The sequence below is a fragment of the Typopeltis vanoorti genome, chromosome 18, assembly GCF_054136105.1.
Source record: "Typopeltis vanoorti isolate ZY-2024b chromosome 18, IOZ_Tvanoo_1.0, whole genome shotgun sequence".
In the NCBI taxonomy this organism is placed as follows: domain Eukaryota; kingdom Metazoa; phylum Arthropoda; class Arachnida; order Uropygi; family Thelyphonidae; genus Typopeltis; species Typopeltis vanoorti.
Genome location: NC_143566.1, coordinates 16,153,903 through 16,214,850, shown reverse-complemented (window position 1 = coordinate 16,214,850; position 60,948 = coordinate 16,153,903). Strand labels below are relative to the sequence as shown.

The 60,948-nt window shown below is 34.5% G+C and overlaps 1 protein-coding gene across 7 annotated transcripts; it reads right to left on the bottom strand.

The window, feature by feature from the left end:
• Window positions 1–1,362: 1,362 nt before the first annotated feature.
• LOC150096509 (uncharacterized) lies at window positions 1,363–36,681 on the bottom strand. 7 transcript variants are annotated; one of them, XM_090408310.1, is made up of 5 exons: window positions 36,187–36,681; window positions 31,385–31,469; window positions 12,686–12,732; window positions 7,691–7,775; window positions 1,363–2,937 (listed from the first exon to the last, which is right to left on the bottom strand). In XM_090408310.1, the coding sequence occupies exon 5, from the start codon at window positions 2,624–2,626 to the stop codon at window positions 1,478–1,480; it is 1,149 nt and encodes a 382-aa protein (XP_090264436.1). In that variant the 5' UTR covers window positions 2,627–2,937; window positions 7,691–7,775; window positions 12,686–12,732; window positions 31,385–31,469; window positions 36,187–36,681; the 3' UTR covers window positions 1,363–1,477. The 7 variants fall into 7 exon arrangements, 5 of the variants coding, with proteins under 5 accessions (XP_090264436.1, XP_090264435.1, XP_090264437.1 ...); XM_090408309.1 differs by lacking the exon at window positions 31,385–31,469; XR_016549813.1 differs by lacking the exons at window positions 1,363–2,937; window positions 7,691–7,775 and adding an exon at window positions 2,980–5,955.
• Between the last annotated feature and the right edge of the window lie 24,267 nt (window positions 36,682–60,948).

Sequence of the window (60,948 nt, the reverse complement as noted above, 5' to 3'; positions counted from 1 at the left end):
TCCAGCCTCTTTTGGGAAAGCATACATCCCGCATGTTTTTTTTTTTTTTTTTGTTCTTGTTGTATGGCTAAAAACCGTGATAAGTTTCTGAATAGATTCATCCTTCAGGAAAAAAATTAAATAAATAATTTAACTGTCAAAGATCAACTGATTCGAGCACACTGATAAAATACAATAAAAAGTTGCTCTCTAGTCAGTGATTGAAATGAACATATAATTTTTTCTTTTGCTGATCTAACACAATTCTCTTGGTAACATCTATCATGGATATTATTAAGAGGCTGTATGAGAACCTATGTTTAATATCTTAAAGTTTTTTTATTCTCTTTATACAGGTAGTTCTAACTTCATGATTTAATTTCATCCTAGTGCGTGAGCCATTAAATGAAAACTGGTCAAGTGGGAGGTTATTTTCCATAGCTGTAAAGTTAAAAGCAGGGACCACGTTCGCACTAATGAAATCTGACCATAATAATGTTAAAAGATAGATGACTAAAACAATAACTTATGCTTAAACAATGATTTACTCAACACACACACACACAAAAAAAACTACAAAATTAGGGACCACGAAATAGCAGCTGTTGTCTGCTGCTGTATTTTCCTCTCTAGATATCAATGAAAAAAATCCGACTTCTGATGGATGATAGTTTTTTTTTTTTTTGTGGCAAATGCTTTGTCATCTGTAATGTATCATATCATAATTATTCTTACAGCATATATTCTTATATATATTTAATGCAGGATTTCAGGATTATGTAATTCTTACACAACCTGTATTATTAATGTGGAGAACCAAGATATTTTTGGGAAAGTTAAAGAAAACACTGGGGAAGGGAAAACAGAATTTTGAGAGAGAAAATTTAAAGGAGGAAAAGGTGAGGTGCCAGGAAAGCCATTCGGTTCTAAGGGCAACTTTGCACATGACTACAAGTAGGAATGCCACCCTAGAGATACATAATTTAAGTAGTGGAAACTGCAAAGTAAGAGAAAGAATCATCTTGTTATCATTTCATACTTTTAATTAAATAGCATTAAGGAAAAGTGGAAAGTAAAACAAAGAATAATAGGAGACCAAAGTAAGGTTAACATAACATCAGTGACATTTATAATAATAGTTTCAAATGTTGGTCTAGCTTGGGTTCGCTATGTCTGTACTCACTACTATGGATAAAGAATGAAATCACTTTCTAGTTTAGGAACAGATTAAGAATAGATAAAACTTAAAAATCTGTGATATAAGCATTGCGAATGAATATGATAGTGACAAACATTTACAAGCTAAAGGCTTTCTTTTAACTAATATATGTTTATTATATATCCAAAAGATAGATCAAATGTAACTTATTATGATAGACCAGATGTTTAGGCCATACAAATTTTCCATAACAAACTCCAGTTTCAAGAATTATCATTTAAGTGAAGTTTTCTATGGGAAGTAAGGCAAGTAGAGAGGGAGAATTTTTATGTAAATATTTCACTTTCTTTTACAATGATTTCTCTCATGAGAAATTAGATCACGTGCACGCATATATTTTTTATCACAGGTCTTGCAGTGAAAACGATAATCATTTGTGTGTGACCTTTTATGCATAATCATGTTGGCTGAGCATGAAAATCTCTTTCCACAGGTATCACACAAAAACCTCTTCTCTTTAGAATGTATTTTCTTGTGTCGAGAAAGGTGGATGTATGTTATAAATTCTTTCCCACACGTCTCACATAAAAAAGGTTTGTCACCAGTATGTTTTCTTGTATGGAGTGTGAGCCTTGTTATTTGTGAAAATCGTTTTCCACAGATTTCACATAGAAATGCATCCTTTTTAAAATGAAAATGCATATGTTTGTAAAATACTTTTGGATGCAAAAATTGTTTTCCACAAGTTTTACATATGAAGGGAATTTCATTAACAGAATGGACTTGTTTTCGATGCTGAATAAGTAGTTTTGGAAGCAAAAAATTTTCACCACACATTTCACACAAATGTTTCTCACTGTGAAGTTTTTCATGTCTCAATAAATTGCCTTTGTGCAAAAATCTATTACCACAAGTTTTACATTCGTATGGTTTTCCACTGAAATGAGCTCTTTTATGCAAATTTAAGTTTGTTTTCCGTGCAAACTTCTTCCCACAGTCCTCACAAACAAATGGTTTCTCCTTTGTGGGACTTCTTCTACGTACTCTTAAGGTGAAAGGTTTATCATTGGTATGAGTTTTTGCATGACTGACAAGTGTATCCTTTCGTGAAAACTGTTTCCCACATGTCTCACATGCGCATGGTTTTTCATTTGTATGAGTCTGTGTGTGACTAACAAGATATCCTTTTTGTGAAAATTGTTTTCCACAAGTACTACAAGTCCAAGGTTTTTCCTTTGTATGGATCCTCCTATGTACATTGAGAGTTCCTTTGCCTATAAACCTCTTGCCACAGATTTCACAACAAAATGGTCTCTCATTTTTATGGCTTCTTATATGATGGGTAAGATGCCCTTTTTGTGTATATTTCCTTCCGCATATTTCACATGAGAATAATTTTATTTTTGTCTGGTTCTTTGTTGATAAACTAGGAGACTCCTGAAGTAAAACTTGTTTCTTACTTGTGTCAGAATTCAGTATTTCTTCCATTGTCTATTTTCTATTTGTACATTTTCCAAATATGCAAAACACAGAGACAAACTTATTTTTAATGTTTTGTCTAATAATAATTCTTTTTTTTTAAAATAAAAAACAACTTATTTTTATAAAACAAGTGTATATGGCACTGATAACTGTCTTTCTGATGAGTAGCAATCACAGTTCACACTAAATATAGTCGCTTCATACTTTGATAACATTAAAAGATAAAACATACAGGCCGAGTGAGCTAGAGGCTAAAAAGAAATTCCTCTTTTAAATGACTTCAGTTTGAATTTCACATCCATCTGGAAACATGACTTCTGCAAAAAGTTTCAAAATTAATTAAGTGACACTGACATTTAAATGGTTTATTTTTAATTACTAGTTTATTTTTTTTAGAAAACCAATAAAATTATCAATGTGAATTTGAGATATGTTGTAATTTACTCTGGGGATAAAAATCACAGTCATATTGCATATGAAAAGTATAAAATTACCCCCCTTTTATGATCAAAGCATACCACATTAGTAAAATAATATGTGCCAAAATATTACATTTTTACCTCTTACTGCAGAGACGTAAACAAAATACTATTGACCAGCTTGACACATTTGCATTTAATGGTGGTTGTTATTTAATAAAATTTTAATTAAAATTATAAATACAACACTTATCTCAACATAAATTTTTGGTTACTTATTAAGGAATATGGAATAAATGGAAATAATGTTAAAAAATGTAGGCTGCACCTTATCTTCTACAGAAAGAGAATGATGACTGTAGCATAATTAATTAACGTTACTTCACTACTCTTTAAACAGCTAAAGTAAGATGATATTTGGGCGTGGAAAGATAGCACAACAAAAGTACATATTGTAAGCATGTCTAACACTGAAGATATTCTCATCATTATAAGACAGATCTAGAGATTCACTAAGTATAGTCAACTCTGCATGCAACACCACAGCCTCTCATACTACCATAAAAGTATTCACTTCCTGTAGACTCACAGGCAATGCATTCGGTATTGTACAACTATCACTGTCCAAGAAAAAAATTCCACTTCTCGCTATTTTCTGTAATTTCTCAGAATAACCTGGTGTTCTAATTCTGTTTCTTTGTTTTACTCCCCCATGGAACAATTCCCCAATGTCTATTTCTGCACTGAAGAAAAAACATAATTATTCTATAGCAGCTTGGAAATAACTTTGAATCCAGTACCAAAGCGATTGGAATATGAAGACTGGAAAGGACAATGAACAATGGATAAGAATAATGAGCAAATATGGATATGAAGAAAGCAATAGAAGCAGAGAAAGAAAAGATGTAGAAAGTGGATATTGCAGTCACCAGATAGAAGAGTTAAGAACATGCTAGATTGCCAGAAAAACATGCTAGACATGATTGGCTAAATAGCCCTGCTGATCTGATATGACCTAGTCATTCATGACTAGGTGATATCAGATCAGCAGGGCTGAATGTTCTGCTTAACTATTCTGATTAATTATAGTAAAAAACATTTAGCACTTAATCAGAGAAAGTGGTGAATTTCTGACAACTTTAAAAAACACATGGAGTGACTTCATTATTCTGGGTAAAAACATTCGGATGAGTTATATACATTTAAAATTGTGACAAATACAGATTTCAGATTAATTATGCTAACAAAATATATATGATGGAAAATTACAAAACTTGAGGTGCCATCTGTTGGCACTACAGTGAAATTATTTCAGGAAAAATTTTTTTTACAGGAAAGGAATCACTGAAACCAGTAATTATTTGTGAATTTGTGCTGTCACCTATTCATGAAAAAACCATGAACATTAAAAATTGTGGCACCATCTGGTGCCTACACCACAAATATTTCTGTCAAAATATAGGTGTGGGATGATTTTAGAAAACTTTGACAACCACACCAAATATCCACACACACAATTCCCCACGTGTGGCCAGCAGCTGAACCAGCAATACTTATGGATGCAGTGAATCTACGTGATGTGAATTAATTCAAGAGGAAATCTCTACCACCACCTCAGGAAACTCTGTCCTTTTGCTGAAAGCACCTTTCAAGGCTTACACTGAAACCTAAATCTCCTTCCAGCAAAAGTACATCCTTACCAACCACTGAAATCAATAGTCTCACTAGTCTCTACAATCTCAATTGTTGCAGTTTTTGGCCAAATTATGTGCACATGTCCGTAAGTGCGTATGTTTGGCAGATCATTTTGAATTAAAAAAAATAAAAATAACCATTTATATGTAAGACCAGATAAACCATATTCAGCTAAGTAAAACTTACAAATTTTACTCGCTTCCTAGACTATGTTTGAATCCAGCCAATAATGTAGTTGTTCTTCGATACTGACTAAGCTACAGTATGTGTTATACAGTTGAGTTTTATTTCCTAAAGGATTCCCCTTCAGGAAATAAAACAAATATCAACTGATATAAAAATGCCAATAAAAAACTTGGTAACAACTATCAGGATGTTAGTAAGAGGCTGTGTGGGAACCTGTGTTTATCATTATAAACTTTTTTTTATTCTCTTTATATGGGTTCTAAACTTTATGAGTTAATTCGTTCCTAGCTCACGACATTTTAAAACTGGTAAAACATGGGTTTATTTCTTATAGATGTAATGTTGAAAGCAGGGGGTTTCATGTTACCATCAATTAAATCTGACTATAGTAATGTTAAATAAAGATTAAGAAACAATAATTTATTTAACTTAACGGTCTCAAAAAATCCAGCAAATTGTAAGTCGTTTGTTTCAGAGACATGATTTTTGATCTTGTTTTGAATATTACTCCTCTTAGCAGTTTCTTTTTATTAACATCAGTTTCCATAGTATTACATCATTTTTTTTTGACATAATGTACAATATTAATAAGGGAGATTAATATTAACTAATACACGAAAATGAAGAGCAACATGGTCAATATTTCCAAGTTCAATGTTGTAACAGCTTTATGCAACACTTATATGAGTCAATGAGATGCTTTCGTGTTCCTGAAGACACACACAAGTAATGAACCCTTCTTTTTCATTCATCATATCGCATTATTATGCATTTTGTCAGATATTATTTTCACAGCACAAAAGAATATCATCCGTAAGGCTATGGATCATAATTTAATTATTCTTATTAAAACTTTCTTACAGCATATATTCTTTTTCTTACAGCATATATTCAATGCAATTATTTCTTAATAAAACCATATTATCATTGAGAGCAGCTAACAGTAAGTGTTATGTTAAAAAAAAAAAAAATTTTTTTTTCTTTTTTGCATGCCACACCAGAGATAATAGATATACATCAATTAAGCAGTGGAACCTGCAAAGTCAGAAAAACAATTATCCTGTTATCATTGCATACTTGAATTAAATAGCATTAAGGAGGAGAGAGAAGCAGTAGAAAGAATAACAGGCAGACTACACTAAGGATATTATAAAATATTTGACATATTATAGTTCTTAAGGTTGTTCTATCTTAGGTTAGCTATGTCTTTACCAACTCCTATGGTACAGAAAAAAAATCACTTTCTATTCTGGGTACAGATTAAACATAGATTAAATGCAAAAATCTCTGATATAGAAGTAGATGATGATGATGACAAAAATGTACAAGATAAACAAGAGAACTGCTTTCTTTTGACTAATATATGTTTATTATATATCCAAAAGATAGTTCAAATATAACTTATTATGAAGATTAGATGTTTAGCTCATGCAAATTTTCTATAACAAACTTCGGTTTCAAGAATTCTCATTTTAGTGAAGTTTTCTATGGGAATTAAGGCAAATAGAGAGGGAGAATTTTTACGTAAATATTTCACTTTTTTTTACAGTGATTTCTCTCATGAGAAATTAGATCACGTGCACGCATATATTTTTTATCACAGGTCTTGCAGTGAAAACGATAATCATTTGTGTGCGACCTTTTATGCATAATCATGCTGCCTGAGCATGAAAATCTCTTCCCACAGATATCGCACAAAAACCTCTTCTCTTTAGAATGTATTTTCTTGTGCCGAGAAAGGTGGATGTATGTTATAAATTCTTTCCCACATGTCTCACATAAAAAAGGTTTGTCACCAGTGTGTTTTCTTGTATGGAGTGTGAGCCTTGTTATTTGTGAAAATCGTTTTCCACAGATTTCACATAGAAATGCATCCTTTTTAAAATGAAAATGCATATGTTTGTAAAATACTTTTGGATGCAAAAATTGTTTTCCACAGGTTTTACACATGAAGGGAATTTCATTAAGAGAATGAATTTGTTTTCGATGCTGAATAAGTAGTTTTGGGAGCAAAAAATTTTCACCACACATTTCACATAAATGTTTCTCACTATGAAGTTTACCATGTCTCAATAGATGTGCTTTGTGCAAAAATCTATTACCACAAATTTTACATTCATAAGGTTTTCCATTGGAATGCACTCTTTTATGCACATTTAAGTTTGTTTTCCGTGCAAACTTTTTCCCACAGTAATCACAAACAAATGGCTTCTCCTTTGTGGGACTTCTTCTACGTACTCTTAAGGTAAAAGATTTATCATTTCTATGAATTCGCATGTGACTAACAAGATATCCTTTTCGTTTAAATTGTTTCCCACAAGTACTACAAGACCAAGGTTTTTCATCTGAATGGATCTTGCTATGTACATTGAGAGTTCCTTTGCCTATAAACCTCTTGCCACAGATTTCACAACAAAATGGTCTCTCATTTTTATGGCTTCTTATATGATGGGTAAGATGTGCTTTTTGTGTATATTTCCTTCCGCATATTTCACATGAGAATAATTTTATTTTTGTCTGGTTCTTTGTTGATAAACTAGGAGACTCCTGAAGTAAATCGTGTTTCTTACTTGTGTCAGAATTCAGTATTTCTTCCATTGTCTACTTTCTATTTGTATATTATCCAAATATGCAAAACACAGAGACAAAACTTATTTTTATAAAATACATGTATATGGCACTGATAACTGTCTTTCTGATGTGTATCAATTACAGTTCACACTAAATATAGTCACTTCATACTTTGATAAAATTATGAGATAAAACATACAGCCTGATTGAGCTAGATGCTAAAAAGAAATTCCTCTTTTAAATGACTTCAGTTTGAATTTCACATCCATCTGGAAACATGACTTCTGCAAAAAGTTTCAAAATGAATTAACTGACACTGACATTTAAATGATTTATTTTTAATTACTAGTTTATTTTTTTAGAAAACCAATATGAATTTGAGATGTTGAGATATCAATATGAATTTGAGATATGTTGTAATTTACTCTGGGGATAAAAATTACAGTAATATTGCATATGAAAAGTAGATATTTAGCTGGTGATTAGAGCATATCACAACATTAAAATAATAAATGCCAAAATATTACATTTTTTCCTCTTATCGCAGAAGATTAAACAAAATATTACTGAACATTTTTGATGGCTATTTTGCCGATTTCTGTTTAGTAGTAATCCCTGTTACGATGTCATTGGCTTTTTATTGAATTTTTAGGACATTCCCGATTTTTTAAAGATATAGCCATATGAAGAATATAAGGAAGGAATAATTTTGGACATATCTTTATTGGATGTTCGTGGTTGTCTTATTTGAGTGACACCCGGGGTGTATGGTGATATTTCTGAAGTATGACTGACACGAAGGGGGGGGGGATATGATGATAAGAGAGAGATGTCTGACAATTGCAGGTATGACACAAGGTATGTGAAATTTGTAACCTGGTTTCAAGGGTGGGCTGTAAATTCTTTGGGAACAGGGAGTAAGATAGTAATTTTTGGGATAAGGAGGACAGAATATGATAAAACAAGATTACGGGTGGGACTGATAAAAGGGAGTAATAAAAAGTAATAAACGAAATGTAATTAATTGATGTTAATTTGCTATTAGGTAAAATATCATCATCAAATTCCTGACACGTACCCTCAAGGGGTGTACAGGATATGATAGTACTACATGAAAAGTTTACACCATTACTAACTTCCTATCTAAAATTTTCCTCCAAATCAGTCTCTTACTTGTCAAGACTCCAACATTATCAGATCTTATATTTCTATCGTCTAAGGCACTTTGTACGGCATCGATCCACCTATATCATGGTCTTCCTCTGGGTCGTTTTGCTGTAAACCTGGTAGAGAACACTTGTTTTGCTAATCTTTCTTTGCCCATTCTGTTTAAGTGACCATACCACCTGAGATTAGCTCTGCTAATGCATTCCTGGATGCTGACAATGTCAAGTTCTCTCCTAATATCCCCGTTTTTAATATGATATTGCCATTGATGCCATCTGTTCATGCCTATAATCTTTCTTAGGACTCTCATATCTGCAGTCTCTAGTCTTTGGTCAAGTGTTTTACTTCTGACCTAGCGCTCAGATCCATAAGTTAAAACTGGTTTGAACACCATGTTGTATATACAGCTAATTTAGTGTTCCGACTAATTTTTCTCTTATTCCATATGAATTTATTCAATTGACTTCCCACCATACCAGCTTTGCTGATTCTGTTGTCTATTTCTATATTTCATTTACCATCTTCACTAAAAATCGTGCCTAAGTAACTGAAATGTTTTACTTGTTCCACAGGTTCTCCGTTCACAACACAGTTGATAATTTCAAAAATTCTACCCATTTTCGTTGTCTTTGTCTTTTTAATGCTGACCTTCATACCATATCTATTACAACAGTTATTAAATTTAGTCAGGGAATCTGGCAAACTTGTAGTGGATTTATTTAGAAGTATAACATCATCTGCATAAAGCAAAGAGCTGACATTAACATCTCCAATTCTGATATCATGTTTAATATCACTTTCCTTCATAATGTGATCCATATAGATAATGAATAACAAAGGGGATAATGTACATCCTTGTCTCACACCAGATTTAACATTAAACTATCTCCCTGTACTTCCTTCAATTCTAACTGCTGAATTACAACTCAAATGCAGACTAAGTATTGCTTCATATAATGCCCCACTGACACCATATAACTGTAGCGTACTGAATAGCTTCTCTCTTGGAACCTTGTTATATACCTTTTCCAGATCGACAAAGCTTAAATACAGATCTTTGTTATATTCCAATGCTTTCTCGACTATTTGTCGTAAAATGAAGATCTGATTCAGACAGCCTCTATTTGGCCTGAATCCAGCTTGTTCTGCAAGCTTTTCTTCCACAATTCTTCTCAACTGTTTCTCAAGTATACTTGCATAGATCTTGCCAGGAATACTCAGTAGGAAAATATCTCTGTAATTCTCACATTCAGTTATATATCCCTTTTTATATATGGGCACTATTAGAGCTCCACTCCAATCATCGAGAATTCGTCCCTCTGTCCAGGCTTTCTGAACTATGCAGTGCAGCCACTGTATGACTTTTATACCACCATACTTCAGCATTTCTGGTCGAATATCATCTACTCCTGCTGCCTTTCCCCATTTCAAGCCTTTGATAGCTTTTTCTACTTCAAGTATGGATATGTATTCCTGACTGTATACCTGTTGAGTGTTTTTTACCACTGTGCTATCACTGCTTGTTTCATTTAGCAAATTTTTAAAGTAATTACTCCATACTACAAGGATATCTTTTTCTCCCATTTTCATGTCACCTTTATCATCTCTAACTCCTTTTAAAGCACTCTTTTCTCCATTTCCAAGCTTCTTCAACAACCTCCAGAATATCTTACCACCTTCTTGATATTTATTTTCTATATTCTTGCCAAAGTTCTCCCATGACTTTTGTTTAGCTAATTTTACACACTGTCTAGCTTTCTTACATTTGTCTCTGTATTCTCTAAGAGCAAAAGCTGACTTATTTGCCAGGAACTTTTGATATGATTTCTTCTTTTAATTCACTGCCTCATTAGCTCGTGTGTCCATCATGGAGTCCTGATTTTTCTATCTTTGCAGACAACTTCACCACATGCCTCTCTAGTATCAATCAATCAGGGTTTTCTTCAAGGCTTTCCACTGAATCTCCAAAGTTAGGTTCCTGTTCTCAAACTATAATCTTCGTGTATTTTAGTCTACAGTTCACATCTGAGAGCTATCAACTTTTATTTGCTTTAAAACTTTCTTACATGTTATTCTTTTCAATATGAAATTCAATTTTATCCTGCTCAAGACTAAATAGTGATCGCTTCCAATTTCAAATACTCTGTACACTCTGGTGTCCTGCACCAGGGAGAAAACATCACTATCAACAATAACATAGTCAATGTGACTTTTCTTATTCCCTGCCTCTTCTCTCCATGTGAATTTGTGCACATTTTTATGTTAGAACATGGTGTTAGTAATAACCAGTCCATGTCCTGAGCAGAAATCCAACAGGTATTTGCCATTATTATTAGCTTTGCTCTTTTCTCCAAATTTTCCCAAAATATTTTTGTATGTCTGACAATCATTTCCTACTCTGCTATTTAGATCCCCAACAAGGACCAACTTTTCCTTTTTCATTGTGTTAGTTGCTTTTTCTAAAGCATCAAAAAATTCCTCCACTTCTACCTTAGTTGAACTTTCTGTGGGACCATAGGCACAAATAAGTTTCATTGTCCAGTTCCCCATTCTCATATTTGCCCACATCACTCTACTTGAGACTGACTGTCATTCAAGCAGATTAGCCTCGTATTTTGTGTTGAATACTATGGCTACTCCTTCTTTTCCTTGATTGTCATTGCCTGAATATAACATTTTGTATTTATTGCTCAGAAAGATCTTGCCAGTTTGTCTTTTTTGTTTCAGCCACTTCTATTATATCGATCTGGTACTTATCTAATTCCTTAGCTAGCTCCATTTCTTTGCCATTCAGGCTTCGTATGTGGATAGTACCGATCTTTAACTCTGGTGATGTTGAGTTGGGGTGTGTTTTCAGATTTGTTCCAGTAGCTGACTTTTTGCTGTTCACCCTGGTTCCCTGGGAAAAGCAACGGGGGCCTTGTTTAACCAGGCGACGCCCCAGCCGGCATGAAATTTTGTCATGTTGTACCATCATTTTTTATTCTGATTTAACCAATACGAATACAATTTGGTCGGCTAAATCCCAAAGCCCATCCTCGTTCATTCAGTATCCAGGTAGATAGCCAACAGGGTGCACCACGAGAAGGTGGGGATTGGACATTAGGTCAGAAGTCCTGGTCAGTTCTCCGCATTTGTTTAAAATCTATGTGGAGGTCTCCTCTCAGTTATACAGCTTTGACCCTTAAGCATCCCTAGGTAAAATATAATCTCCAAAAATCAGCCATAAAAATTAATATTTATTTAGAGGAGTAACATGGAAAATTTTCCAGAAATAGTATCTATTATCGAACAGCTTCATATATATTTCATTTAATGGCAGCATCTTATTTAATAAAATTTTAATTAAAGTTACAAATACAACACATATCTCAACTCAAGTTTTTCATCAACTTATTAAATAATAAAGGATAAATGAAAGTAATGCTAAAAAATGTAGCCTGCACTTATCTTCTACTGGATGGAGATGAGAAATGAAGTTGAATTAATGTTAATTTGCTACTGGGTAAAATATAATTACCAAAATTGCAATCAGGTTTAGATCAATATCTTTAAATGGCTAAGGTAATATGCTTTTTGGGTGTGGGAAGATAGCACAACAAAAAATATATGTGGTAATCATGCCTAACACTGAAGATATTCTCATCATTATAAGACAGATCTAAAGATTCATTAAGTGATGTCAACTATGCATGCAAAACCACAGTTTCTCCTACTACCTTAAAAAAGTATTCACTTTCTGTACACTCATAGGCAATGCATTCAGTATTGTACAACCACTTCTGTCCAAGAAAAAAAAAAAAAAACTCACTTCTCGCACCTTTGTGTAATTTCTTAGAACAGTATGGTGTTCTTATTCTGTTTCTTTGTTTTATTCTCCATGGAAAACTCAATGCCTATTTCTGTGAGAGCCCATCAACATTTATATGTATCAAATTTTATCATTCCTTCTCCTAATGATTAAACTCTGATGATATATATCCTCAAATTTAAACACAAAACCAGCAATAAATAAATAAATACATACGCAGAGGGCTCATGAAATCCGCTCGCCATAGGTGAGTTATCATAGACCTGTAGGGAATCAATTTTCAGCATCATTCTAAATGTATTTAAAATATAGCCTTATTTTATTTTTTTTTAAACACATAACTTGCATTCATTTTTATTAACATTTATAAATTACATCTTGCCACCTACATGATATGTACTTCATGATATCAAGCAATTTTAATTCATAACAGTATTTTATAATTAAAGTCTTGCCTGTGCTGATCAATTCTGGAATCTAGATACTTAAGAATCAAGAATAGCAAGCAATAAGTATTTGTGATTCGGTTGGGATTTTTTTGTAAATAAGAATGCTACTACTATATCAGATGTGAGAACACATCAACTCAATCATTAATTTCTGCATCAAAGAATATTCTTACCTATGTATGCAACTGTTTATATACATATTTAAGCTTTATCAGGGAAAGGTTATGGAAAACAATAGTTACCAAAACATCCAGCCAAGTAGTTCTAATAATAATAAAACAGTCTTTTTTAATGCATTAAAGTGTGTAACTTTCCTAATTTAATAAGTAAGAAAAGAAGTATGCTAAAATAAAATAATAAATCACATTTGCTACATTAATTTTCAAGTGAGTACAACTGCACACATCAATGAGAAGAAACAAGAAAAATATGACTTGAACACTGTTTTGGCACTCAGTATCTCGACGGGGGTAGCTCCAAGTGGAGACCTCAATAAGAGTGCAACTATTTGGATACTGGCTCCTGCTAGTATCCAAATAGTTGCTTGCCATGCCTGACTAGGATATCTTCAGCTGAAATGCCTTTAAAAAATTCACTTTTTCCTTAGATAAAATTGGAACCCGGGTATTTTCAGCCAAATGGTAAGGTACTGCTGTTCTTTTAAGAGAGGATAGACAGCCAATATGCAAAGCAATTATACCTAAGGGATGTGCATCTGTGTATTATATTTGTAAACTGTTTATTTACAAACATAATACACCTAAATGTCTGGTTAGTTTGCATGCTTTGAATGAAGAATCCAAACTTCTTGTAGAAGCAAATTGATGCAAACTGAAAAAACAAGCCTTTCAAATGCAGCTGTTATTCTTCTTATACAACAATAATCTAACAGACATTCAAACCAAATCTTTAGCACTGATCAGCACTTTAATTTTGAAAACAGACACAAAACTGTGAATAGTAAATATATTCAGATAATAATTGATGTTAGTTTTATAGCTTTCCTCTGAACAAATCAATCAATCAATCCAATTTGGTCCCTCGTATTTATGCCAGTGGTATTCTTTATAACTGATACCAAACATGTAATAAAAAATCAGTTAATTTTCTCTTTGTAATAGTTCCCCCGCTTTCGAAAAGTAAGGTGTGCGTGTACACAAAGGAAGAATCCATGATTGTTTTAAATACTAATTCCACACGAGGCTGCAAAATCTACCAATATTGTGTGCAGGCAAATGTTTAAAGAGAAAGAAATGAAACCTACTTTCATAAAATCTTTACAAAAAAGCAAATATATAAACACAATGTGAAATATAGCTGAGTATCGTCCTTTCAAGAAAGCAAATATTTTCATTTATCTTCTCATTTAAATAGGAAAGTAACATTAATTGACCATAGCAATATTCATTTAAAAAGGAGCAATTAGCATTCTATGCTCTTCTCATAGGTTTTTTTAAATACAATGAAAACAGCTTGATGTATGATGTTTACAAAATTGAAAATCCACTGTTTTCCTTCACACTGGACTGAGAAGCAGTGCATCTAAATCATATAGCAATCATTTTTTTTAAGTTCAACTGTTTATCACAAAACACAGTTTATTTCAATATCTATTTGGCAGGAGAAAACCACAAAAATATTAATAAAAAGCAGTTTAAGACTACTGTGATCAAGTGGATGATAACAGCTGACAGGTGAATAATAAAATAAAAATAAATTAAAAAGCAAATTAGTGATTACTCTTTTGCGTGGATTATAATCTGTCATGAATGAAAAAAAAAATGAATAATATAGATTATTCAGATACACTTATAAAAAAAAAAAAAAAAAAAAAAAAAAAAAAATTAGTCAACACCTTCAAGAATAATTTTATAACAATACCACACTTAGTTTTTTCCATATGTGTGGTTGTATATTATATGTTTTCATATTGCATGTGTCTAGGATTGGTGCAGACTGTCCAAGAATTTCAACAGAGGTCTAGAAGTTGAAAGTATCTATATTTAATTTATTTAGTAACATATTGTTAAACTTAATAAAAAATAGTATGCTGATTTTTTTAAATTAATAGTAGTAATTTTTAAGATTATTTTAGTAACTTTTTTAAGTGATTTTTAGGGGCAGTTATTATATAGCAAAAAAGTTATTATTATAATATGGGCATCTCCATGGAGTCTGTAGACTCAATGCAGGAGACCCAATCCATCCAAGCAATATCTACATACCTCTTCTTGAACTTACTGACAGATGAAGCACTCACAACTGAGTCAGGCAACACATTTCATTCATTCACCACTCTCCAAGCAAAAAGTCTAGTCCTCACACCTTGTTAACCACACTCCTAAGTAATTTCCATGGATGACCACTCATTCTCCCACCGCTGAAATATTTCCCCTGCATCAATCTTATAAACACATTTTAGTAACTTTAACATTTCTATCACATCCCCTCTTCTCCACCTATAATGAATTTCTGTAACCCAAAAATTCTCAATCTATCAATGTAGGGAATTTCCTTACAACACTCCTCAACTTGGTCACTTGCCTCTGAATCTTTTCCACCACCTCCTCATCTGCAAGGAATTAAGACAACTGCACCTGAGCACAGTAATCCAGATGTGGACGTAAAAGGCCTTATAAGGAGAAATAATAACTTTTCTATCTTTACATGTCAATATGTATTTCAATAGCCAAGAAATCCTATCAGCTAAGTTCAACACCTCAGCTAAATATGCCCTCTGAACTTCAACTTTTACCACCAATCCAGAGGTGGTGATTGGTCTCTGCAATTTTCTAGAGGTCTTAGTGCTTCCTTTATGCAAAGGAACTATTTTACCTTCCTTGGCCTCAACTAGGGACTTCACTAGAGCTTATACTTAAGTCAAACAGCCAAGTAATAAGCACTGTGAATTCTTTTGCACATTTACATAATACACAAGCTGATAACCCATCCAAACATACAGCAGTATTTGAATTTAAATTGTGCAATATCCTAAGTACTTCTGAGTCATTAACTTCAATTCTCATATCAGTTATTGCTACATAAGAAACAGAAATATCCTCACTTGAGTGATAGACTTTTAAAAAGTAGTCACTCAGTTTCTCTACTATCTCAACTGACTCAGTCACCTCACAACCATCAGCATCCAATAGAGTAATCCTTCAGAAGTCATTCTTCCTTTTATTTGCCACATATCAAAAGAAGTTGCATTAACAACTTATAAATTCAGATATTTCCAAGATGAATTTACAGATTACATTCCATGTCCTGACAGTTCTAAAAGGTAGAATAACAAGAATAGATTTCAAAAGATCAAAGCTGAATGCTATAGTGCAGGGGTTCCCAACCTGGGGTACCCATACCCCCAGGGGTACAGTGAATAGCATGTAAATAAGTATATTATGCTATTATATTCCAAAAATAGTTATGTTATCATGTTAGGCTATTCCATGTTGATACTGTCTGTGAGCCACACCAGCAACATTTAAGGTCTCTTTTTGGACACGGACACAGTGAAGTTGCATAGACTTTTTTCACACTGCAGGGTCCGATAACGCAAAATGTCTGGTTAAGATTCAAGATAGCTAGTGAAATTGCCAGATCAAAGCTCCCTAAAGGCTCGCCTCTGCGGCATCTGTATCTCCTGCACATGCGCGTGACGCACTGTTTGGTACACACTCCAACTGCTTCATTTCGACATGCTGACAGTATACACGTTTTAGTGATAAAAATAGATTAGCTAAATTACTTTTGCCACTAAATTTTAATCTAATCGTAAGTAGCTTATGAAAGGAGATAGATCATGATTTAAATACATTAAAATATTATTTATTTTTTTAGCTTATTTTTGAAATGGAAGGTTAGATCAGGATTTATATACAAAAAAAAAATATTATTTTTGCAGACCCAAGGAATGACCAGGTCAAAGAAACTTTACCAAGATTAATATGTGCAATATGGTTTTACTTTTGTGCTTGACAAAGAAGGTGTGTAAAAGTCACAGTGCTTTATTTGCTCCAAGATTTTCAGCAATGGAAGTATGAAGCCATCAAAATTGAGAGAGCATCTTCAGAATGTTCATCCTGAACATTCTAACGAAGAGTCCTCATTTAGAATAAAACGAGAATGATTTGGTAAGAGTATCACACTTCGTGACCATGGATTTATTACCCCGAAGAAGCCAGCAGTGGAGGCCAGTTATTGCGTCGCATTGAGGGTCGCCAAAGAAAGGAAACCATATGCAATTGCTGAGACATTATTGAAGCCGTGTGCTATGGACATGGTTGAGTTGATGTGTGGTAAAGAAGCAAAAGAGAAAATTACACAAATACCATTATCAAATAATACAATTTGTGATCGGATTCAAGAAATGTCAGAAGACATACTTGTACAGGTAATGGAGGAAATCAAGAAAAGTCCGGCAAGAATTAGTTTACAGTTGGATGAATCAACTGATGTCTCTAACTGCGCACAGCTTCTTGTTTTTACTAGATATATACATCAGAATGAAATAAAAGAGGAATTTCTTTTTTGTAAACCCTTGAAGAAACAACAAAGGCAGTGGACATTATGAATTTGGTGAATGATTTTGATTTAAATGGCCTTTCATGAGAATTAGTAGAATCTATTTGTACTGACGGTTCTCCCACTATGTTGGGAAAAAAATCAAGTTTCACCGCTTTAGTTAAAGAAATCAACCCAAATATTTTTACAAGCCATTGTATCCTCGGTATGCTTTAGCATCTAAAACACTCCCACATAATTTGAAAGCCATTTTGGGTGTTGTTGTTCAAGTTGTGAATTTTATCAAAGCAAAAGCATTGAATCACAGTGTGTTTAAATCTTTGTGTGAAGAGGTTGGAGCTGATCATATCGTACTGCTGCTTCATATAGAAGTACGATGGTTATCCAGAGAAAATGTTTTAGGAAGGGTTTTTGAACTTGGAAATTTAATTAAATTTTTTTTAGTCAAAAAAGAATCTGCTTTTGCTTCATATTTCAAAGATCCAATTTAAAAATTGGATCTTTGAAATTAATTAATTCTGTGAACATTTCAAGGTACAGATGTCATTCTCGCAGAGGCTGAAGAAAAGATACAATCGTTTCAAGAAAACCTGACTCTCTGGGGAAGAAGGGTGGACTTAGGTAACTTTGCCAATTTCAAATCTCTTGATGAAATCACTTCAGATCCGGCAAATGAACTAAAACAGGAAGTTCGTGACAGCATTATATTGCATTTAAAAACTTTGAAAGAGGCACTTGCAAGAATAATTCCTCCTGACCAAATGAATGAAGTCTGGATACGTAACCCTTTTCATATTGATTTAGAAAAAATCAGTGGCAATGACCCAGTGAAAGACGAGCTAATTGATCTCTGCAATAACAAGAAACTCCAAATTGAATTCCAATTAATGAAGTTACAAATTTTTGGTGTACACTTGGAGAAGCATATCCCGTTATCACTAAATGTGCTTACATGGCTACAATTCCATTTATAACAACTTATCTGTGTGAATCAGGATTCTGAGTTCTGTTTTCAATCAAGTCCAAAACAAGAAACAAACTGGAGCCTGAACATGAACATGATATGCAGGTATCTATTTCAAAAACTGTTGGTGGATAAGAAACAGAATCAAGGGTCTCACTAGTCGATTTTACTGCAGTTTAATAAAGCTTTTACAATTTTATGATAAAGTACTTGATTTATTTACCAAATTAAGCTTTCATGAAAACTTAATTACTGTTTATTTCTTATATTCTTTGAATCTGCATGGTAAACTTAGGAATTTATTTCTTATTATGATGAATAGGGGGTACAGGCAGTGGTGAGCTATGAAAATTTTAACAAAGGGCTCGCATTGTCAAGCAAAAAAAAAAAAAAAAAAAAAAGCAAAGCCATATTTCACACAAAAACTTTTATTAATACAGCTTTGTGTACAAATTCCAATCAAAAAGTATGAGAGGACAATCAACGTCTAAAGACTATCATTTTTTAAACAAATATATCATGAGCTAAACATGAAATATTTGCACACAATCAACTGTGTTAATTTATCCTACATAAGAAAAATATTTTTTATGTATCAAAATATAACAGAATGAAATCTTTTATAATCTTTTATAAAACATTTGATTGGCTACTGTTTTAACCATACGATTGGCTACAAGAAGAAAGAAGAGTAAAGATAGCGCATGCGCTTATTTTATTTTCAAGCTTGGGCGCATTCGTTATAGAGGAGTTGAAACAATAATTCCAAATAATCTATACACTGACGAATAGACTAATTTTTGTTAGGTTACCTTATGAGTTTGTCGCTTAATACGTTTAAAAAAAAAAAAAATTTTTTTTTTGAAAAAATAAAAAAGTAAACAAGAAGAACAAAGGGCTCGCAAATTTGAGAAAAATTGAACAAAGGGCTCGCGCGAGCCCCTTATAGCTCACCACTGGGTGCAGCAACCAGAAAGGTTGGGAACTCCTGATATAGTGGAACATCATTGTCTGTATACATACAGGGTGGCCCATAAGTTATGAATGGGTTTAAACATTTAATAACTTCTTATTTTTTAAATTATTTTTATTCTTTTTTTTAGATTACAATGAAAGTGGAGTTTTGTTTGTTATGAAAAATCACATATCATGTAAATGCCTTCCATTTCAGCTTCACAAAGATAGGCCTTTCTAAGGCATGTTCCAACAATAGCTGTTAAGGTTTCTGGCTGCAGCTCTAATTTTTGTATGAATGTTCTCCTTTAGCTGTTGGATTGCCTGAGGGTTGTTCACATACACATTTTCCTTCACGTAACACTAACTTCCATTGGAAGAAGGTCGGAGCTGTCAGATCTGGAAAATGCGATAGCAAATTAATTGCATATCTTCGCAAAATCATTTCTTTGCCAAAGAAATGCTGATTTGCAAAATAAATCTGCATGATTCTGGTTCGGTGTTGGGTTATAACCTTTTCCATGATTAATTTCCCAAATGTCCTTAGAATACCTAAAAAAATAAAATGAAAAATTGAATAATATAGGAAGTAGGTGAAGCGGTTTTAGTTGCTGGGCAATTCAATGTCCACCTGTAGCCACTCAGCAATAGCTTGCCAAAGACTATTTTAAGTGGCATCAGGTGAAATGAAATGAAAAATTTAATAATCAAAAGAAGTTATTCACATTTTAAATCCATTTGTGATTTACCAGTCATCCTGTATAAGATAGATAATAATCCGTCACAATCTTTTATTCCATTATAGGAAGTGGGCGAAGCGGTTTTAGTTGCTGGGAAATTCAATGTCCACCTGTAACCAATCAGCGATAGCTGGCCAAAGCCTATTTTAAGTGGCATCTGGTGAAGAGACAGCAAACAGGTGCAGCCATCTTATGGTCCCTTAACATAATAATTTAATGTTTGCAGTTGATATGGACAGACCTTCCCAAATCTTGCGTAAAGAAACAAAGATATTCCATTCTTTTTAAGTCAAGGCAATGCATACAGGTTTGGATACATTAAAAAACAAAGAGAAAATTGGTGATAACTCGCAAGAAAAGACAAAAACATATGAAATTCCAGTACATTATGTAAAGTGATCCTTCGTCAGGGTATCACACACGAGACCTGCTGTCAGCAGTATATGCAAATGAGTCACAGAATAAGTGTTCGTTTTGGAGTGGTTTTTCCATTTTGTGTTCTGAGTTTGTCAAAGACATTTTGTGTCAGCTTAGTATGATTTGTGCAATCCCTTTCATAGCTACCAAAGAATGTGTAAGATATTGGTGTTTCAATATCATGTCTGCATGGCTAGCCTAGAGGCTATGTAAGTTGCAACCATATGCCTGGGGAAGGAGTGTCCTAGGTTAGATTCCTGTCGACGACGTGAGGAGCTTAAGGATCTTCCTCAGCTATAGCCAAGTTGGCCGGTCTTGAGCATGGACAGCAGGATTTTTCCTGCAGTTTATCTGGGGTTTTCATCCTGCAAGAAGGCAAACCGGCCCTGTGAACACACACGGATATAGTCAGGAATACTCAAGACAATCCCTCCAGCCATAGGTCTGAATTGGCAGCTATGTCGGTCCTGAGCCCAGATAAAAATAGGGGAATTGAGGTAGTGCCATACCTCTCCGTAAAAGGGGCTCACGGCCGTTGAATCACCATATGAATTGAATGAATATCACAATATGGTCAATGCCATTAGGATAATGGGAATAAAAAAAGAAATCTTAGCATAACCATATAAGCAAAAATGCCATGCAATACTTATTAGGTTTTATTGAATATTTTTGGTTCATAACTATAAGGTGCCTAGAGGAGAAACGATTCCCAACACTGCTACCACCACCACCACCCGGTAATCTACACACCAGTCAAGCAAATACAGTATTTCGTAAAGACGTCAAAATCGTGACTGCCAGAGAAAGACAGATATTGGGTTATATCTCACCACCCACAAGGCTAATGGCTAATGCAAGCATTTTATTTACTAATCTGGTTAGAATCTGTAAAGAATTTATTGTGAAGAATCGTTCGTGGCCAAATTCCAATCAAATAGAACTTATTCAAGATAAGGAAGCAAACAGACTAGTTTGTCAAATATATGGCTCTGATAGAAACAGTTTAACACATTTTCTATTGCTGTCCACTCACACAAAAGGTTTGAATATTATTATTATTTGACACCTCCAGGGAGTCCAAAGACTCATCGAAGGAGAGTGTGCAACAGAATCGAACGATTGGTCCCCTTCCAACTACTAACTGCGCTCAAACTTACTTAGCTGAGCCATTAGTAGCAGAGGCTCTACCAATTGACCAACCTTTGTGGAATAAGTGTAAGCAAAACCATAAAACTCATGATCTTTACAGTCAGTGAAGTAAGAATGCTTCATCCCCCCTTACCAGTAAATAAGATGTTTCTCATTACAGGAATTAAATAACATACTTGGGGGGGGGGGAAGCTAATTGCTTCCATTCTCGAAGGAAACTACTTAACACCATAACTGGTGCCTTTTCCTTATTATATATATATATATTTTAGTATTCTTATATTGGAAAAAGCACTTCTTCCCAATATATCAAATGGAAAGATCAAAATTAAGTTTGATCTCTGCCTTTTATTTGAAGTATCAGCAATGTTCAACATAAATATTAGCTCAAAGAACAAAGGGAAGTGCAAAGCCAAAATCGAGGTGGGAGGATATCTCAGAACGAGGACACTCTCTCCCAAAAAGTACCTTTTCTCCCCACACTATGTGGATTACATATCAATCCACATAGGCAGTGGACATTATGAATTTGCATATAAGTGCTCGATATGCAGAATAGACCATACTTGCTTCAAACAGCATAAAACGAAGATACTGAGGATTAAAACAAAGTTACTGAGATTGAAGAGAACAGATCAATTTGTGTTTTTTGTACATGCAGTCTACCAGCTTAGTACGATTTCTTCTCTCCCTATTTTATTTTGCATTACTAACATTGCTGGAGTTATCTTCACTAGCATGGGATTTCATCTAAAATTTACTTGCTAGTAATATTTTAAGAGTACAGGATTTGATTAGCAAAAGAAGCAGGTGGATGGAGTCAGAGAAGATGAAAAGTGGAAGAATTATCTGGTCAAGCAATAGTATAAAATATGAGGCAGAAGATGAATTTGTTTTCAGTAAAAGAGGAAGAGAAATATTATTAGGATACAAACCAGTAAATAAAAAATATTAATGAAAGACAGATATGCAGCAAGACCATTTAACATCACAGTGGTCAGGTCTATTCACCAACTTCAGAGAGTACTGAAGAAGAAATATAGTTATTCTATAGCAGCTTGAATTAATTTCGAAATCAATACCAAAGAAAGATATACTGATTTACTGGAGGAGATTGCAATGTGAAGATTGGAAAGGACAATGAACGATGGGAAAGAATAATGGGTAAATATGGATATGGAAAAAGCAATGAAATAAGAGAAAGGGAAGACTGCAGAGAGTGAAAATGGCAGTCAACAGACAGAAGAGCTAAGAACATGCTAAATATGATGCTGATAAGCATGAGATGGGCTATATCAGTTCAGCAGGGATGAACATTTCAAGAGCAGACAATCATCGGACCATAGCTTAGTTATTGCCAATATGAAGCTGAAACTCGAGTGACATGTGAAGGCATAGTTTCAGAGTCGGAGAGATATCATGACACTGAGCAAGGAAATTACGGGGAAAGTATATAAGAAAGTGCAAGAGGAAGAACTGAAATTCATTAGTGAAAAGGAACTGGAATGCACACACAACAAGGCAGTGCAAGGTAGTGTCTGCAATGAAGAAATCAGTGGAACAAATGATCAGAGACAGAACAGCAAAAATGCATCCCACAGGAGACATTAAAAGTAATTTCAAAAAAAGAGCATTATTAGCTAGTGTACTCATTTATTTTAAAGTCACAGTGAAACACAAACATTTCTGCTTAGTTACTCTAATTAATTATAGTAAAAAAAAAAAAAACATTTAACCAAAAAAAAAAGTGGTGAATTTTGACATTTTAAAAATCACATGAAATCATTTCATTATTCTGGGACAAAAACATTCAGATGAGTTATATACATTTAAGATTATTTGAAAAATACAGATTTCTGATTATGCTATCAAAATACACCCTCTGTCCAAAAAGAAACTGATCTTTTCGAAAATAGAACTAGTGGTGCCACCTGTTGTATCTTTTTGTTGTCGAAAGCAGCAACTTTCGTTAGTGTTGTGTCAACTGTTTATGACATTTGTTTCATTAGAAGCCAAGTTATAGTGCCAAGAGTGACAGTGTGTTTTGATGAATGGTGGGAAAACGAGTTTCAAACAGAGAGCTACGATTGACTTTTGTGTTAAACTTGGTAAACGTTTTAGTGAAATGCATCAAATGCTTCAAAAAGCATACGGTTATGAATGCATATCCCGTACTCAAGTTTATGAGTGGTTTAAGTGATCTCCCAGTGGTTGTGAGATGCTTAAGGATGACAAAAAGCAGGGCAGTCCAAAAACTGGACTGAGCGAAGTTAACATTCAAAAAAGTGGTGATTTCATCAAAGAAATATCGAAATCGTCTGCAAGATTTGAAGATGAATTCAGGATTCCAAAATCAACTGTGCACAACATTTTGAAAAAGAGTTTGGGCTTTTGTAAATTGAATTCGCGATTTCTTCCTCACAAGGTGACCAACGATCAAAAAATGTATCAAATTGAACACTTTAAAACTGCTTGTAAGGACTCAAGCTTCCTTGAAATGATTGTTAATGGTGACGAAACGTGGTGTTTTGAGTATGAGCCCGAAACAAAATGCTGAATGGAGACCACCAGAAGAGGGGCATCTGAAACAAAGTTGTTTGGAGAAGTCAAAAGTAAAAACAATGCTGATTTGTTTCTACAATTCCAAGGGCATTATCCACAAAGAAATCGTTCCGCCTGGCCAAATGGTCAATGGTGAGTATTATCTTGAAATTTTGAAGTGATTGATAGCGAGAATTCATCGCGTATGGCATGAATATCGTGACGACCAACCATTCGTCAAAACACACTGTTTCGACGAATGGTTTACTCTTGGCACTATAACTCGGCTTCTAATGAAACAAATGTCATAAACAGTTGATACAACACTAATGAAAGTTGTTGCTTTTGACAACAAAAAGATACAAGAGGTGGCGCCACTAGTTTCTTCTATTTTCAAAAAGTTTGGTTTCTTTTTGGACAGAGGGTGTATATACTGTGTATATATATATGACTGAAAATTACAAACTTGAGGTGCCAATCAACAGATTGGCACCTCAAGTTTGTAATTTTGTGGAATTATTTCAGGACCATTCGTCAAAACACATTGTCACTCTTGACACTATAACTCAGCTTCTATGAAACAAATGTTACAAACAGCTGACACAACACTAATGAAGGTTGCTGCTTTCAACAACAAAAAGATACAACAGGTGGCGCCACTAGTTTCTTCAATTTTCGAAAAGTTCAGTTTCTTTTTTGGACAGAGGGTGTATATACTGTATATATATGATTGAAAATTACAAACTTGAGGTGCCATCTGTTGATGCTACAGTGGAATTATTTGAGGAAGAAAATCACTGAAACCTATAATTATTTGTGAATTTGTGCTGCCACCTATTCATAAAAAAATCATGAACATTAAAAACTTGTGACACTACACAAATATTCCTTATGATTTTAGAAAAACTTATTGACAACCACAGCAAATATAATCACCCGTGGTCAGCAGCTGATACTCTAAGCATGCCCTTGATGACACCAACAATACTTATTGATGTGTGAATTAATATGGTATGTGGTATGAATTAATTCAAGAGGAAATCTCTACCAGCACCTCAGGAAACTCACTAACTGTTCTTTTTTCTGAAAACACCTTTCAAAGCTTCTTAACCTACTGGACAGGACTGAAACCTACATCTCTTCCCAGCTAAAGTACATCTTTACCAACTATGGAAATCAATAGTCTCACTGGTCTCCACAATCTCAACTGTTGCTGTTTTAGCCCAATTATGTGCATATGTCTGTAAGCTGTGCGTGTTTGGCAAATCATTCTGAATTTAAAAAAAATAAAAATAACCATTTATATGTAAGACCAGATAAACCATATTCAGCTAAGAAACACAGTTATAAATTTTACTCGCTTCCTAGACTATGTTTGAATCTAACCTATAATTTAGTTCTGTTTCGTTCATACAGACTAAGCTACCTAGGTTCTCTGGTCACTATAATCAAGTCAATTATCATTAATAGAGAGCAGAGAAATGCAGTCACACTTTGTTTCCAGTCAAAAATAGTATGTGTTATACAGTCGAATTTCATTTCATCATTATACGGCTAAAAACCACTATATTTTCTGGATTTCGCCATTAGAAAAAAAAAAAAAAGGTCAATTCGTTTAACCAATATTGACTGATATAAAAACACCAATAAAAAGTTATTCTCTAGTTGGTGATGGAAATGAACTCGTAAATCTTTATTTTGTTGATTTGACAGAATTCTCTTGGCAACATCTATCATGGATGTAAGCGGCTGTGTGGGAACCTGTGTTTATTATTTTAAAGTTTTTATTAAGGGTGCTTAAGGGTCAAAGCTGTATAACCGAGAGGAGACTTACACATAGCCTTTAAAGGAATGCGAAAAACCAACCAGGGCTTCTGACCTAATGTCCAATTCTCACCTTCTCGTGGTGTACCGTGATGGGTATCTACCTGGATACTGAACGAACGAGGATGGGCTGGCAATGTGGGATTTAGCCGACCAGATTGTATTCTTATTGGTTACATCAAAATATAAAACGATGGTACAACATGACAAAATTTCATGCCGGCTGGGGCATTGCCCGGTTAAACAAGGCCCCCCGCCCCGTTGTTTTCGCCAGGGAAACAGGGCGAACAGCGAAAAGTCAGCTACTGGAACAAATCTGAAAACCCACCCCAGCTCAACATCACCAGAATTAAAGATCGGTACTATCAACATAAGAAGCCTGATTGGCAAAGAAATGGAGCTAGCAGAGGAATTAAATAAGTACCACGTCGATATAATAGGGGTGACTGAAATAAAAAAGACAAAAACTGGTGAGATCTTTCTGAACAATAAATACAAAATGTTATATTCAGGCAATGACAATCAAGAAAAAGAAGGAGTAGCCATAGTATTCAATACAAAATACGAGGCTAATCTTCTTGAATGGCAGTCAGTCTCAAGTACAGCGATGTGAGCAAATGTGAGAATGGGGAACTGGACAACGAGACTTATTTGTGCCTATGGTCCCACAGAAGGTTCTACTAAGGAAGAAGTGGAGGAATTTTTTGAGGCTTTATAAAAAGCAACTGACACAATGAAAAAGGAAAAGTTGGTCCTTGTTGGAGATCTAAATAGCAGAGTAGGAAATGATTGTGGGACATACAGAAATATTTTGGGAAAATTTGGAGAAAAGAGCAAAGCTAATAATAATGGCAAATATCTGTTGGATTTCTGCTCAGGACATGGACTGGTTATTACTAACGCCATGTTCCAACATAAAAATGTGCACAAATTCACATGGAGAGAAGAGGCAAGGAATAAGAAAAGTCTTATTGACTATGTTATTGTTGATAATGATGTTTTCTCCCTGGTGCAGGACACCAGAGTGTACAGAGGATTTGAAATTGGAAGTGATCACTATTTAGTCTTGAGCAAGAAAAAATTGAATTTCATATTGAAAAGAATAACATGTAAGAAAGTTTTAAAGCGAATAAAAGTTGAGCAGCACCGAGATGTGAACTGTAGACTAAAATACACAAAGATTATTGAAGAAAAAATGAAAGAACAAGAACCAAACAGTGGAGATTCAGTGGCAAACCTTGAAGAAATTCCTGATTGATTCAGCTAGAGAGGCATGTGGTGAAGTTGTCTGCAAGGATAGAAAAATTAGAACTCCATGGTGGACACAGGAAGTTAAAGAGGCAGTGAAGGAAAAGAAGAAAGCATATCAAAAGTTCTTGGCAAATAAGTCAGCTTGTGCTCTTGAAGAATACAGAGACAAATGTAAGAAAGCTGAACAGTGTGTAAAACTAGCTAAACAAAAGTCATGGGAGGACTTTGGCAAGAACATAGAAAATAAATATCAAGAAGGTGATACAGATATTCTGGAGGTTTGAAGAAGCTTAGGAATGGAGGAAAGAGAGCTGTAATAGGAGTTAGAGATGATAAAGGTGACATGAAAATGGGAGAAAAAGATATCCTTGAAGTATGGAGTAATTACTTTGAAAATTTGCTAAATGAAACAAGCAGTGATGACAGCACAGTGATAAAAAACACTGACCAGGCATGCAGTCAGGAATACATATCCATACTTGAAGTAGAAAATGCCATCAAAGGCTTGAAATTTGGAAAGGCAGCAGGAGTAGATGATATTCGACCAAAAATGCTGAAGTATGGTGGTATAAAAGTCATACAGTGGCTGCACTGCATAGTTCAGAATGCCTGGACAGAGGGACGAATTCCTGATGACTGGAGTACAGCTCACATAGTACCCATATATAAAAAGGGAAATAAAACTGAATGTGAGAATTACAGAGGCATATCCCTTCTGAGCATTCCTGGTAAGATATATGCAAGTATACTTGAGAAACGGTTGAGAAGAATTATGGAAGAAAATCTTGGTGAACAACAAGCTGGATTCAGGTCAAATAGAGGTTGTCAGGATCAGATCTTCACTTTATGACAAATAGTGGAGAAATCATCAGAATATAACAAAGATCTGTATTTAAGTTTTATCGATTTGGAAAAGGCATATGACAAGGTTCCAAGAGAGAAGCTATTCAATACACTACACTTATATGGTGTCAATGGGGCATTATATCAAGCAATATTTAGTCTGCAGCATTTGAGATGTAATTCAGCAGTTAGAATTGAAGGAAGTACAGGAAGATGGTTTAATGTTAAATCTGGTGTGAGACAAGGATGTACGTTATCCCCTCTGTTATTCATTACCTATATGGATCACATTATGAAGGAAAGTGGTATTAAACATGATATCAGAATTGGAGATGTTAATGTCAGCTCTTTGCTTTATGTGGACGATGTTATACTTCTAAATAAATCCACTACAAGATTCCCTGACTAAATTTAATAACTGTTGTAATAGATATGGTATGAAGGTCAGCATTAAAAAGACAAAGACAATGAAAATAGGTAGAATTTTTGAAAATGTCAACTGTGTTGTGAACGGAGAAGCTGTGGAACAAGTAAAACATTTCAGCTACTTAGGCACGATTTTTAGTGAAGATGGTAAATTAAATATGGAAATAGACAACAGAATCAACAAAGCTGGTATGGTAGCAAGTCAAATGAATAAATTCATATGGAATAAGAGAGAAATTAGTCAAAACACTAAATTAGCTGTATACAAGACAGTGTTCAAACCAGTTTTAACTTATGGATCTGAGAGCTGGGTAAAAGTAAAACGCTTGACCAAAGACTAGAGACCGCAGATATGAGAGTCCTGTGAAAGATTAGAGGCATGAACAGGTGGCATCAATGGCAATATCATATTAAAAACGGGGATATTAGGAAAGAACTTGACATTGTCAGCATCCAGGAATGCATTAGCAGAGCTAATCTCAGGTGGTATGGTCACTTAAACAGAATGGGCAAAGAAAGATTAGCAAAACAAGTGTTCTCTGCCAGGTTTACAGCAAAATGACCCAGAGGAAGATCATGATATAGGTAGATTGATATAGTAGAAAGCACCTTAGATGATAGAAATATAAGATCTGGTAATGTTGGAGTCTTGACAAGTAACAGACTGATTTGGAGGAAAATTGTAGATAGGAAGTTAGTAATGATGTAATTTTTTTCATGTAGTACTATCATATCCTGTACACCCCTTGAGGGTACATGGCAGGAATTTGATGACTTTTTTTATTCTCTTCATATGGATAGTTCCTAACTTCATGAGTTAATTCGTTCCTAGCTCATGGTGATGCAAAGTGAAAACTGGTAAAGCAGGAGTTTATTTCTTATAGATGTAATATTAAAAGCAGGGGTTACATGTTCCCAGCAATGAAATCTGACAAATTATTTAACAAAACAGCCTGTAAACCTGTAATCCTATAAACAAATAACATATATACATCATTTAAGTAGTGGAAACTGCAAAGTAAGAGAAACAATCATTTTCTTATCATTGTGTACTTTAATTAAATAGCATTAAGGAAGCAAAAGAAAGAATAATAGGAAGGTCAAACTACGGATATTAAAAAATAACTGACATAGATTATAGTGTTTAAAGGTTGGTCTCGCCTGGGTTTGCTATGCCTGTACTAATTACTACAGGTACAGAAAGAAATCGCTTTCTATTCTAAGAACAGATTAAGAATAGATAAAACATATAAATTTGTGATATAGACATTGTGTATAAATAAGATAGTGACAAAATTTTAACTAATATATGTTTATTATAAATCCAAAAGATAGATCAAATGCAAGTTTAGGTCATGCAAATTTTCTATAACAAATTCCAGTTTCAAGAATTCTCATTTTAGTGAAGTTTTCTATGGGAAGTAACGCCAGTAGAGGGGGAGAATTTTTACGTATATATTTCACTCTCTTTTACAGTGATTTCTCTCATGAGAAATTAGATCACGTGCACGCATATATTTTTTATCACAGGTCTTGCAGTGAAAACGATAATCATTTGTGTGCGACCTTTTATGCATAATCATGTTGGCTGAGCATGAAAATCTCTTTCCACAGGTATCACACAAAAACCTCTTCTCTTTAGAATGTATTTTCTTGTGTCGAGAAAGGTGGATGTATGTTATAAATTCTTTCCCACATGTCTCACATAAAAAAGGTTTGTCACCAGTGTGTTTTCTTGTATGGAGTGTGAGCCTTGTTATTTGTGAAAATCGTTTTCCACAGATTTCACATAGAAATGCATCCTTTTTAAAATGAAAATGCATATGTTTGTAAAATACTTTTGGATGCAAAAATCGTTTTCCACAAGTTTTACATATGAAGGGAATTTCATTAACAGAATGGACTTGTTTTCGATGCTGAATAAGTAGTTTTGGAAGCAAAAAATTTTCACCACACATTTCACACAAATGTTTCTCAGTGTGAAGTTTTTCATGTCTCAATAGATTTCCTTTGTGCAAAAATCTATTACCACAAGTTTTACATTCATATGGTTTTCCACTGAAATGCGCTCTTTTATGCAAATTTAAGTTTGTTTTCCGTGCAAACTTCTTCCCACAGTCCTCACAAACAAATGGCTTCTCCTTTGTGGGACTTCTTCTACGTACTCTTAAGGTGAAAGGTTTATCATTGGTATGAGTTTCTGTATGACTGACAAGTGTATCCTTTCGTGAAAACTGTTTCTCACATGCACATGGTTTTTCATTTGTATGAGTCTCTGTGTGACTAACAAGATATCCTGTTTCTGAAAATTGTTTTCCACAAGTTCCACAAGTCCAGTGTTTTCCCTTTGTATGAATCCTCTTATGTACATTGAGAGTTCCTTTGCCTATAAACCTTTTGCCGCAGATTTCACAACAAAATGGTCTCTCATTTTTATGGCTTCTTATATGATGGGTAAGATGCCCTTTTTGTGTATATTTCCTTCCGCATATTTCACATGAGAATAATTTTATTTTTGTCTGGTTCTTTGTTGATAAACTAGGAGACTCCTGAAGTAAAACTTGTTTCTTACTTGTGTCAGAATTCAGTATTTCTTCCATTGTCCACTTTCTATTTGTACATTTTCCAAATATGCAAAACACAGAGACAAACTTATTTTTAATAAGTTTTGTCTAATAATAATTATTTTTTTTAAATAAAAAAACAACAACTTAGTTTTATAAAACACTTGTATATGACACTGATAACTGTCTTTCTGATGTGTAGTAATCACAGTTCACATTAAATATAGTCACTTCATACTTTGATAAAATTAAGAGATAAAACATACAGGCCGAGTGAGCTAGAGGCTAAAAAGAAATTCCTCTTTTAAATGACTTCAGTTTGAATTTCACATCCATCTGGAAACATGACTTCTGTAAAAAGTTTCAAAATGAATTAAGTGACACTGACAATTAAATTATTTAATTTTAATTACTAGTTTATTTTTTTAGAAAACCAATAAAATTATCAATGTGAATTTGAGATATGTTGTAATTTATAATGGGGATAAAAATCAAAGTCATTTTGCATATGAAAAGTATATAGAGTAGAATCCACTTATTGTGATCGTGGATGATATTATCAATCGGCTATTGTTATCAAAATCAGTCGGACCCAAAACACGCCATTTAAAATAAATTAAAAATAAGCTCTCTATTATAATAATGAAAGTTATTATTGTTATCAATATATATATCAATGTTGATAATATTGTTATTAATAGCCTTTTGCATCTCAGAATTTGTTGAAAGCTGACTTTTGTGTCAATCTTCTTTTAATCATATTCTTCCGTAAATCTTATATTTCTGAGGCAAATATAGCCGAGTATAAATACAGTCAAATTGTGATTTTTCATGCTCTCTTTCAGTAAGTGAATTTGACTAAGTGCTCGTTAATACAGCCTTAGTATTATGGCAGAAGCAATTAAAAAACTTAAATATTTATTTTTTCAAGATAAGCAAAGAATTTTGGAGTGCTATGATAAGTTGTCCAAAATGAGTCAGCACAGTGCGGTTGTACATTTAAAGATTTCACAACCACTCTTGTTTAAGATCTTAAAAAAGATATCAAACATTGAAATAAATGATGCAATTTTTTATATCCTTTGCTTAATGTTATCAGCTGGTTATTGTTATTGAAAAGCGACTGTCCCAAAGTGATCACAATAAACAGCGTTTACTGTAATTAGTTTGTTTAAAATAATAAATGCGAAATATTATTATTATTATGTGACACCTCTAGGAAGTCCAAAGACTCATCGAGGGAGAGTGTGCCAACAGCATCGAACGATTGATCCCGTCCAACTACTAACCACGCTCAAACTTGCTTAAGCCATTAGTAGCAGAGGCTCTACGAATCGACCAACGCTCTTACTGCAGAAGATTAAACAAAATATTATTGAACAGCTTGACATATTTTCATTTAATGGTGGCTTATTTAATAAAAGTTTAATTAAAATTATAAATACAGCACTTCTCAACGTAAGTTTTTTTCGGAACTTATTAAAGAATATGGGATTAATGAAAGTAATACTAAAAAATAAAAAATGTAGTCTGCACTTATCTTTTACTGAAGGGGATGACAACTGAAGTGTAATTAAATAATGTTACTTCGCTACTGGGTAAAATATAATCGCCAAAATTTCAATCAGATTTAGATCCATATCGTTAAATGACTAAGGTAATATGCTTTTTTGGGCATGGGAAGATAGCACAACAAAAATACATGTGGTAAGCATGCCAACACTGAAGATATTCTCATCATTATAAAACAGATCTAAAGATTCATTAAGTGATGTCAACTCTGTGTGCACCACAGTCTCTCATACTACCTAAAAGTATTCTCTCTGTACACTCACAGACAATGCATTCAGTATCGTACAACCACCACTGTCCAAGTAAAAAAATTCCACTTCATGCTCCTTTCTGTAATTTTTTAGAATAGTCCAGTGTTCTCATTCTGTTTTTTTATTTCACTCCCCATAGAACAATTCCCCAATGTCTATTTCTGTAAGAGCCTTTCAACAGTTCACATGTCGCAAATCATATCATTCCTTCCCCTAATGATTAAACTCTACTAAATATATTTATTCAAATTTAAACATAAAACTGCACAAAACCAGTAATAAATAAATATATGCATACACAGAGGGCTCATGAAATCCACTTGCTCACTCGCCATTGGCGAGTTATCATAGAGATGTGGTGAATAAATTTTCAGCACCATTCTAATTGCATTAAAATATATAGTCTCATTTTTTTTTTTTTTTAACACATACTTTTCACATTTATTTCATTTTAAAATATTATTTCATTCACTATCAAGTTATCTGATCACAGAAGTGTGTCCACAGAATGCAATAAAGTTTTATTTTCAATCTTATGCAACTGATTTATTATTTAATTCTTTCTTAGGCTGTTTGTCCCTGCAAAAAGTTAGTTTGCACAAAGATATGAATCACTACTGTTCCCAAAATATGATGTAATTCAAACCTATGACAGCAGGCCACGGTATTTATCTCTCCACAGATTAATTTTGAAAGAGTCAAATATTCTGAAACAAAATTTTATTTTGCATAACTTGCAGGTCGTCACCATTATTGAAAAAAAAAAAAAAAAAGATACTATTATAGTACAAAATAAGAGAAATTTATATTCTTATTTTCCCAGCATGCTCTTTCAACTTTTACATAGGTATGCATTCACAATTCACAACATGAATTAGCTTGGAATAATTATATATTTGAACATTTTTACATGAAAAGACTTGTTTAATACTGTTATTTAAAAAACAGTTGTCTTAGAAAGACCAGTTAGAGATCAGATCACGTTACTCACATGACACCGTGAAAAGTTAGTCGGGCTCTGTTGCTAATGTTGACCCTTTTCGGCTGTTTTTGTTCAGTTCTTTATTTGCCTTTCCTATTGAATTATTTCTATGCATACTTTATATAAATTCACCTTCAGTATGGACAACAAGGAAAGGAAATGCAAACTTTGTTTTTCAGTTTTGTGATACATTGCAAAACTAAAGGTGAAGGAAAGTGAGCAGAAAGTATTACAAACCCAGAAGAAAACAGTTCTGCTGTGTAATCAACTAACAATTAATATATACTTTCTAAGGACAAAAGGCTAAAAGAATTCCAGTGGCTGTATGTTACAAAGGCTAAATTACATTCTGTAATGAATAAAAAATATCTAGATTACTACTAGACTTTTTGAGGTCCTTTAAAAGTGGAGTTATTTAGGATTTATGAGATGCTCAATTTTCATAAACAAATGCTGACATAGACTTTACCAGAAATTACTCACCTGGGTAACACACCTCTACACAATACAAAACTAAGATTAATCTAAATGTCTGTTAATCACTTACAATAGACCTCAGGTGGGGGGGGGGGGAATGGTTTCCAAAACCTGGTTTGTTTGAAAGAAAATTCAAAATTCAGCATTCATAGTGAAAAATTTATGCCAGTGAAATTCTGGAACATTATCCAAATATGAACAAGAATGATGGATTAATTATTCCAAGAATTTGGAGGACCCATCTTCAATCCCAAACAGAAAAAGAGAAACATTTAGATCCACCTTAATTTTGTACAGTATAGTGTCATGTAGCTTGTATTGTATATATGTATTGTAATCATCTAATGATGATTTCAATACAGAGGTATTGAAATCATCATTAGAGGGACATACTTATACTTTTCCCTAGGCACTAGAATGCTCCAGGAACCTTTCCCTCATTCTTTGGGGCTGTAAAACTGGTCCAAATTTTTTGGGCCCCTCAACTAGAATCTCATGCAGCTGTACATAAGTATAGCCCTGTATATATACATATTCAGCTTTATTACGGAAAACTAGTGAGAAACATTAGATACCAAAACATCCTGCTAAATAGTTCTACTAATAATTAATCATAAAACTGTAATTTTTAATGCACAAAAAGTGTAAGTTTCCTAATTTAATAAGTCACAGAAACAGTGGTAAGAAGTATGTTAAAAGAAAATAATACATCTCTGCTACATTAATTTTTAAGCGAGTACAACTGCATGATATCTCAATAAAAGTGCAATCATTTGATTGCTGGCTCTTGCCATTATGCACAGCACTGTAGTGTGTTGTGGATTATGGGAAATTAAATAACTTATGTGAGGTCATCTATCTCGATGTTCCTAGTATTCTAGTCGTGAAGATATATCATGCACACACACAGTTTTGTTTGCTTATATATGACTGAAGGACTAAAAATAACTTCTTGTCCTGTGTAATTTATTGTATTTGATACAATATTTAATGTTATGCAGTAGGTAAACAAAAAGACAAAGGAAAGCATATTTATGTGTGCTTATTGTACATCATGTCGTTATTATTGTTAAGAACACATCCAAGGAGATGCTCTTAGGCTGCTTTGTTTTATAGGAGGGAAGAAAAAAAAATACCCTTACACCACACCATATGCCTGGCTAACTCGCCTTCAGGTGAAATGCCTTTAAAAATGTCCCTTGTATCTTAGACAAGATTTGGACGAAGGTATTTCCTGCCAAATTCTAAGGTACTGCTGCTCTTTCACCTGCATTACAGAAGCCAGATAGCTGACTGTTAAGCTCATGCAAAATAATTGGGATATGCATCTGTGTATTATGTTAGTTTACTTGAATGAAAAATCCATGCTTCCACAGAAGCAAATCGATGCACACTGAAAAAAAAAAAAAACTCCACGATTGTTTTAAATACTAATTCCACAGACGAAGTTGCAAAACACACTAGTCTTTGTGTAGGCAAATACTTAAGGAAGGACTGTGTTCAAAGTTGAAGATGTGTGTTAGAGTAGCGGGGGATGTATATCTTTCATTGTAAGTTTTAAAACAAAAAAAAAAACAAAAAAAAAGAAGAGCTAACAGGAGTAAACATTAAGCTAATTAGAGCATGCAACTATCCTCTGATCTATATTGAAAATATGGATGCTTCTTTATCTAATCACTTTGCTATTTTTTGTCTATTATCAGTAACGACATGAAATCTAGTTTCGGAAAATGTTTACAAAAAATCAAATATAATAAATAATATATAAACACATTGTGAAACATACCTGAATATCATCCTTTCAAGGTAGCAGATATTTTGATTATTTTCTCATTTGAATAGGCAAGTAACATTAATTGATCCAAGTAATAGTATGCAAAAAAGCATTTGGCATCTATTGTTCTTCTAATACGTTTTTAACTACATTGAAAAGTAAAACGATTTAATGTATAATGCCTTACAAGATTTAAAATCAAATATCTTCCTTCCTATTGGACTGATAGTAGGGCACCCATATCTTGCAGAAATAATTTTTCTAACAAATTGTCACAAAACACAGTTTACTGAAACATCTATATAGCAGAAGAAAACCACACGATTATTAACAAAAAGCAGTTCAAGCCTACCGGAAAGAAATGGACAATCACAGTTGGCAGGTTAAAAAGAAAATTAATAATAAATTGAAACTCCACTTAAAGATTACTCTTTTACGTGAATTAGAAATTATCGAGAAAAAAATAAAAAGAAAAGATGAACAGTATGAAATATTCAGATTCGGTGACGTCACATCCAGTTGCGAACGAAGACATGGTACCTGCTCACGCATCGATGCATCCGCTGCGGTCACCCGTAGACATCCATGTTACAGAAACGACCGTTGGAGAAGAAAGAGTCCGATTGAAGATGTGTTTAATTCAAAATCTGAGAATTCTAGGAAATTTCTGTCAGTTGCACTGTAATATGAAAAGGTAAGATATTGTCTGGGATGCAATTCTGAATTTTCCGGAGAATGAAAAATGGAGAGTAAAAAAATTAATTGTAGCACCTTCGATAATCATTTTATAACCATATGCACCCAGTTTTTTCCATGTGTGTGTGTGTGTGTGTGTGTGTGTGTGTGTGTGTGTGTGTGTGTGTGTGTGTGTGTGTGTGTGTGTGTGTGTGTGTGTGTGTGTGTGTGTGTTATTATTATTACGTGACACCTCCAGGGAGTCCAAGGATTCATCATAAGGCTCTATTAGAGCCTTATGATGAATCCTTGATATGGAGTTCCCTCCCTTTTCTCTCTCCCTATTGGGGCGAGTTCAGCTCCCTTAGCTAACTTAACTCTACTTAGCTAAATACATCTCACTACTTAATTCTCCATTACTACTCAGTTCTCCAACTACGACACTACTACCATCAAAGCCCATCATCACCAACAAACAGTATTTTTTGTCTGTAAATTGCGTGTATTCTGAAGGACGATTTGTCTGTACGTGAGCTAAAACACCCAAGTTTCTGGGAGAAAAAACTCTGCTACCATCGTATGAGATCGGCTAACTCACCTTCAACTGAAAAAGCTCATATAAGGATTCCCCTCGTCACGACGAGAATCGAATCCAGATCTTTTTCAATCTATTCCTCCAATTGCGCTCATGGCAGCTAGTTCTATGACCAGACAAGGTCAAGGTCGTGCGTATGTATGTATATTCATAATATGTTTTGATTTCGCATTCCATTTTTTTTTCATGAATGCGTGTGTGTGTGGTATGTATTATTTGTTTTCTCACACACACACACACACACACACACACACACACACACACACACACACACACACACACACACACACACACACACACACACACACACACACACACACAGTATATACATTATACCTCGCACGTGTATGTGTGTATTATATGTTTTCATATGGCATGTGTCCAGATTGTCCACAATTTTCACTAGCTGCCTGGAAGTTTCAAGTATGAACATTTCATTTATTTAGTAACATATAGTTAAACTTAACAAACAAAAACAGTATGTTGATTTTTAATTAATAGTGCTAATTTTAATATTATTCTCATAATTTGACGTTAAGGACTGTGTAGCTCACTGGAAGTGGCGCTGGCGTCCTCTGCGCTTGGTCGCTCGAGGTTTGACTTAAGTTCAAGTCTAGTCACCAACTGGAGGAACTTTTTCTGAGCCTTTCTTCGACCGGTTCCGAGTTAGTCGATCTCTGGCATGGGTAAGCGGGTTTTTCCTCCTGGAAACTTGGGTTTTTCATCCCGCAAACTCAAGAAAATCGACCGTAGTATCCACATTATTTCAGACAGTGACATATCTTGTTAAGGTTAGGTACCAAGAGATGGCAGCACTTGTTTGCCAGCCTCTTCATCGGTGGCTACTATAATTGTGATAGTCACGGGCAAGCTATCTCTGATTGACTACTGGTGGAGATTGAACTGCCCACTCAGTCTCCAAAAGCTAGATAGGGTATAAAGGCCTCACCTACTCCCTTTAAGGGAATAAAAGGCATTAGCTGATTTATTTATTATTTAAACCTTAAGCGAGTTTTTAGAGGCACTTGTTTTGCAAAAAGTTATTATAATGGTATCTCCATGGAATCAGAAGACTAATCGCGAGAGATCCAAACTATTCATGCATATCTCATCCCTCTTCTTTAAATTATTGACAGATCAAACACTAACCATTGAGTCAGCAACGCATTCCATTCATTTAACTACTCTCCAAGCGAGACGTCTAGGCCTCACACTGTTGTTAACCACACTCTTACTCAATTTCCAAGAATGACCTTTTGTTCCTCCACTACTGTCCCACTGCGGAAATATTTCTCCTACATCAATTTTATAAAAACCTTTTGGTAACTTAAATGTTTCTATCATATCCCCTCTTCTCCACCTATCAAGCAACTTCTGCAAACCAGAAATTCTCAATCTATGAATGTAGGAAGCATTGTTTACACCACTGACCAAATTGGCCACTCACTTCAGAATTTTTTCTACTGCTTCCTCATCTCCAAGGAATTAGCGCGACCACACCTGAGCACAGTAATCCAGATGTGGACGTAAAAGGCCTAATAAGGAGGAATAATAACTTCTTTATCTTTGCATGTCAATATATTCTTCAATAGCCAAGTAAATACTATAAGCAACGTTGGACACTTTACCTATACGCCTTTTGAAGTTGTACTCTCTATCCACCAAATCCTTTATATGATTACGCTATTGGAGTACAGTTACATATGTGGTACACAGCTTGCAATCTTTGAATTCCAAAATGCATAAATTGACACTTTCCCACATTGAAATGAAATCCAGTTTTTCTTTTACCCATATTGCCAGCTTTTCTAAATCATCAGATTGATTAATTATTCTACAATGCAACTTTTCATCATCGCAAACAACTTAATCATTTATGTGTAAATTAAACAACAACAATAGTCCATGGTCCTTGCAGCACATCACTGGTTATTTTCTTAATTCTGGACTCAGCTCCTCAATTTATTACTTTTTGCTATCTGTCCACGAGCCACTCACGTATCATCATCACTAGTTTTATGTACATCCCAATTCGTTCTAATTTGCAAGACAGTATTCCATGAGGTGTCGTGTCAAAAGCCTTAGCAAAATCTGGCAGTATGACTATGCAGCCATTCACCTTGTCCAACTAAGTTGTCATTCTATTATAAAAAGTTTATAAATTATTAAGGCAAACCGACCTTTAAGAAAGCCATTTTGCTATATGCAAGGAGCTATTTTACTTTCCTTGCCCTACTTAGGGACCTTACCATAGCTCACACATTTAAGTCAAACAGCCAGTTAATAGGCATTGTGAATTCCTTTGCGCATTCACATATTATTTAAGCTGTTATCCCATCCAAATATGCAACAGTGTTTGCATTTAAATTGTGCAATGTCCTAAATACTTGTGATTCATTAACATCAATCATATCCGATATTGCTAGCTATGACAGAGAAATATCCTCACTCTGGTGATAGACTTTTGAAAAGTGGTCTCTCAGTTACTATACTATCTCAACTGACTCAGTCATCTTAGTATAGGCTGACCATGCGTACCGTTTTGAACTGGTCAGGACCTTTTTTTTTTTCATATTTCCCGGCCGTCCCGTCATTTTAATAAAAACTTAATATTGGTCAATCATAAATTATTATTCATAACCTATAATCGTATATCAATATCATGGATACCAGTAATTTGTATAACCATGGAGTCCTATTTGTTCGATACTAAATATTGATATCTGCAGTGATTTATTCAGAGAAAATAAGAAATTCATATTGGCAACCCTTGCTTGTCTCAGGCGCGGCCTCTGCTCTGCTGTAGCGTTAGTTTTTGTTTTGCCTGTATGCTAACGGGGCCTCTGCTCTGCTGTAGCGTTAGTTTTTGTTTTGCCTGTATGCTAACGGGGACTTTATTATTCAATGCTGGTGGTTTAATTTCATATTTCTTAAAGTTTTATGCATTATTTTTTAAAGCTTTAAGTCTATCCTTGCAATGTCAAAGAGGCGAAATGCGCTTTTAATGATGATCTCCAGAAAGAATCCAAATTTATTCTACCGGACAAGCTCTGTAGCGATGGAACAAAAGTGGTATGCCAACATTGTTTTGTCCAGGTTTCCGTTGCTCATGGAGGCAGAAGCGACATCAACCAACATCTACGTAGCCAGAAACATAAGGATGCTGAAAAGACTCTGGTTTCAGTTAAAAACATCAGCTCGTTTATGGTTAGACGTGGTGGTGATAGCGTAAACGATAAAATTGCAGCATGTGAAGCCTTTGTTGCTTATCATATTGTGAATTAGGGACAAAGTTTCCGCACAAATGAATACTTGTCGACTTTGATAAATAAAATTTATGTATCAAAATTTCTTCTGCACGTGCCAAATCAGAAGCAGTAATTAGCGACGTTTTATCACCACACATATTGGGCAAAGTAATAGAGGATTTGAATAAAACAAAAAGCATTACAGTCAGTTTAAATGCATCAAACAAAAACGACAAACTTTTTCCAATCATTATGTGGTACTTTTTGCCATCTAGTGTTCAAGACAAAATTATATAGTTTATTTCCTTACCTAAAATACAGTACCCCTCTATGACTAGCTAAACTTCTGTATGAGTTCTGTCACTGAAGAATAATGGTAAGCTCAATATTTTTATATTATAATTTTTTTTATCGTCTTACATTTTCATGAATACAGAATATTACTTAACCCCTGTCCCGTTTTTGTCTCAAGGAAATATGGTAAGCCTATCTTAGTACCTTGAAAGTTTATTTTTCACTTGGTTAGAATATAATAAATTTAGTTTAATCCTTTATCCAAGTGTGAGCAAACAAAGTTTTCGCCTGAAAGTATCTTCAGGACTGGGGTAAGGCGGTGGTGGTTGTTGGTAGTTTTCTCCACCTTTGCAAGGAGTCGCCCTGGTGTTGCACCACCTTACCTGAAAGTCCTGAAGATACTTTCAGGCGCAAACTTTGTTTGCTCACACTTGAATAAAGGATTAAACTAAATTTATTATATCTTAGTACCATCAGCGTCCAATAAAGTTAAAAATTGGAACATAGAATCTGGAGATTTTTTGTTTGTTTGTTAGTTATGAAAAACCACATATCACGTAAATGCCTTCCATTTTCAGCCACACAAAGACAGACCCTCTGTCTTTGTGAAGTATGTTCCATGACAGCTGTCAAGGTTTCTGACTGCAGCTCTAATTTTTGGTACGAATGGTCCCCTTTAGCTCTTGGATTGTCTGAGGGTTGTTCACTTACGAGTTTTCTTTCAGGCAACCCTAACTACCACAAGAAGTCAGGAACCCTCATGTATCATTCCATCGCTAAAAGTATTTAGCGAGGGAATGATAATGATGATTTTCAAATAAATCTACACGATTTCGGTCTGGAGTAGGGTTGTGACCTTTTCCATGATTAATTTACCCAATATCCCTTAGAATACCTGAAAAAAAAAAATAAAGTGAAAAAAGAAATTAATAATCAGAAGAGTTTTTCATATTTCACACCACTTCATTCATGACTTACCGGCCACTCTTTATGAGGTAGATAATAATCCGTTTTTTTTTTTTTTTTTTTTTTTTTTTTTTTTTTTTTTGCGTTATAGGGGGTATGCAAGGCCGTTTTATTTTCTGGACAATTCAATCTCCTACTGTAGCCAATCAGGATAACTGGCTCAAAACTATTTTAAGTGGCATACTGTATAGAGATGGCAAACAAGTGCGGCCATCTCGTGATCCCTACTTCAATACAATAATAAATATCATTTAATGTTTGAAGTTGATAAGGACAGAACTTTTCAAATCTCGGGTAAATAAACACAAATATTCCATTCTTTTTAAGTCAAGGCAATGTACACTGATTTGGATATATTAACGAACATTAAGAGAAAAATGGCGATAACTCGCGAGAAACGGAAAAAACATGGAAGTCTGCACATTTTGTAAAAAGTGACACTTAGTCTGGTTATCGCATACAAATGAGATCTGTCGACGGTACATGTAAACGTGCCACGCGCGTTTTGGAGCAGTTTTTCAATTTTGTGTTCGGAGTTCGTCCAAGACATTTTGTGTCAGCTTAGTACGATTTGGTCTTTGACAACTCGGTCTTTTTCCTGGCTACCAAAGAATGTGTAGGATATCGATGCTTCGATATCGCAATATGATCAATGCCTTTCGGATAATGAAAAAAAAAAAAAAAGAAGCTAACTATATATATATATATATATATATATATATATATAAGCAAAAATGTCATACAATACTTATTATTTCGTTGCATATTTTCTGGCTACATAACTATAATGGGCCTGGAGGGTAAACTATTCGAAACACTACTACCAGGATATCTGCTAATCGGTCAAGCAATATTTGCAAAACGGTATCAAACTCATTCCCGCGAAAGAAAGTAATTGGCATCCCATTATAATCACCATCCACTAGGGGCGTAACGGTTAACGCAAGCATTTCCGTTACTAATCTGGTTAGAATCCGGAAAGACTTTATCCTGGAAAAATTGTGCAAATTGTGGAATTTCTACAATCGTGGAAATAGTTCACAGCAAAATTTCAGCCAAATAGAAATTATTCAGGGTAAAGAAGTGAACAGACTAGCTTGCCGAATATATATAGCTATCATAAAAACAGTTGAACACTTTTTTTGCTGTCATCTCACACGAGAGGTTTGATTAAGCATTTCTAAATATAGCAGAATTCCGATAGGTTTGGTCAAATCCGCCTATTCATTTAGAGAAAGGAATGATTAAGCTTGCTCTACCTTTTACTTGAAGTAGCAGCAATGTTAAACATAAATTCTATTTCAAAGAAGAACAAGGGGACATGCAGAGCGAACCTCGACTGCGAAGTTCAACTCGAGGTGAAAGGATACCCGCCCCACCTGAAAAGGGGACTCTCCCCCCCCCAAAAAAGTACTCTTTCTCCCTTCAGTTATACGGATGGCACATAAGTGCTCAATATGCAGAACAGACTATTCTTGCTTCATATAGCATAAAATTAAGATAACGATGATTAAAACAAAATTCCTATGATCGAATAGAAGAGATCAATGATGGTTTTTGACATGCAGTCTACGAGGTGAGTACGATTTATTCTCTCCCTATTCTATTCTGCATTACTAACACTGCTGATGGAGTTAGCTTCACTATCACAAGATCTCATTTAATATTACTTGGTAGTAATATTTTAAGAGTACAGTACGATAACAGATTTGTGCATAGTAGGATATGACGGGGGGATGGAGAGATACTGATTTAACATTATTGGATTAGCAGAGAAGCGCTGGATGGGGTCAGAGAAGATGCAAGGTGGAAGAATTATCTGGTCTGACAATAATGTAAAACGTGGGGCAGAAATTGAATTTTTTTCTCAGTAAACGAGGAAAAGAAGCATTAGGATACAAACCAGTAAATTAAAAAATAATAATGAAAGATATGTAGTAAGAACATTCATCAGAGCCGGACCTAGAGGTATTTTCACCTGAGGCAGGAGGATAAATTTTCGACCCTATGTATATAGTTTTTTTTATTTCTAATAAGTATTAAATAAAAAAAAATAAATGATTTTGGGAACAAAATAAATTTAATAATTATTAAATAAAAGTCACAGAACGCAGTAATAGTACAATAGTAGTAGGAACATAAAATTACATATATTAAAAATAAAATCGCACCAACCTTAACAAAAGAAAAACAAAATAAGTATTACACATGAGATGAATTAGAATATTACAAATTTTTCAGAAATTTAATTTAATAATAGAGACAAAATGATATTAATAATACTTATATAAATAAATGCCCAATATAAAATCTTTTTTTTAATGTTTTACTTTTCTTGCTTTTAGTGAAGCCAATTCATCAATTATTTTATCAAAATTAATTTGTTTGTAAATTCCTATTCGATTGATAAAATTGCCATATTTGACAATTTTTCCTGAGCAAGTGACGATCTTAAATATGTTTTGCCTGTGTAGCTCAGTAGAAGTGGCGTTTGTATTCTACGGCGCTTGACCGCATGAAGAAAGGATTTGGTGGTTCAAATCTAGTCGCCGACTAGAGGAAATTTTTCTAAGCCTTTTTTCGACTGGTTCCCAAGTTAGTCGATCTCTGGAACGGGCTAGCGGGTTTTTCTCCCGGAAACTCGGGTTTTTCGTCCTGTAACCTCAAGAAAATCGACCGTCAAACCCACACTATTTTCAGACATTAAAAATATCGTGTTAGGGTTAGGGACCATGAGATGGCGACACTAGCTTGCCGCCTTCTTCACTGCGCACCAAAGAATCAGTGATAGCCTTGGGCCAGCCAATGGAGAGTGAACTACCCACTCAGTCTCCAAAAGTTAGATAGGGTAAACGGCCCCGCCTACTCCCTATACGGGAACAACTAGGCATTAGCTTATTTATTTTATTTTATTTTTTTGATAATTTTTAGTTTACTGAAGCCCCTTTCACCAGAAGCTACAGTAACAGGTAGTGGTAGGACTGTTCTCAATGCAACTTCTAAATTTGGATAGAACTGAACTAAACTATATTCATGAATCGTTTTTAAAAGATCTAAACTTGTAAATGCTTTAAGGTCTGGAATTAACGTCATTGCCTGATTTTTGAAACTGATTATTTCTGATAATAAATCTACAAAATTTATATCGTTTGGATATTTAAGGAATAAATCACAAGCTACTTTTTTTAAAATTTTCTGTATCCATTGACATTAATTTTTCGCCTGTTAAAAATTCGAAGTCCCATATAGTTTTTCATATCTCTATCTAAGTTGTGTTATTAAAATACCTATTACTCCTTTCATTTCTACTGTAAATAAATATTTATCATTATAAGAAACTGATTGCTGAGATTGATCATCTAATTTAATAAATCTGTAGACAATTCCATTTCTGAAGCCAAATTTTCACTCTTAGAAAAAATATTTTCCCCATATGGTGTGTCTCATTTGCTGCAATGAATTAGACAATCCTTCTATTAAATGTAAAGCTTTAATTATAGTTATCGTTTTTGATTGCAAAGCTTTTATTATTTTATCAACTTCTTGCAATATTAAATTCCATGTAGATAAAGTACATAAGAATTTAAAATTTATTTGTTTCAATATGCTTTTAATTTCAGCACATTGCAATGATTGCTCATTTTTTAAATCAATTAATATCTTATACACTTGGGGTATTTGTTGGTGCAATTCCTTGATGGCATTTGCTCTTGAGGCCCATCATGTGTCTGTACGACTTTTTAAAGTTGTTTTTAATACAGACATTAGTTTATCCCATCTAGTTGTCGAATTCACAAAAAACGTATAAAATCTCTGAACGATTCCGAAAAATGTGATCATGTTAGCATTTGAAGAAGTATCATTTTTACAAATCAAATTAATGCTGTGAGCCGCACAAGGAATGTACATAGCTTGTTCATTTTTTTGAGAAATGATGGCTTGTACTCCATTATAAACACCCGCTATGTTCGTCCCATTGTCATATGCTTGACCTCTAACGTTTAGAATATCAAGTGCATCTTTTTCTAATTTATTGACAATTTCATAGGCTAAACCGCTACCAGTTTTTTCTTTTATCGCTATAAAATCTATATTTCTTCAATCGTAATAGAATCGTTCCTAATAACTACATATCGAATATTTTGGTACATTTGTTCATGATGCGATACATTAGATGTATAGTCAAACATCAAGGAAAATTATTTCGATTCTTTAATTCTAGAAAGAATTTCAGTTCGAACATGGTTCCATAAGAGTAAAAGAAATTCGTCTTGAATCTTATTAGATAAGCATGAAACAGACCCATTCTTATGATTAGCAACATGTTCTGCGATGGTCATAGTGTATCGGCTTATTAATTCAATCAAGTTTAGAAAATTTCCTGCATTCGGATTACCGATAATTTCTAAGAGGTAAATTATTCTTTGCACAAAATAAAATTACATCCAACACAACACGTAAAATATTTCGACATCTTTCCTTTTCTTTCTGTATTGCGTTTTGCAACAAATCGTCTACAAAACCGCTAGTTTTAAGTTTCTTTTCAAAGCATTTCCAATGGAGATAAGCGTAGCGATGAAATACAGAATTTTCATAATCGGAAATTCGATTTAGATTTTTCCAATCTTTAAATCCTCGGGTTTGATTGCAGATGGCAGAATCCGTTTTACCTCCTTTACCAAAAAAGATACATGGAAAACAAAATATTGACATAGATATTTTTGAAAAAATGAGCCAGTTACGATGGACTCGCTCTCCATTGGAACATTTTTAAAAAACCATTCCCTTGAAAATCTCTTGCCATCCTCTGAAGCAGATTCCCTAAAATCTGCGTCTTCTCCTTGTTCTGGTCCATGTTGAATTAGAACACATCTAATTTTACCCGTAATAGGCGGAAATGAAGGAGGATCATTGAAATTAATGGACTTAAATACCTCTTTTTTCTTGTTCTGTCGAATTCTCTCGTATTTCAATTTGTCCTTCTTCAACTTCCCTTCCTTTTTCTTGATCTTCAATGGTAGTGTTTTCTTCAAATTCAATCGTCTTTTCTTGAGCCTCGATCGGTATTGTCTCGAGTGAACTGCTTGTATTTGAAGTACTCGGTTTTTCTAGCCAATTTTGCAACTGTATTACGCTATGTCGATTTGTTTCATTTCTCAATTTTCTTCTTTTTCTATATTCAGCACCACTGGGTTTTCTTGACGACATTAGTTCATCTGAAAAAGAAAAATTATATATTTGTAATGTAATCACTTTTGATTACATTACAAATAAAATTGGAAAATAATATTGCATTCGTAATATAATGTAACAATGAAACATTTTTATAAATTTATATAATAGAAAACTTACCTTAAGTTTAACGTATTTAAAATAATAGCTTCTGCTCGCTGTCATACTAGCACACTGCACAAATAATGCACATTAATGTACAACGAACATGCCCAAACTCGCGTACCATGCCGTTTACTAGGGCGATATCACATGAGGAAATGAGTGTATCGAGAGAGAGAGTCCGACCCAAATCGTTAGTTTGCTTAAAGTATTTGACGAACATTGCAAGATACATTTGGCATTTTTGTATATTTTTTATTTTGCAAGTTATTAATTTTCATTTTTCACCAATTTGCCACCCTTTCCCATTGTTCACCTGAAGCAAGTATGTCGTTTGCCTCACACTTGTTCCGGCTATGACATTTATCATTAGTCCTTCAGTTCTATTCACCCACTTCGGAGTACCGAAGAAGGAATATAGTTAAAATAGCGAACGGAAGTAAATTTTAAATCAGTACCAAAGAAAGATAAAGTAATTTGTTGAAGGAGAATGGAAAAGATAACGGGCAAATATTTGTTTTTGTTGTATAATGAAACATGCAGAGCATTCATGACTAAACATACACACAACCACAGTAATAAGATATTTTTTAATAAGTAAATATTTTGTCCTAAGTATCACAGGACATCGTCAGTACAGTTAATTCAAACAATACTAGGAATCACATACAGTTAGGGCGCATGCTTACAATGGAATCCGTCTATGCGTGCAGTAGCATGTTATAGAATTAAATTAAAATATATGTGGAGAGAGAGAAAAACTATTACATTAAGATGAGATAACATATATAAATTATTTTACGCAATTTAGGATGAGTTATCCTAAATGAATTTATCCCTAAAGTCTGGGATGTTTCCCAGACTTTAGGGATAGTAAGAACATCATTACGGTTCAAATTGGGTCTGTGACACAGGGCTTCAGCCCTTTCTTTATATAAAGATCTATGTAGAAGTTTGGTCTTTTCCTAATGAATCCTATGGTTTGGGTTTTCAATTCCGTGTTGTGCGAGGCCAGATTTCTGCGGTTTGATAAGACGGATATCATCTTGATGTTCGGAAATGCGTTTGCTAATGGATCTACCTGTCTGTCCATAGTTGGTCAATTTACAGGAACATGGGACCCCGTACACGCCAGGTAGCATCAGAGGTGAGAGCTTGTCTTTAGAAGATAACCAATTGTAGATCTGCTTGATTGGTTTGTAGGTAGCAGCCAATTCATATTTCTTCATAATTTTTGAAAGTTCGGAGACGCCTTTGACATAAGGTATGGGAATCCTACAGGCTTGTTCTTGTGTCAGTTGATGTGTGGGTAAGTGATGATTTTTTGAGTTGAATCCATTTTGTATGGCTGTATTTTTGATTATTTGCAATTCTTGGTTTAAAGATTCTTCGGAGAAGCAGAATCTGTGCGCTTTGGTCACTAATGATTTAATGACGACAAATTTTTGAGATGGATGATGAGCTGATGAATTGTGAATGTAGCGACCTGAAAATGTCGGCGTACGATAAACAGAAGTGGAGATACCCTGTGGAGATTCTTTTTCTAGCGTGAATATGATGCGATGATGGAGGTTGATTTTTTCTAGAAACAAGTGTAGTTCTTGTTCAGAATAACAGAACTGGTCTACCATTGCTGTCTGTTTTGCGCTCTGCTTTCACTTTGCATTGGTCATTCGTAAAGGATTATTCATTACGTATCTGAAATCTTGTAAATTACTGGTAATTTCTGCTTGAAATAATGGGAAAGATGACGCTATTTGGATATATAGCTGATGACGGACACAAGGAAACCGCTCTCGAGGCCGGAAGTAGCGATAGCGAATAGGAGATTCTTGGTAAGTCATACCCATTTTCAGTTTTTTCCTGATAACTTTAGTTTCCGAAAATCACCGGATATATGTTGCACCACGATTTTTTAGCTTTAATTTTGTGGAAAAAAAAAACAAAAAACGTGCGAGTTATATTCGAGTAAATATGGTATATACAGTATATTATGATTGAAAATTAAGATTTTGTGGTGCCATCTGTTGACACAGTAAAATTATTTCAGGAAGAGAGAAGTTAGGGAAAAAGGAATAAATGAAACAAGTAATTATTTCGAGAAATATGTGCTGCCACCTATTCATAAAAAATCATCAACATTAAAAACTTTTGGCACCATCTGGTAACACTACACTATAAATATTACTGCCAAATTATAGGTGTGGGATGATTTTAAAAAAAAATTATTGACAACCATACCAAATATCTGAACCGTCACACAAGCCAGCAGCTGATACTCCAAGCATTCTTTGATGACATCAACAACCGAACCCACATTTACCTCTGGAAGTGATGAATGTATGTGGCATGAATTAATTCAAGAGGAAATCTCTTCCACTTCCTCATGAAACAGGCTAATTGACCTTTCGTTGAAAACACCTTTGAAAGGTTCCTAACATCCTAGACAGGACCGAAACCCACGTCTCTTTCTAGCTAGAGAACATCTTTACCAACCGCGGAAATCAAGTCTCCCCCTCCCCCTCAACTGTTGCTGTTCTGGCGGAATTATGTGCATATTTCCGTAAATTGCGGATGTTTGTAGATGGTTCAGGATTATTTTTTTTTTTAAATACAATCTATGTGTAAGACCACCTAAATCATCTTCAGCTAACAAAAAGTTAAAACTTTTACTCACTTTCTAGATTAAATTTAAATGCCAGCCTGGTTGGCCGAGTGGTTAAAGTATCTGCTCTCCAGTCAAGAGGCTGCGGGCTCGAATCTGACGTGGGCATGGATGTCTGTGATTGTCTATGAAAAATACTAGTTGTGGTGGTAGTGGACAGTAAATGGCATTGGTGCGTAGATGATGCGGCTGGCGGACGAGGTTGAGTGGGGGAGACGGAGAGCTGTACAGTAGGTGTCCTCCCTCGATGAGTCTTGGACTCCCTGGAGGTGTCTAATAATAAAATCCAGCCAATATCTAATTCGGTTTTGTCGATACCGACTGCGCTACCGAGGGTCTCTGCTCGCAACCATTAAGTTCATTTTCGTTAATGGAGAGGTGATAAACAACATTACAGAGAAATGCAATCGCACTTTGTTCCCTGTCAAAAGTAATATATGTTACAAAGTCGATTTGTTTCGTCATTGTATGGCTAAAAACCCTGATATTTTCCGGTAGGTTTCACCCTTCTGGAAATAAAACAAACCATTTAACAGTGAAAGATCGCCTGGTTCGAGAACGCTGATAAAATCCAATAAAAAATTCTTCTCTAGTCGGTGATTAAAATGAACTTACAAATCGTTATTTTGATGATTTAACACAATTCCTTGGTAACATCTATCATCGATATTAGTAAGATGCTGTATGAGAACCTGTGTTCAATATTTTACTTTTTTCTCTTTATATGGGTAGTCAGGGCCTCTGTGAGGGCAGGGTGCAGGGGGTACATCTTACTTGGGACCGAGAGCCATAAAAAAATGACTAATGGAGAAGGAAAGGGACCAAAAGAAACTTTGTACTGCCCGATAAAATCCTTTTCTTCATGCGAGATCGTAAAGCGAAAACTGGTAAAGCGGGAGTTTATTTCTTATAGATGTATTTGTTAAAAGCTAGAGTTATATTCTCATCAATGAAATCTGGCCATGGTAATGCTAAATAATGCTCAACGAAACAATAATTTATGCTCAAACAATGAATTTATTTTGTTGTATCCTATAATCTGTATCCTAAACAGGCTATTAGAATCAATCAAAATCTAAGTCGTTTCTGCAAGAAATGATTTCGTACCTTGTTTCGAATGTTAGGTAACCTTTTTCATAGTTTCTTTTTATTAACATCACTTTTCGTAGTGATGGTCAGTTTTTTTGTTTTTGACAGTGTACAATATTAATAACAGAAATAAATATTAATACACGAAAATGAAGAGCAACATTGTCAATATTTGTAGGGTTAGCGTCGTAACAGCTTCATGTGAGAGTATGCGAATCAGCGAGATGCCTTCGTCAAGCTGAAGTAAGGAAGCTGGGTTTTCGGTTATCCCATTTTCGGACAATAACTACAAAATTAGGAACCATGATAGTTCTCTACTCTGCTCTCCTCTCCAGATATCCATAATGATAAAATTCTAAAATGTTTGTATAATGATGTAATTATTCTTATTAAATTTGTATTTTTCGTACAGCTTATATTACATACACTATTTACCAATAATTGTTTGGACACTTTAGCAATTTACAATTGATACCAGCAGGCGAATTCTAATGTCGCAATATGTTCATTGGCTTTGATCACCTCCTGCACCATTTGAGGGATGCTTTCCACCAATGTGTGGAAGGCATCAGGTGGAATTTGTCTCCATTCCTCCACCAAAGCAGCACCGAGTTCGGTGACAGATCTAGGACATGCTGCTCTGCACTTCAATCACCGCCCAAATTCATCCTACAGGTGTTCAATGGGGTTGAAAGGTCAGGACTCTGTGCAGGCCGTTTCACACCCATCTCTTCATACCATTCCATAACAGCTGCAGCTTTGTCATGGGGCATTGTTGTCTTGATAGTAACTCGGGTCAGTTCCTTAAAAACTCCAGTGTATGTAGCATCTGATTATCCGAAATATCAAGGTATTGAACTGCCTTTGTAGAACCACAGACAACGACCAGTGGTCCCACTCCAAACCAACTGAATGAACCCCACACCATTACTCTTCCACCACCAAACTTTGCTGCAGGCACAATACTGTGGTAGCAAGCATTCACCAGGCTGCCTTCACACCCACAGCCTGCCATCAGACAGGAAAAAAGGCGAACCTTGATTCATCGTTGGAAAATAGTTTTCCACTGGTCAACTGTTCAGTTCACATGTTTCTTGTTGAGAGGCTTATACGCTGGTTAAACATGATAACTAATATTTAAGGAATTGACAGCATATACTAGAAATATAAATTAAGTAAACTTTAATATATACTTTCCGATATTTCGGCAAACGTCACGAAGGCATTTTAACACCCTCATGTTCCCTGTCAGTCATTTTTGGCAGCCTCCTTGGGTGTTTTCACACAAGCAATGCCACAACATCTCCATTTGTTGATCACATCACCAACTGTTGAGTTTGGATGGGTGCTCAAAAGGTGAAATATTCTGAAACAAAATTTTATTTTGCATAACTTACAAATCATCACCCCCTTTGAAAAGAAATTCAGATATGATTATAATACAAAATAAGATAAATTTATATTCTTATTTTCCCAACTCACTCTAACTTTTGGGATAATTATGCAGTAGTAACGTAGCAAGGAGTAAGCTTCTTTCAACAATTCACGTGAATTAGCCTGGCGTAATTATACATGATGGAAAGGTTTGTTTAATACTGCTATTTGAAAAACAATTGTTTTACAAGGATGAGTTAGAGATCAGATTGAATTATCGACATGACATAATGAAAAGTTAGTCTGGCTCTGTTGTTAGTGCTGATCCTTTTCAGTTGTTTTCATAAACTTCATTATTTGTTTTTCCAACTGAATCATTTCTATGGATAGTTTATATTAAAATCACCTTCGGTATAGACACCAATGAAAGGAAATGCAAACTACACTTTTTAGTTTTGTGAAACCGTGCAAACCTAAAGGCAAAGGTATGTGAGCAGAACATTTTAAAAACACTGAAGAAAATACTTCTGTTGTGTCATCAACTAAAAACAATTAATATACGCTTTCTTAGAAAGTATCCATTTTATAGCTACACAAAATGAACAAAACACTACGAAATGTCAACTTATTAACCCTATTAAAAATGTACAACACTATTAATAAACATCATCACAGTTAAAACATGCAGCATTCTACCAAAATAGTGAATTAAAACTGAAACCAGAACTGAAACAAAAACTCAACAAGAATCCTGCCTTGTTTGGATTAATTTGTTCGCTACTGTACTCTAATATGTAGGGATAAGGAAGTGGTCGTGCCACAGTATAAAGCACTGGTCAGACTATACGTGGATTATTGTGCTGAAATCTGGTCACCTGATTTTTGTTGTGATGTGGAGACATTGGAGAGGGTCCAGAGGGAGAGAGAGACTATGACAATAACAGGACTTTGAACTGCTGGCTATGCAGAGAGGTTGAAAAAATGTGGATTGCAGAGTTTGAAGAAAGGAGGAAAAGAAGTGATATGATAGAGATATTTAAGTTATTGAGAGGATTTTAACAGATTAATCCAGAGGGGATTATAAAAAGACTAGAAGGTGAGAGGGGAAGAACCAGGTCATTCTTGGAAGTTATGTAAAAGTGTGGTGAAGAAGGGTGTGAGGAATAGATTTCTTATTGGAGAATTGTCAGTGAATGGAACACATTTAGTGCAAGGAGTGTAAAGGATTTTAAAATTCGGTATGATAAATATGTCAGTTAAATGAATCTCTCACGGTGAGTCTGCCAACTCCATGGAGGGTGCAATAATAATAATAATTACATGCATTCTGACTAGTTTGCCTGGCCTGCAAGATGAAAATTTGTGATTGCAAAACAGGAAAAATTGTCACCTCCATTATGAAACCAACCAACTTGCTTCACATCCTTCCTTTACATCCTAGAAGAGATGAGATTTGAAAACGAGTGTTTTTAACAAAAGGACTGGATGAAAGGCTTACTTCATACACATGGGTTCATCATGGATCACCTCATGTGCATGAAGCAAGTCTTTCTTTGTGATGACAGACATTTTATCTGCAGAATTCATATAAAATATCATATTTATTTTAAATATATCGTACACCACAGGACTTGCTTCATGGTATTATTCCATGATACTATATTGTGTGAGACAAAAGACATTCAATTTTAGTCACCAATAAAAGAATTAGTTTATTTTTGTAGTCATTTTTTCCCCAAGTTATGTGATTAAAAAACCCTAATTACCTTTGCTCAATGCCAACTTGGTAACTAGCTGAAAAAAACCATAGAAAAAGTTCTTCTAGTTGGCAACTATAATTAATTATCAATTATAACTATATAGGCACAAGAAAAAATAAAGAAAATGAATATAAAAAAAGTAAATACAATGAAATAAAATAAAACTGGGATAACCCTCATTACCCTGACTTACAGAAAATCATGCTTTGCCACCAGAGCAGGGCTTATCTAACCTTACATTTTATTAGTGTACTATATACTGTATATGTTTTAAATTGTTCATGGATGAGATTACTATAAAACCCCCAGCAAAATCCATACTACACAGATGGAAAAAAAAATAAACAGCCAACATCTATAGAGTTACATAGAATGCTGATTATGATTTCTTAATTTGCACTACTAAATTGCTGGCTTATACATTGAGTTACTAAAATTTAAAACAACAAAAATTACATGATAACCACAGTAATAAACTTCAATTAAAAGTATAAATATTTCATACCAAAAATAACAGTACATCAATGTGTGAAAACAAGAAGCATATCAAATACTAGGAATAAAAAGTACATACAACAATTGGTTTACCAATTAAAAATAGTTGCGCCATGCCAGAAATTAATATTGAGAAAACTAAATAAAACTATTTTTGATATTTACATAAGATGAGATTTTCCAAAACTTTTGGTAGAGAGGAACAATCATTCTAATTCAGGTTAGGTTGATATAAAAGGGTTTCACAACTTTCTTTGAAAACACATTCATATTTAAAACCTTCTATGGAAAAGTTCTTTGATTTGCTTGTTGGTATTTATGTGTACACAGAGAGAGAGAGATGATGTTATTTTCAGTGAGAAATATTTGTACTTTTTCACTAAAGTTTGTTTTATAGTTATGCCATGGGTAGCCTTAAAGATTTACTACAGTTTAGTAGCAGTTTTTGTTTGCAGGGTGGGAAAATATGTTATATGTCAATAAATTAAATTCTTGCTTTAGTCTCTTTCTTTCTTTCTTTCTGTTTTCTCCCCCCCCCCTCCTTTTTTCTTTCTTAACAGAAAATGACTTTTGCCATCAAGATAGCACCCAACATCTCCACAGGTCTAAACCAAGTTGAGTCACTAACAAAAGGCCAGTTCTGTAGTGCATAATCATAATTAGTGACTAATCAAAATACATGGTAGCATACCACACACCTGAGAAGAGAGTGTGCTCTGAGTTACAGAATACAAGACAACTTGATGTGTAACCAGTTGTTTTCTAGATACAAGTTACATGTACTGTGTACAAGTGTACTGTGTAGCGCAGTGGATGTGGCGTTTGGCCTCACGAAGGAAGACTTGATTTCAGAGAGAGGAAAAATAGTGTGCGTGTTGCCTAGGTATGATAATGATAAACTGAGCAGAAGAGCGGTGATATTGAATGGCATAATAGCAAGAATGTGTGACAAGAGAGGACTGGTATATGTGGATGCTTGGAGTGCGTTTGAGGAAAGAGAGGAATTGTATGTGAGAGACTGCTTACATTTGAATGAGGAAGGATGTAGGCATCTGGAGAGATTGCTGTTCTGAACGAGTCAGTGTGTCCCAGGGAGCATGATAGCAGGGGTGGCCTCTTGTGGGAATGGATACTTGGGAGAAGGGAGACGATGTCAGGTAACACTGAGCCCAGTGGAGTCTAGAAGGGATAATGCTGGGTATAGAAACAATGGCATTTATATGGTTGAGCCGTGGAATGCATTGCCTGATGGAGTGGTGGGAGCAAGAACGGTCAGTGAGTTTAAAGAGTGGTATGATAAACTTTGTGTTTCTCAGGGGGGACCTCCCCTCGATGAGTCTTGACAGACTTTATGTCTTAGGAAGGACCTCCCTCGATGAGTCTTTTGACTCCTTGGAGGCCTGAATAATAATAATAATAATAATAATAATAATGTATTTTGGGAGGCATCACAATTTAAAAGCATCTTGAACAAGTTAACTTTGTGTAGACCATCTCCATCTACCAATTAACATGGTATAGTTACAAATCCTATTGTAGCATAGATGTTTTTTGAGAAGGTCTTTGTGCGTATATATCAATCTCATCACCAAGTTTAACACCAAACTCTAGTTATTGGAGTTCTAAAATAGGTTGAAAAGTACCATGTATGGTTTATATAGCAGGATTTCAGGATTATGTAATTCTTAACTAACCCATATTATTGTGATGGGGTAATAGTTGTTTCTGGCTATCAAAAAAAAGGGGGGGGGGAAGCATTGACATTTTGATCCTTACTGACTCTAAAAAAGGGTCAATGAGAGGATAAAAGAATTTTGAAAGAAGATAGAAGGTGGATGTCTGAGATATCATTTCCGTTTTAAAGACAATTTTCTTGATCACTGTTGCATATTGCTAATTTCATATCCTAAACATTGGATATAAAAAAAACATTTAAAATTTTTCAAAATTTGGTAATGACCAGTCAACACATTAATATATATGTGGGTGGTCTGAAAAGTTCTTGGCCTCAACCATAAATGGCAACACTATCAGCAAGTTTTTTTTTTCTAAGTTGATACATCTGTCATAAGCATTGATGTGAAATTGCAAGTCATTCTATCAAATAGTTTTTTTTATACAGCTCTCAGAAGCCAAAGTATTCTCTGTATCCCATGAAATCGATAAAACTGAGTATCATGAGGATATAAAATTCTTTGTAAAAGAAGGTTTAACGCCAAAAGAAATTCCTAAACAGGTCCAAAATTCGAAGATCATAAACGTTTATGGGCAGTCTTCTTCTTCATTTTCAACAATTAAGAAATGGGCTGCCGTACCAACCTTGAAGATGATCCACGTGAAAGACATCCAAAAAGTGTAACAACACTTTTTGAACAAGTGTTGTTACACTTGTTCAAATCATTGAACAAGTGCACGATATGGAATTGGATGACTGGTGAGTCAAAGCGCATGAAATTACTGAGACTATAGGCATTTCAAAAGAACATGTAGTAGGATATATTTTGCATGAGGAATTGCAAATGAAAAAACTTTGCGCAAGTTGGGTGCCGTGCAGATCAAAAATGCACTCACATGAAAATATCTGAACAGTGCTTGGAGCATTTTAACAAGAATAAAACTGATTTTGTGCATCAATTTATTACTATGGATGAGACTTGGATTCACCATTACACACCAGAATCCAAACAGTGGACAGAAGCTGGTTGTTCAGCACCAAAAAAGACAAGGTCATGGCATCGGTGTTTTGGGATGCTAAAGGCATTTTATTTATTAATTATCTTGAAAATGGTAAAACAATAACTGGGGAATATTATTCCAATCTTTTAACCAAACTAGATGAAAAAATTCGTGTGAAAAGACCAGGTTTGCAGAAGAAAAAAATCATCTTTCATCAGGACAATGCACCTGCCCACAAAGGTGTTTTGGCAATGGGAAAATTAAGGGATCTGCACTATGAATTGTTGGAACATCCACCCTATTCCCCAGATTTGGCTCCCTCTGGCTTTTATCTCTTCCCCAAACTAAAACTCTTCCTTGCTGGACAGCGTTTTTCGAATCAAGATATGATTGCAGCTATAGAGGGGTATTTTGCAGATTTTACTGAGAACCACTACAGGGATGGGATAATGGTGCTCGACATCGCTGGAATAAATGTATTAGTCTCAAGGGAGATTATGTTGAAAAATAAAAATAATTTTGAAATTATAAATCTGTTTTTTCACTGTTAAGCCGAGAACTTTTTGGACCACCCACATAGTGTGTGTGTGTGTGTGTGTGTGTATATCAGCATTCATATTTACTTGGTAGATAATGTTATGAAAAATAAATTAGTTTGAATGACTATATTACCAAGAATAAAAAAGAATCAAGTTTAATGCTGAGATACTACTAGTTTCGCTGAAAAAAAATCAACTTCTTCAAGTATCAAAGACAAAGAATTATATAAAAAATAACAGAGACATTATATCAACAGATCTAATATACAAGACCATAGTACAGTTTAAACAGGAATGCATGCTGGAGTTCCAATTGAAGTTGACTATGTGTGCGAGTTATCACGAAAGCACCAATACTGGACAGTGGCAATGTAAGCATCAGAAAGATTGTAGCTAAGGCTGTTGTTTATAAGGGATGAATCAAGGGATATTTCTTTAGATTCGATTATCTTTCTTTCGAGCTCATCATAACACATATGCATATTAGAAGTTTGCAGCCAGTCTATGAGGTGTTGGTAGCCATCATACGAGTTAATAGAGAAGAGAACGTGGCTTGAGAGAGCGCTGGCTCTGGTCCTATTGTAGGACATGTCTCTTTAGTGTTCCTCAATACGTAAAAGTATAGATTTAGCTGTCTAACCGTAATATGGTTTGCCACATTCACACATGATCTTGTAGACTACTGGATACTGAAGAGGGAGATGTTTTACTTTAGGTCTACTTAGTATGGAGCGAAGTTTTGGAAACGTAGTGAAACAAGTTCTAATGTTGAATTTCTTAAGAATTTTTGCCAGTTTTGGGGAGAGAGAGCTGATGTATGGCAAAGATATAGATGCTCTTGGGGAGGAAGAATCTTCAATAGTAGGTGAACGATGGTGAGAGATAAATTTATCAATCTTCTTAAGAGAGAAATCATTGTTGACAAAAGTCCTTTTCAGTAAATTAAGTTCATTTTCAATCCTGTTTCGTCTGCTAATAAAGATCTGGCTCGATGTGCCATGGTTGAAATAATACCAAATTTTTGCAGAGGGTAGTGATGGGAAGAAGCATGAAGGTATCTGTCCGTGTGTGTGGGTTTTCTAAAAATAGAGATTTTGATATTTTCAGCACATCTTGTAAGTTTTAAGTCCAAAAATGGAAGGCAGTTGTTGGATTCCAGTTCGTAGGTGAAATTATTTTTTTCATGAAACTTGTTGAGATGGTGTCTAGAAAAATATTGAGGTTGTTTAAACCATGTTCCCAAATGAGGAATACATCATCTATATAACGGTACCAGATTTTGGGTTTTAGTGTTGAGTAATTAATCGCCTTTTCTTCGAACTCCTTCAGAAATATATCAGCAAGAATCAGAGAGAGCGGACTGCCCATAGCCAATCCTGAGTTCTGTTTGTAAATCTTATTTTCGAATTTGAAGTATCCTGAATTTACACAGTAAAAGAGTAAGGAAAAGAATTTCTTGGATAGTTTGTTCTGGAGAAGATGGAGGACCTCTTGAGTGGGTACATTCGTGAAGAGAGAGAAACTATATCGAAACTGCCATTAAATATGATTCGTTGAGTTTGACGTCTTTGATTTTGGACGTGAAATCAGCTGAATTTTTATAAGAGAAGGAATTACCATATAGGTTTTTGAAGTAAGATGTGAGGTATTTAGATAGGTTGTAAGTAGGGCAGTTTATAACTTCAACAATTGGTCTAAGTGGAGAGTTCAATTTATGGATCTTTGGGAGTCCATATAATCGTGGGATTAGTGGATGAATTGATCTGAGGGAAAGACGGATGTTTCTTGGTAACTCTGAGGTGGTTTTCAGTAAATTGTTGGTCCTATTGTGCAATTCTCTTGTAGGGTCACTATTTAGTTCTGAGTATGGGTCAGTTTCCAGTAGTTCCAAAATTTTGTTATGGTAATCAGTTTTGTCTAAGATGACAGTAGCATTCCCTTTGTCTGCAGGAAGAATTATTATATCATTATAATAATTAGATCTGTTGATGTAATTTTATAATGTCTCTGTTATTTTTTATATAATTCTTTGTCTTTGATACCTGAAGAAGTTTTTTTCAATGAAACTAGTAGTATCTCAGCTTTTTATTCTCGGTATTATAGTCATTCAAACCAATTTATTTTTCATATATATATATATATATATATATATATTTTTTTTTTATATATATATATATATATATATATATATATATATATTAAATTTGTTGACATTAATATATTTATGACAATATAGTATTTATAACAGCCAGTGTGTCTATATATATAGAGACACACACACACACTGGCTGTTATAAATACTATATTGTCTAGTTTAGATCGATGCAAGTCATGAAGGTAGTTTCGTTTTCCATCTGTTGAGGCTTAAGTGCTGTGAAGAATTCATGTTGGAGGGTTAATGGAATTATTATTATTATTATTATTTGACACCTCCAGGGAGTCCAAAGACTCGTCAAGGGAGAGTGTGCCAACAGCATCGAACGATTGTCCCCTTCCAACTACTAACCATGCTCAAACTTACTTAACTGAGCCATTAGTCGCAGAGGCTCTACTTATCAGCACTGAGATTAAAACTAATTTTAATCCCTGAAGTAACAACACACACACACAGAAATACAATACAATAGTGAGTGAAACTAAAGTCCTAAAGTAGTTTTAATCCTTTTCTAGATGGTGTGCCCTCTAATGGCATTAGCAAGTGGTCTAGGATGTAAAGAGGGATCTCTGAAATTTTGGGAAGTTTAATGCAACTGTATTTATTTAAATTAGGTTGATTCCTGAGTGCAGATGGAGATTCAAAGAACAGTCTTTCTTTTTTGAATTTAATATGGTCGAGCATGGTAGTTTTTTCCAGGAGATCCTGCGAATTGTATCCAAAACATGGTCTGCAAGGCCAGATTGATCATAATCGTGATTGCAGATGTATGACTTGTGTTCTTCTAACCGGATGGTTGCTGATCTGCTTGTCTGTCCAAAGTAAGCCAGTTTACAAGCACAAGGTACTCTATATACTCCAGGCAGGCACTGAGAGAGGAATGAGTATATAGAGTATAAATGCCTGGAG

Excerpts from the sequence above, each read along its gene's own strand:
- LOC150096509 (XM_090408310.1), bottom strand. The coding sequence starts at position 2,626 with ATGGAAGAAATACTGAATTCTGACACAAGTAAGAAACAAGTTTTACTT.